General features: G+C 36.0%; 1 protein-coding gene across 1 annotated transcript; it reads right to left on the bottom strand.

Moving 5' to 3' along the window:
• Window positions 1-18,778: 18,778 nt before the first annotated feature.
• Window positions 18,779-41,887, bottom strand: LOC135275233 (uncharacterized protein C12orf50 homolog). Its single transcript, XM_064376672.1, has 11 exons — window positions 41,734-41,887; window positions 40,647-40,724; window positions 40,451-40,564; window positions 38,415-38,525; window positions 33,077-33,184; window positions 31,639-31,755; window positions 30,105-30,206; window positions 29,654-29,857; window positions 27,728-27,820; window positions 20,828-20,922; window positions 18,779-18,976 (listed from the first exon to the last, which is right to left on the bottom strand). Exons 1-11 carry the CDS (start codon window positions 41,885-41,887, stop codon window positions 18,779-18,781), a joined length of 1,374 nt encoding a protein of 457 aa, XP_064232742.1.
• Between the last annotated feature and the right edge of the window lie 9,796 nt (window positions 41,888-51,683).

The following is a 51,683-nucleotide window of genomic DNA, read 5'->3' as shown; positions in this document are numbered from 1 at the left end:
TACATCCTCTATCCACTCTCTTCTTTGTTCTTCTTGTTTTTAATCTCATCTTATTGGTTGAGTAGCCCCTCTTCTACCATGTAGCACATTATATAAAAGACTAATGGCCGCATTTCATAAATTGTATTCACATTGAGAAAAGTGATTTCAAGCTGTAGTGTAGGTTCTTTCTTAACTTCAATCCTGAGGAGTGAGGATCAACCTACCTGACATTCTCTCTAAAAACCTAAGGCCAGAGACGCATTGTAGAAAACTGGCACAAGAAACTTTCGACAAAGAAAGGACATATGACTGTGTCCATAAGTATTAACGCCTAAGTATAAAGAGTGAAAACAAAATTCTGAAACCAAGAACCACTCCAAAAGGGGAACACTGGGAAGGTCTCCTCTCTCCTGTGGTTTGTTTACCAGGCTCAGTGTTTGTAAAAATGTGGTCGTCCCAGGCCTAATTATACTTACATTATAGATATTTTATTGCTTTAATAACATTTTGTGACAGGGTTTTTCAAACTTTAGTAGTATTGACATTTGAGACTGGATAACTCTGTTGTGGAGGAGGGGGACTCTCCTATGCATTGTAAGATGTTTAACAGCAACATTTAGCCACCAGATGCCAGTAACACTCCACTAATTGAGGCAATGAAAATGTTTCCAAACATTGTCAAATATTCCCTAGGGGAGCAAAATTGTTTCTGGTTAAGAACAAACACATCTGGGGAAGTTTATACCACTTTTTTTTTTTTTTTTTGAGAAGGAGTCTCCCTCTGTCACCCAAGGTGGAGTGGAGTGGAATGGTGCGATCTCAGCTCACTGCAACCTCCAACTCCCAGGTTCAAGCAATTCTTGTGCCTCAGCTTCCTGAGTAGCTGAGATTACAGGTGTCCACCCCTACTCCCAGCTAATTTTTGTATTTTAGTAGACAGGTTTCATCATGTTGATCAGGCTGGTCCTGACCTCAAATGATCTGCCCACCTCAGCCTCCAAAAGTGCTGAGATTACAGACGTGAGCCACCGCACCCAGCGTATACCAATTTATATAATTAATATTTTCTTTCACAAAATCAGAAAAAGACACCATCAAACTTTAAGTTTATGACAGTTACCACTCCTGCTGGCATCTGATGTGAAGTCTAGCTGAAGAATGCTCAACAACAGACAATAGCTCTAAAGTTCAGCACTGCCTACTTCTTTCCAATTTATTATAAATGTTCACGAGTGAGACCTTCTCTCTATGAGAAAGTGGTGACAAAGCCTTCTTTCTAGATGGAAGCATAAATGTGTGCAAGAGGAAAATTCTTGAAAGGCGCTCTGGCCTGAATTCATGTCTCTTTTACTCTTTAACAAGCTGGGTTTGCTCAATAAATAATTATTGAATTACTGGACCTGTGAAAGAACTATCTAGAGGCTCTCAAAAGATGTTCTGAGGACTGTATTTGCACAAGACATGAACACATGCTATTCAGGAAAATGGAAGGGTCAGTAGTTAACTAAGTTTTATTTCATTTTGGGAAAAACAAAGCTAAACAATTTTCTTCACTTTACAGCTTCTCAGAGTCTGAGAGGGATTACAGTGAAATTTGCAGCTCTAAGAGATGGCATTCATATGTGGAAAATCTAAAATAATTTGACAACAAACTTTTTTGATATTATAATTTTCAAGATCATTTTTTCACCTTGGAAACACATTTTCCATACTTTTGAATATATTTGAAGATTTAAATATAAGCAGCAATTTTGATAATCACTTGACATGGAAATTTACAAAGATTAAATATTTCAAAAGATTAAAAAATAGCTAATTAATGAAAATGTACTAATACGCTCACTGTCTGATGGGAAACCAAGATCATCATAGCCAAGAATGTGATTCTAGTATACAATAATTTCATTATTTTTAACTATCCCTAACTATCCTTTTCCTATTACCATTATTACCATTCTTCTTCTCTGTTCCATCATTGTTAAAATTAATACAAATCAGCTTTCAGGTTCTGGTCTGGCACGTAAGGAACTCAAAAGTCACCACTCCATTCTGACAACAAGTAAATAGCTGCATAAATTTAACAAAACAAGGATCTAGAGAATAGCAAGCAGGATAAATACCAAAACACATACACGTAGGCATATGTATTAGTTTGTTTTCACACTGCTATGAAGAACTACTTGAGACTGGGTAATCTATAAAGAAAAGTTTAATCAACTCACAGTTCCACATGGCTGGGGAGGCCTCAGAAAACTTATGATCATGGCGGAAGGTGAGGGGTAAGCAAGACATACCTCACATGGCAACAGGAGAGAGAGTACAAGGGGGAAAGACCCACACACTTTTCAACCATCAGATCTCATGAGAACTCATGCATTATCATGAGAACAGCGTGGGGGAAACCACCTCCGTGATCTAGTCACCTGCCGCCAGGTCCCTCCCTCTGCACATGGGGATTACAATTCCAGATGAGATTTGGGCGGGGAGACAGAGCCAAACCATATCAGCGTATTATATTCAAACTTCAGATTGTCAAAAAAAAAAAAATTGAAAGAAGCCAAAGGGAAAAACGCCTTCCCTGTAGAGAAGTAGCAATAAGAATTGCATCGGAATTCTTCTTGCAACCTATGCAAGGAAGAAAACTGAAGTAAATTTTGTACCCTGTGAAATTATGCTTCGAAAGTAAAGCAGAAATAGAGATTGTCTTAGACAAACAAAAACCAAGGGAATTTGTTGCCCATAGAACTGCCTCACAAGAAATGCTAAAACAAGTTATGTAGAGAGAAGACAAATGATATAGATCAGCAACTCACATCTGCATAAACAAAGGGAGAAAACAGAAAAAGAATAAGTAAAAATAAAAAAACCTATTATTTTTCTAATTCTAAATTGATCTAATAGAAAAGCACTTGTTCAAATTATAAGAGCAACAATGTATTTCATTATGTATCCTTAGCCTTATGAATGTGTGGGTAGAAAGATACATCATGTTAACACTTAACAAAGGAAAATGAGACTAACCGTATTAATTTCAGTCACAGCAGAGATCAGAACAAGGAAAACTATCAGGAATTCAGAAGCATATTATGTTATAACAAAGAAGTCGATATCCCAAGAAGACATAACAATCCTCAATGGGTGTGTACCTAACTAGAGCTTCAGATTAAGTGAGGCAAAAACTGATATAATTGCAAGAAGAAATAGAAAAATACACTCTCATAATTGGAGATTTTTAACAGCCTTCTATCACAAATGAACAGTTCCACCAGGTAGAAAATCAGTAAGGTCAAAGTTGAACTCAACAGCACCATCAATCAATTGAATATTATTGAGATCTATAAACTATTTCACCCAATAATAGGAGATTACATATTCTTCTCAAGCTCACATGGAACTGCAACCAAATATGATTTATCTCAGGTATTCAAGGCTAGTTTAACAGTTGAAAATCAGCTAACATAATTAATATCATCAACAGGGTAAAGAAGAAAAATCACTTAACTCTATCAATAGATATAGAAAAAAACATTTGACAAAATCCAGCACCCATTCATGATAAAAACTGTCAACAAACTAGAAAGGGAGAGGAATTGCCTCAACTTGATAAAGGAAACCTACAAAAATACTCACAGCTAACATCATATTTAATGGTATGACTTGAAGATGTCCTGCTAAAATCAAGGAAAAGATAGGTGGTCCCTCTCACCACTGCTTTTCAATATCAGACTGGAAGTTCTAGCTAATGCAATAAAACAAGAAAAAGATATAAAAGGTCTACAGATTGGGAAGGAAGAAATAAAATCACTGATTTTATTCACTGATGACATAATTATCTATATACAAAATTGAAAAATTCAACAACATAAAATAATCCTCTTAGAACTAATAAGGGATTATAGCAAGGCTGCAGGATTCGAGGTTAATATACTAAAGTCATGTTTTTTTATATAAACCAGCAATGAACAAGTGGGATTTGAAATTAAAACACATGGCCATTTATTTACATTATCACTCAAAATATAAAGACATGAGTGTAAACCTAACAAAATATATGTAAGGGTTATATAAGGAAACTACAAAACCTTAATAAAAGTTAGCAAGGAATAATGAAATAAATGGAGAAATATTCCATGTTCCTGGGTAGGAAGGCTAAATGTCATCAAGTTGTCCGTTCTCAAATGTATCTGTAGGTTCAATGCAATCTCATAATCATTTCAGCAAGTTATTTTGTTGATACCAACAAACTGATTTTAAGATTTATATGCAGAGACAGAAGACCCAGATAGCTGACTCAATATTGAAGGAGAAGAAAGTTAGATGACTGACTCTACTGCACTTCAAGGCTTATGATAAAGCTACAGTAACCAAGACAGTGTAGCCTTGGTGAAAAAAAATAGACAATAGATCAATGGAACAGAATATACAGAAATAGACCCACATAAATATAGTTAACTGAACTTTGACAAAGAAGTAAAGGCAATACAATGGAGAAGAAAAGTCTTTTTTTAAATTTTTTATTTATTATAGTTTAAGTTCTGGGATACCTGTGCAGAACGTGCAGGTTTGTTGCATAGATAGATGCATGCCATGGTGGTTTGCTGCAACCATCACCCTATCACCTACATTAGGTATTTCTCCTAATGCTATCCCTCCCCTAACCTCCCATCCTGTGGTATCCCACCCCTAGCCCTCCACCCCCAACAAGCCCTGGTGTGTGATGTTCCTCTCCCTGTGTCCATGTGTTCTCATTGTTCAACACCCATTATGAGTGAGAACATGTGGTGTTTGGTTTTCTGTTCTTAGGTCAGTTGGCTGAGAATGATGGTTTCCCGCTTTATCCATGTCCCTGCAAAGGACATGAACTCATCCTTTTCTATGGCTGCATAATATTCCATGGGGTTTATGTGTCACATTTTCTTTATCCAGTCTATTATTGATGGACATTTGGGTTGGTTTCAAGTCTTTGCTATTGTGAACAGTGCCACAATAAACATACATGTGCATGTGTCTTTATAATAGAATGATTTATAATCCTTTGGGTATATATCCAGTAATGTGATTGCTGGGTCAAATGGTATTTCTATTTCTAGATCCTTGAGAAATCGCCACACTGTCTTCCACAATGGTTGAACTAACTTACACTCCCACGAACAGTGTAAAAATGTTCCTATTTCTCCGCTTCCTTGCCAGCATTTGTTGTCTCCTGATTTTTTAATGATCACCATTCTAACTGGCGTGAGATGGTATCTCAATGTGATTTTGAACTGCATTTCTCTAATGGCCAGTGATGATGAGCATTTTTTCATATGTTTGTTGGCTGCATAAATGTCTTCTTTTGAGAAGAGTCTTTTTAACAAATGTGCAAGAACAGCAGGACATCCACATGCAAAAAGATGAATACATGGCTATACAGATCTTACATTATTCACAAAAATGAACTCAAAATGGATCATAACCCAAATGTAATATGCAAAACTATAAAAATCCTAGAAGATAACAGAGACAAAAACTTAGATAAACTTGGTCATGACAATTACTTTGTAGATACAACACCAAAGACATGAAAGAAATAATAGATAAAATGGGCCTCACATTAAAATTTAAAACTTCTGTTCTGTGAAAAGGTACCATAAGGAGATTGAGAAGACAAGTTACAGACTGAGAGAAAATACTTGCAAAAAACATATCTGATAAAGGACTGCTATCCACAATATTTTAAAAATCATAAAACAACATATGAAAATGAAACATGATTAAAAATGGACCAAGGACCTGAACAGACACTTTACCAAAGATATATACCTCACAAAGTATATAGATGGCACTTAATCATAAAAAAAATGTTCAACATTGTATTTCATTAGGGAACTACAAATTAAAACAACAGTGAGGTATAACTTCACACTTAGTAGAGTGGCCAAAATCCAGAATACAGACAACATCAAATGCTAACAAGGATGTGGAGCAAAATGGATTCTCATTCATTGCTGGTGGGAATGCAAAACAGTACAGCCACTTTGGAATTCAGTTTGGTAGTTTCTTACTAAACATACCTTTGCCATACCATCCAGCAATTCCACTCCTTGGTATTTACATAAAGGGGTTGAGAACTTATGTTCACACAAAAATCTGTTCCTGGATATTTAGAGCAGTTTTATTCATAATTGCCAAAACTTGTAACCAACCAAGATGCCCTTCAGTATATGGATGGATAACCAACTGTGGTACAGCCATATAATAGAATATTATTGAGTGCTATAAAGAAATGAGTTGTCAAGCCAAGAAAAGACATGAAGGACCATTAAATGCATATTACTAAGTAAAAACAAAAGCCAATCTGAAAATGCTATGTGCTATGTGATTCCAACATATGACCTTCTGGAAAAGGAAAACCTACAAAAGCAGTTAAAGTATAAACGGTTTCTATGAGCTAGTAGGAAGGGAGAGTTGAACAGACAGAGCATAGACAATTTTTAGGACAATGAAACCATATAGTACAGTAGTAGATACATATCTTTATACATTTGCCGGAACCTCATAGAATATGTAACACCAAGAATAAGCCCTAATATAAACTATGGATTCTGAGTGTTAATGATGTGTCAGTGTAGGTTCATCATTGTAACAAGCGTACCATTCCGGTGTGGGATGTCCATAGAGGGGGAAGGTGCGTGCAGAGACAGGGGATGTGTAGGACTTTATATGCTTTCTGCTAAATTTTGCTGTAAACCTAAAACTGCTCTAAAAATTAAAGTTTATTAATTACAAAATAATATAAACCATATCTCATCTTTCAAGAACTAAAATCTTGCTAATTTTCAAAGGGACATAAACTTATCTAATAAACAAATTTGTACCACTTAAAGCAAACTATATCAGGTTGAATAGTTAGAAAATAGGAGAGAAGGACAGTAACTCAATACTTTACGACAAAAAGAAACATGGTACATTAGCTGTAGAGGTAAAAAACAAAACGGTTAAGAAAGAAATCTAGCAATGAAGGCAACGCAAAGGAAAAAGAAATTGAATAAGGGTCACAAGGAAAAGAAGTGATGTAAGCTTCCTGTGAAAACATGAAAGAAGTCATAATGAGAAGTGAGGCTGAGGTAGCAGTAAGTTAATTTTGAAAACCGCAGGAGAAATAACTTTGTGAAGCCCATTCACTATTTGTTTGAAAATTATGAATTTGTTATGAATGTTTTTATGTGTATTATTTGACTTCCCTAATACTTTTATCATATATGTATAGTGAGAAGTTCTACCTTCTTGGTTTATGAGTGTTAAACTTGAGAAAATGCGAAGTCCTTTAATACGGCACTTATTAATGGCATTGAAATTATTTATTCTCATATCAGCCTACCTACACTAACCTTGAGTTTCTTGGAGGAAGAGTTCTTGCGTTTTCTTCAGTTCTGGAATCCTTCCATCTTGCATAGTGTCTGCCTTGTACTGTGCTTAGTGAGCTTAATAAGTATTCACTGAATACAAGAAGACAGAAGAAAGGAAGAGAAGAAGGGAAAAGGGGAGGAAGGGAAAAAAGGAAGAAGGAGAAAAGGAGAAAGGGAAAGAAGGAGGAAGAAGGGCAAGAAATAAAATCAAGAAAGGAAGAGAGGGAGCAAGGAAAGAAAGGAAGGAGGGAGGGAAAGAGGGAAAAAAGGAGGGGGGATGGAGGGACAGAAGGAAAGAAGGAAGGAAGGCAGGAAGGAAGGCAGAAGGCAGGCAGACTGGAGGGAAGGAAGGAAGGCTGACTTTAATGATCCAAGTAAAAAAGAATAAGTGGAAAAATCTTCATCAGTACTTTAAAGTCCTGGTCAAAACTCTGTGTCTAGAGGAGACAAGGAAACGTGGTTGAAAGGAGGAACAACATGTAACTGATTACGCAGATGAATAAACTAAGGGGAAAATGGAGACCTTTCAGTGAGTGCGGATAATGTGTTAGTACTTATGGTACTTTGTAAGCACATGAGCATAATTTGCCTTAATGGTTTTTTAGTCTACTTAGTCTATTGTCCTTCAAGATTTCAGGTCAATAGATTATTATGTCCTAATATCCCTCTAAAATGGTATAAACAAATATTTATATCCTTCTCTATTCCAAAGAGGAAGTGAGACAGTAATTTTTTACACATAATGACATCATCCTATTAGCACTCTATTTGTAAGTACCATTGTCAAGAAATATACCTTGATTGAATATATTTCTAGCTCTATATAACAGTTTAAAAGAGGATGAAGCTGAAGCAGTACTTGGGGAAATAGTTTCTCTCTCTGCCACTCTCTCTCTCTCTTTCACACCTACACACACACAGACACACACGCACACACCCCTTTTCAATTTGCTAAAATAACTACATTTCTCCAGTACGTAATCCTCCTCATCTCAAATTTAAAACTAGTTTGTTAGCTCCTGATAGTTTATTTATCCATGTCAGCCGCTACCTATTTTTTTTAACAAAGATCAATATATCACCAGTTTTACCCAACTCTGTGTGTCTCTTTCACTCATATTCAGATATGTAAACTTTTTTCCCATCCTTCTGCAGACTCTAAAGTTTGATTAGTTTTGCTTCAACTCTGCTCTTTCTTCCTTTGTGCCTTATTTCTTTTCTTGTTTTATTTCTTGCATCCTCTCTGTTCCCTGACAAAAGGAACATTATCATTCCTGACTCAAGCACTCATGATCTGTTGGCCCCAACAGCTACACTTGATTTAAGTAGGGACTTGGACAGCAATGTCGGAGGCACAGATACCACAGCTGCAGCCTAGCCCTTGAGAGGAAGACCAGATTTGAACTGGGGCAAACTGGGCTGCTCCCTTTTCTACCCTATGCAGTTCATCGCTGCCAGCATGATTTCAACAAGGGCATCAAGAGAACAATATGCCTTGGAGTGTCCCTGCTTCCTCTGGCTTTATGCTTTCATTTTCTAAAACTGTAGAAGCCCCCAGCTACGTCAGAGCTTCTGTGGACCCTTGTAAACTGAAATAAATTGCTTTTTCTCTCTACAAAATGTCTCTGATGAAAGGTTATGCTTTGTTTATTTTCACTTCTGAAGACTCCTACTGCTAGCATCAGTGAGTTAGAAATAAATGTACCCGAACAAAATGTTTGTGAATGCTTTTAAGATTCGTGCTCTATTCCTGTGATAGTGCTGACCTCTAGTGTTCAGCACACAGATAGCTTCTCTCATTTATTTATTTATTTATTTATTTATTTATTTATTTATTTATATCTTATCATCAAAATTTCTTCAGAGATTTGCCTCTTCTATTAGTGAAATTTGATAAGACGTCTATGCTCAGCATAATAAATAGTTGTATTTTAATTAAAGAACTGAATATAATAATTAAGGATTAGAAACTTTTAAAGATATGAATACTTAAAATAGATATAAGCATTTTCAGTTGTCATCATAGGAATAACTTTTGAAGCATCTCAAACTGGACACAGGTCAAAACCAGACTCCATACTCCTAGTCTCCAGTCTTCCATTTGTTCCAACTAAAAGGCTTGAGTTAATCTTGACCTCTTTCTTTCCCTCACCCTACAAATCCATGAGAAAACTTGTGGGTTCTCTTACTGGATATACTGGAATACAGCCTTGCCACCACTACCTTGACCAAGACATGCGTTCTCTCACTAGAGTTAGGGTGACAACCTTCTCACTGGTCTCCCTAAGGCCACAGCTCCCCTCCCACATGGAGTCTCTAAGTGTCAGCAGCCACTGTAGTTAGAAATGGAAAGTAGATTGTGGCATGACTCAGCTCAAAACTGTCAAATGGCTTCCCACAGCCCTCAGAGAAAAGGCTGAAAGTCTGTTACTGGCTTACAAATCCCTATCTGACCTGCCTCCACAAGCCATTGCTCTGATCTCATCTTTTACAACGCATACACCCTCTCTCTTAGTTTAGATATTTTGTTTGTTGGGTTTTTTTAATTTGTACTTATTTTATATTATTTTATTTATTTATTTTTGAGCCAGAGTCTCACTCTATTGCCCAGACTGGAGTGCAGTGGCACAATCTTGGCTCACTGCAGTCTCCACCTTCCGGGTTCAAGCAATTCTCCCACCTCAGCCTCCCAAAGTAGCTGGGACTACAGGTGCTGGCCACCACACCTGGCTAATTTTTGTATTTTTAGTAGAAATGGGGTTTTGGCATATTGGCCAGGTTGGTCTCAAACTCCTGACCTCAGGTGATCTGCCCACCTTGGCCTCCCAAACTGCTAGGATTACAGGTGTGAGCCACTGTGCCCAGTCACTCTCTCTCTCTTTCTCATCCAGACACAATGGCCTCTTGGAGACAGTGACCAAGAAGTTCTTAAAGTTCCCCTCAGTTTGACTAAACTTTGAACAGATGTTTTCCTGCCTCTGGGCTCCTGACCTCTCTTTCCTTAGGGCATTTACTTTAGAACACATGCCATTGTCAATGTTTTCTCTGTCCCTTTGAGATGTAAACCTTTTTAAAAGCTTCTTGTTGAGGTTTTATAATCCAAGACTATCTTTCTCAAGGACCTGAAAGCCATCCCTTTGAAATATAATCATCAAAGACTATGACAGCCCCTATCTCCCAGTTTCTATGGGAGGTGGGAGCCTAACTTTCTTGTTCTCAGCTATGACATTGCCTCCTGTCATGAAGATACAAGAGAATTTACTTTCCTTTTGGGTAAGGCCAATTAACAGACACAGGTGGCCTGTGATTCTCCACTACCCCAGCTCAGCTCTTAAAAATCTCTAACCCTTTGTAGAACTGAGTTCAATCTCTCTCTCCTACTGCAATGGTCTTAAATACAGTCTTTCTTGCCTACTTAAATTTGCCTGATGCAGTGTTTCTTTGACAATGCCAATAATTCCACCTGGGTATTTACTGTTTCCTTTTTTCTTATTCTTATTCTTTTATTTATTTATTTTTTTTTTGAGATGGAGTCGCACTCTGTCACCCAGGCTGGAGTGCAGTGGCGTGTTCTCAGCTCACTGTAACCTCCACATTCGGGTTTCAACCAATTCTCCCTTCTCAGTCTCCCGAGTAGCTGGGATTACAGATGCAGGCCACCACCCCCAGCTAATTTTTGTATTTTTAGTAGAGATGGGGTTTCACCATGTTGGCCAGGCTGGTCTCAAACTCCTGACCTCACGTGATCCACCTGCCTCGGCCTCCCAAAGTGCTGGGATTACAGGGGTGAGCCACCATACCCGTCCTTCCGTTCCCTCTTGCTCAGAATGTGTTAACCCTAGGTATCCCTAGGAATACTATACCTAGGTATATTACTAGGTAATATAACTTGCTTCCCCACTTCCTTCACAGGACTTCTTCCAAAATGTTGTAAATGAGCTCCCTTACCCATCACAAAACAGCAAACTCTACTCCGCCCCCTCTGATATGGTTTGGCCGTGTCCCCACCCAAACCTCATCTTGAACTGTAGTTCTCATAATCCCACATGTCCTAGGAGGAACCCTGTGGGAAGTGATTGGATGATGGGGCAGTTTCCCCCATGCTGTTCTCATGATAGTGGGTGGGTTCTCATGAGATCTGATGGTTTTATGAGTGTCAGGCATTTTCCCTACTTGCACTCATTCTCTCCTGCCACCCTGTGAAGAGGTGCCTTCTGCCATGATTGTAATTTTCCTGAAGCCTCGCCACCCCGCCAGTCATGCAGAACTATGAGGCAATTAAACCTCTTTCTTTTATAATTTCCCAGTCTCAGACAGTTCTTTATAGCAGTGTGAGAATGGACTAATACACCCTCTCTTGCTATCTAGCTAAGCTGCTTCATCCTCCCCTTGAATTTTCATAGTGCCTCTGAATTTATCACTGTCTAAACTTATTATAATTAAATGTCTGGTTGTCTCCTCCCCTGTACAATAAATGGTCCATGAGGGAAGATATTTTTTTCCTGTTTTGTTCACTGCTACATCTCTGATATTTTCTAAGTTTACTTTTTTATTGCCAAATTAAAACTGAATACATTTATGCTATACAATGTAATGTTTTGATCACATTGGTTTGCACTGTGGAGTGATTAAATAAAGCCAACTGACATGTCCATTACCTCACATCCTTATTACTTTCATGAGATGAGGATGTTTCAAATCCACTCTTAGCAATTTTCAAGTATACATTATTATTAACTGTAGTCACCATGCTGTACAGTAGACCTCCAGAATTTATTCCTCCTATCTAACTGTGTGCTTGTACCTTTTAGCCAATATCTCCCCCATTCCCTGCACCCCAAAACGCCCGTCCTAGTAACCACCATTCTGCTCAATGCTTATGTGAGTTGAATTTGTTCAGAGTCCACATAGAAGTGAGATCAATACAGTATTTATCTTTCTATGGCTGGATTATTCTACACAGGGTAATAGCCTCTAGATTCATATGTGTTGTCACAAATGATTCATTTATGTTGTCATAAAAGCCGGATTTCCTGCTTTTTAAAGGCTAAATAATATTCCATGTATATTCATGCCACATTTTCTTTATCCTTTTATCCATTGGTGAACACTTAGGTTGATTCCATATCTTGGCTGTTGTGAATAACGCTGCTATATGTAAGAAAGGCTGTCTTTTTGACATACTGATTTTATTTCTTTTGGATATATACCCAGAAATAGAATTGCTGGATCACATGGCAGATCTAGTTTCAAGTTTTTTAGTTATCTCCATACTGTTTTCTACAATGGCTATACTAATTTGCACCCCTATAAAAGTGTTCAGAAGTTCCCTCTTTATCACATCCTTACTATAAAATTTGTTATTGTTCGCCTTTCTGATAAAAGTCATTCTTACCAGAGCCTAATGATGTCTCATTGTGGCTTCAATTTGCATTTCTTCACGATTAGTAATGTAGAGCCCCTTTTGGCATACCTGTTAGCCTTTCACATGCCTTATTTTGAGAAATGTCTATTTAGGTCCTTTGACAATTTTTTAATCAGATTATATGTTTTCTTGCTAATGAGTTGAGTTACTTATCTACTTTAGACAGATATTAGCCCCTCACTGAATATATGATGTGCAAATATGTTCTCCCTCCACACAGTCTCTTCTCTCTGTTTATTATTTATTTTGCTGTGTGGAAGCTTTTTGGTTTAATGCAACATATAGACAAAAAAAATAGACAAAATAATGTGCATTTTTGCTTTTGTTGCTTGTGTCTCTTGGGTTATATCTAAAAACTCTTTGCCAAGACCAATGTCAAGAAGCTTGTTCCCTATGTTTTCTTCCAGAAGCTTATGGTTTCAGTCTTACATTTAAGTCCTTAATCGATTTTGAATTCATTTTTGTATGTGGGGTGAAATATGTTTGCAATTTTGTTCTTCTGCATGGATATTCAGTATTCCCAGCACCATTTATTAAAGAAGCTGTCCTTTCCCCATTGTATGATCTTGGCACCTTTGTCAAAGACTAGTTGACCATAAATGTGTGGATTTATTTCTGGGATCTCTATTCTGTTCCATTAATTTCTGTGTCTGGTTTTGTGCTAATTTCTGTTTACTAGAAATAAATAAATAAATAAATAAGAGAAGCTATCCGTGTGCTGAACACGAGAGGTCAGCACTATCACAGGAATAGAGCACGAATCTAAAAAGCATTCACAAACATTTTGTTCGGGTACATTTATTTCTAACTCACTGATGCTAGCAGTAGGAGTCTTCAGAAGTGAAAATAAACAAAGCATAACCTTTCATCAGAGACATTTTGTAGAGAGAAAAAGCAATTTATTTCAGTTTACAAGGGTCCACAGAAGCTCTGACGTAGCTGGGGGCTTCTACAGTTTTAGAAAATGAAAGCATAAAGCCAGAGGAAGCAGGGACACTCCAAGGCATATTGTTCTCTTGATGCCCTTGTTGAAATCATGCTGGCAGCGATGAACTGCATAGGGTAGAAAAGGGAGCAGCCCAGTTTGCCCCAGTTCAAATCTGGTTTTCCTCTCAAGGGCTAGGCTGCAGCTTTGGTATCTGTGCCTCCGACAGACATTGCTGTCCAAGTCCCTACTTAAATCAGGTGTAGCTGTTGGGGCCAACAGATCATGAGTGCTTGAGTCAGGAACGATAATGTTCCTTTTGTCAGGGAACAGAGAGGATGCAAGAAATAAAACAAGAAAAGAAATAAGGCGCAAAGGAAGAAAGAGCAGAGTCGAAGCAAAACTAATCAAACTTTAGAGTCTGCAGAAGGATGGGAAAAAAGTCATTATGTGTAAAAAATTACTGTCTCACTTCCTCTTTGGAATAGAGAAGGATATAAATATTTGCTTATACCATTTTAGAGGGATATTAGGACACAATAATCTATTGACCTGAAATCTTGAAGGACAATAGACTAAGTAGACTAAAAAACCATTAAGGCAAATTATGCTCATGTGCTTACAAAGTACCATAACTACTAACACATTATCCACACTCACTGAAAGGTCCCCATTTTCCCCTTACTTTATTCATCTGCGTAATCAGTTACATATTGTTCCTCCTTTCAACCACGTTTCCTTGTCTCCTCTAGACACAGAGTTTTGACCAGGACTTTAAAGTACTGATGAATTTTTTTCCACTTAGTCTTTTTTACTTGGATCATTAAAGCCAGCCTTCCTTCCTTCCCTCCAGCCTGCCTGCCTTCCTTCCTTCCTTCTGTCCCTCCCTCCCCCTCCCTCCCTCTCTCCTTTTTTCCTTCTCTCCATCCCTCTTTCCCTCCCTCTCTTCCTTTCTTGCTCTTATTTCTTGCCCTTCTCTCTTCCTCCTTCTTTCCCTTTCTCCTTTTCTCCTTCTTCCTTTTTTCCCTTCCTCCTCTTTTCCCTTCTTCTCTTCCTTTCTTCTGTCTTCTTGTATTCAGTGAATACTTATTAAGCTCACTAAGCATTTTCAAGAAATATACCTTGATTGAATATATTTCTAGCTCTATATGACAGTTTAAAAGAGAATGAAGCTGAAGCAGTACTTGGGGAAATAGTTTCTCTCTCTCTCTGCCACTCTCTCTCTCTCTTTCACACACACACACACACACACACACACTCCTTTTCAAATTGCTAAAATAACTACATTTCTCCAGTACGTAATCCTCCTCATCTCAAATTTAAAACTAGTTTGTTAGCTCCTGATAGTTTATTTACCCATGTCAGCCGCTACCTATTTTTTTTAACAAAGATCAATATATCACCAGTTTTACCCAACTCTATGTGTCTCTTTCACTCATATTCAGATATGTAAACTCTTTTAAATAGCATATTTCTGGATGTAAAAATATCTATTGATTAGAATTTGCCCCAGTTACATGATGGTTACTAAGACATTTTATTTTTGGTACTTCACTTTGGTTTTTTTACACAACTTTTTCTTTATTTTTTATTTCTTTTTTCATTTCATTTTATTCTTTCTACCAATTTAGCAGCAATATGACTTGCAGTTATCCTATAAATCGTGGCATGCAATGGTTAATTTAACACCATCAAGATTATATCTTACCCCTTTAGGCTCACTGTGTATAACTACACAGACAGCATATTGTGTTTGGATTATGGTCTATTTCCCCTCGAATACGTACAGTAAAATCCACACAACCTTGCATGTTCAACTATACAAAGAACTCAGAGTGACTTAACTCTGGTCACCCGTTTTTATAACTTGTATGTAAATGTTCTGAGCTTTTAATTCTACCTTGGTTTTTTTTAAAAAAACTGACAAGTTAGAAAGTATTATTGTTGTTTGATGCAATTATTGTTTTGCTACATTAAACCACATGTTATGTCCATTGGTAACCATTCTCCATGCCTCTCAGATTATTTTTGTAAATCATTTTTCTTTATCCAGAAGAATATTATTCAGAAGTAATGTGAGATTTCGATTTAGGGAAAAACTCTCGGTTTCGATTTTGCTAACGGGTTCTAATTTTTATCAAAGTTTTGAAAAATGACCGGACATTTTTCCAGATTGCCAATTATTTTCTTTAAGTGCATTGATTATTCCATTATTTTCTGGCTGTGTTGCTCTTGGGAGTTTAAATATCAGCATAATATTTCTTTCTTTGTAGTCAAATTCTTTTCTTTCTGCTTAAGATATTTTTGATTTACTGCAGTTTAAAGATGGAGAGTACAGTTGAGCGTTTCTTTTTGTTTCATTTTTATTTTTTGATCCAGTGGGGATTCTATGTCTGAGGATGCTGTTTTTCAACAATTTTTACAGCTATTTTCTTTATCATAGCGCTCACATTTTCTCTAATTGTCTTATCTGGAAGATACAGGTTGACACTCTTACTTCATTCTCCATCTCTCTTTACCTTTCTTTTATATTTTCCATTTTTAGTCTGTGATACGTGATGCCAAATTTATTCAAATACATTCTTCAATATGTACTCTGCTCAGCAGCTTATCTAATCTTTTTACCCAATCTTTTATTATTACGCCTATGTAGTTTCTACTATGTTATTTTCACTTTGAAATGTTTTGTAGGGTTTCTTTTCAAATATTTCTGGTCAATGTTAATAGCCTTTTATCAGTTCTTCATGTTTTCAATGCATTCTTTACCCTTTAATTACTTTTCATAGGTCTCATTCTGGCATTTGCTGCTACTCTTGACTCAATGGCTACTTCTATATGTTTAATATTGGGGAGTGGGTTATACATTTATGTCACTTGGAATTTTAGCTTTGGTGATTCCTTGAGGCCTAAGTTTAAAAGCCAGAGACTACAAATTATTTACCTTTGCTTCATCCACATGCCTGGAGGCACAACCAATTTTAGAATAGTTTATATTACATTTTAGGCTTGAAGTTTGTTAGGACATCCTGATCATGTGAATTAAGCTCAAAATTCACCTGAAAAAGTTAAGGTCTTTTGAAATGCTAGGAGAAGAAGACATATACTAATACTGTCTCTGTCTGCAAAGTAATGATTCATTTTCTAGTTCCCTCCTTTGTAGTTCACCCTTAATGGGTCCTGGCATTTTATGGGGTTTGCAATCCTACCCCCAACTCTGGTCATGCCCTAGACTCTGTCTCTTATTCCCCTATTCTTGACAATTGAAGTTCCAAATCTATGGCAGGGATATGCAAATACCTGAGGACAAACACCAGCTCTAATTTTTTCTTACTCTTCTGGAGTCTCTTTTTGTCATTCTAGCCTCTGAGGCAATCGTTTTTTTTCCCCCACCTGTTCTGATATATACTGAAAAAAATGCTTTTGTTTCATTTTGTTTTGTTTCTAAATATGACATATGTGGGTGTGTTATTACAGAAAATATAAACCTCTGAATATATAGTTTACCATACTACTGGAAACTGAAGCCTCTAATTTTCGTTCTTTACAACTATTTGTTTCATAACAGCTACAAGTTGTGACATGTTACCGGATAGCTTGTTACTATGTGCCAGGCACTAAGTTCTATCTACCTATCTTTATCTCTCTGACTCTGTCTCTCTCTCTCTCTCTCTCTCTCTCTCTCCCCCTCCCCCCCCGTGTGTGTGTGCATGTGTCTGTTTGTGTGTGTGTGAAACAGAGAGAGAGAGAGAGAGAGAGAGACCTTACTATTATTTTTTAGATGGAGTCTTGCTCTGTCGCCAGGCTGGAGTGCAGCGGCATGATCTTGGCTCACTGCAACCTCTGCTTCCTGAGTTCAAGCGATTCTCTTTCCTCACCCTCCTGAGTAGCTGGGACTACAGACACGTGCCACCACACCCAACTAATTTTTGTATTTTTGGCATAGATGGGGTTTCACCATATTGGCCAGGATGGTTTTGATCTCTTGACTTCGTGATCTGCCCGCCTTGGCCTTCCAAAGTACTGGGATTACAGGCGAGACCTTATTTTCACAATAAATAGTAATGTGATAAGAGGAAAGTAGCATGGAAATTACTGAGGAAAAAAAATCACTTCAGAAAATCTTATACCATCTCTAGATATAAATTATGAATCTATTCTAGATCTTAGGCTTTTTTTCTACAGATTTTCAATATTAGAGATTATAGACTAAACATGTGTGATTTACTTGTCCAAATAACTCTCTAGTTAGTAGCAAAGAACAATGGTATGCATTGCTTTTCACAGAATGGTACACAGACCTGATGGTTTTGCCCAAGGCTTCCTTGATAACCACCACAGTTTCATATAACAATAACCCCATAAATTACCTAGGATGTATAGAATAAAAACAATTAAAAATTATACTTTTGTGTGGTCCATTCTCCATGTGAAATACTCTAGAAATGTAATTAACACTGCCTTGCTCTTCAGCCTCGCTCCTTTGCTATGATGACAAATCCCTGGCAAAAAGCCAGACTCTTGTCACAGCCAGTCTTTCTCCTTCTGTCCATGGTTTGCATAATAAAGGAAACCAGAAGCAATCTATGTGAAAATCACAAGGGTTACAGAATTGATAGGAAAAAAATGATAATTAGACAGAAAATATTGCTATTTTGCCTGTGTGTGCTAAGCAGATTATTTGCAGAGCCTCAGGCAAGAGTGGATATGAAGACTTATATGCCATATACCTAAATATTTTAAAATCATAAATCAAGCTATCAAATATATCCATATAATGATATCAAAAACCAGGTTTATATTTAAAATCCTGGGACAATTCAGAGTTCTACTCTAGGAACTAGAAGCATGAAAAGCTTCAGGCTCATGGAATGAATTGCATCCTGTTTGTCTTCCCATTCCCTGCTATAATATGTCGCAAACCTCAAGAGACCCTATGCACATGTATGGACAGAACAGCCCACATTCTCCACCTCCTTCAACATCCTGCAAACAGCTTCTCCTTCCCCACCCATGTGATAGCAAGGTTTACCCTTTGAAGCACTATTTTAGGAGAGAGGCTTATACAGCATTCCATGATTTCAGGGTGTTTACTACAGAGAAATCCAGCATCCCTGGTTCCAGAGCATGCCCTAGAAGGAGGAGCACGTCTCCACGGCCCTGTGGAGTCCTTAGCCAGTGCGAGTCCCTCAGAACGCACAGCTCATGGCAATTATCCAGATTTCTAATGACTGCTCTGGTTGACTCAAGGAAAACAAACTTCAGTGACAGGTATTAGATCACTCAATAAATATTAAGTATCAATTATATGTCAGGTGCAAGGAATATAAGGAGGGAAAGATGGTGCAAGGAATATAAGGAAGGAAAGACATTGTTCTTTTCTTGAAAACACTCATAACCTAATGGGAGAATAAATAAGCTAATCCTATGCAAAGTATAATCACAAAATGGAATGCGGGTGTGTGTCCAAGTAGAAATGTTCACTCTAAAACTAATATTCTTGGTGACACTTCTCTGAGGAGCACATGTGCCCAAGTTCTCTGTTTCAAAACAGAAAGGAAGTGCTCCTTAAAATTTAACAATTCCTCCTTTATCCCACAGTAGTTCCAGTGTCCAGACAGGCCACTACCACATGCAGTACTATAAGTCAACACAACTCCTCATATAGAGGAATGCTAGCAGCAAGAAAATGTTTAAGAAATCTTGCAAACTGTACAATGTCAAGCAAGACTGTCAGCTGCAATATCTATGAAACATGCCTTTTCTTATAGCCTCATTGCACCTACTCTGTACTTCCACTATGGCACACATTACATCACAGAAATGCTTAAATCGCTTGTTTGTATCGCTCATTATATTAGAAGCATTTAGAAAGACTTGATTTATCTTTGTATCTATAATATGTAGCAGAAGGCTTAATCTCAAAGGTGCTCTTTTAACATTTATTGAATGAATTTCAGTTAGGTTTACATAAAATGTATTTCACCTCAAAAGCAGTACTATAAAAAAGTCTTTTGTGGAGCATTAGTATAATTTTCTGATATAATTATATTTTCTTTCTTGTCTTGGTTGCCAGAAAACTCAAAATTAAATGTAATATTCACAAATTGCATATTTTGATATGTGCTTGAGGAACAGAAGTGGAAAGGGAAGGTAACGGGGAAGAAACCTTGATTAGGAGACTTACCACGATGGCTTCAAGACGGACATCTCTAGCCCAGGGTGACCCAGGGTGGCTTCTTCCTAGCTCATTGTTTGTTTAGGTAAAGAGAAGATTTAATTTTTTAGTGAGTTATTTTATGTAGTATCGTTTCTGCTACATAGTAACAACTATTTTTTACTATGCACATGAAAGGTAGTCATGTTAGGTGGAAAAAAGTGGCTCCCCAAAGATGTCCACGTCCTGATCCCCAGAACCTGTGGGTATGTTAAGTTATTTGGCAAAGGGTAAGTTTGCTAACCACCTGCCTATTTAGAGTGGAAATATCCTGGATTATCCAGGTCCAATGTGATGGTGAATTTTATGTGCCAACTTGCCTGAGCCATGATGCCCATATATTTAGTCAAACATTATTCTGGATGTTTCTGTGAGGGTGATTTTGGATGAGATTTACATTGGGCAGTTCACCTTCCATAATGTGGGTAGGCTTCAACCAGTCAGTTGAAGACCTGATTATAATAAAAAACTTGACTTCTCCCCAGCAAGAAGGACATTTCCAGCAGACTGCCTTCAGACCTCAACTGCAACTACCCGCTAAGTCTCCAGCCTGTTGGCCTTCCCCATTGGATTTTAGATTCACGAAGCCTCCACAATTCCACAGGCCAATTTCTTAAAGTAAATCTCTTCCTATACATAGACATGCATCCTATTGGTTGCATTTCTCTGGATAATGCTGACTAATACAGATTTTCATACCATGTGTAGTTCTAGAGGAGTAAAATCCTAAGGATGGGTTTTTTGAATTGGTTCTAAGGTGTCTGGAATTGGCTCTATAATCTGATTAAACACAATAATAACTCTATTTCCAACTCTAGAGAGAAGATGAATAGTTCATGGCATAATGTGGCAATAGAAATAGGCAAAATGGAAACTCCTAATCAACCACTTACAAGAGGCAAAGATCTGTTGACACATTTATGAGACCTTTGAACAGTTTTGTCAAACAAACAAGTATAACGAGCTTTGCTGCTTGCTTCTAATACCCCTGAAGAAAGTGGAGAAAAAAAATTATGAGCCCAAGGATTTGAATTTTCAGTTCCAGTGCTGCATAAATGACCTGAAAGTTGCATACCTGCCCTGAAAAGACAGAGTTATTTCCTGTAGCCACAAGACTGAAATTGCTGAAAACCCAACTCTAGATTTCATCTTGCAAGTGTATAACTTAACAATGCAAATAGAATTCCCAGACTTGTAAGGGGTGTCAACTAGCGAGGACATTGACTGGGAAGGAACGTGATCCTGAAAGTTGGAATGGGGATATTTAGCAAGACTCTGATAAAAATGGGGACATTAAGCCCCTAAATTCTGAGTTTTCCTCACCACTAAAAATAGTAGCTCCACTCTCAGTAGAAGCAACCACTCCACCCCAACTGAGATTAATCCTAATGCTTGTCTTAAAAGATACTAATGCCCCTCAAGACCCCACTATCCTTCTTTGATATGAGACCCATAACTAGACTCAGCCCCCTAAAGATGAGGTCCAAAGTGTGATCCATGAGGAGGTACGTTACACTCCAAAAGAACTACTTAAGTTTTCTAATTTATACAGATTGGAATACAGGGAATATGTCTGGGAATGGATACTAAAGGTGTGGAATAGTGGTGGAAAGAAAATAAAATTGGATCAGACCTAATTTATTGACATAGACTCATTGTGCAAAGATTCCACATTTTATGTGGTGGCTTGGCGAGTTAGAAGGCGCTCTAATTGGCTTGGCAGTGGCTCACATCTGTAATCTGAGCAGTCTGGGAGGACAAGGTGGGTAGACTTCTTGAGCCCAGATGTTCAAGACCAGCCTGTGCAACATGTTTAAAATTTGTCTCTACAGAAAATATACAAATTAACCAGGTGTGGTGGCACATGTCTGTAGTCCCAGCTACTCAGGAGGTGGAGGTGGGAGGATCACTTAAGTCTAGAAGGTCAAGGCTGCAATGAACCATGATCATGGCACTGCACTCCAGCCTGAGTGACAGAACAAGATGCTGTCTCAAATTTAAACCAAAAAAAAGAAAGAAAAAAGAAAGAAGAAAGAAGGAAGAAAGAAAGAAAGGAAAGAAAGAAGGAAGAAAGAAAGAAAGAGAAAAGAAACAAAAAGAAAGAAAGAAAGAGAGAAAGAAAGAGAGAAAGACGAAAGAGCTCTGTTGGGTTTATTGTCTTCAACATGGGCTGAAAACATGGCCAAGAGTGAATTAGCTAGAAATGCCGGATCTGCCCTTGTTTACTGTAGATGAAAGGATTTAAAGGCATAGGGAGACTGGAATGTTAAAAGTGAACTTGTCTAAGACCCTCTCTAAACTATGTCCCCCTCAAAACTCATATGTTGAAGTTCTAATCCTTGCTACCTAAGAATGTGAACTTATTTGGAGACAGGGTCTTTAAAGAGATAAGATCAAATGAAGTCATTAGGATGGCCTCTAATACAATAAAACTGGTATCTTTATGAAAAGGGGAAATTTGAACATGGGGACATATATAGGCGGCAATCATGTGAAGAGACACAAGGAAAAGACAACAATCTTCAAGCCAAGGAGAGAGACCTGGAACAAATCCTTCCCTTACAGCCCTCAGAAAAGGCCAACCCTGCTGACACCTTGATTTCAGACTTCTAGCCTCCAGAACTATGAGACAAAAAAATGTCTGTTGCTTAAGACATTCAATTTGTTGTACTTTGTTACAGCAGTCTTAGCAAATTAATAGACTAAGCATTTAATACATGCTACTTTTATTATCATTTTTATCAATGCTGCATGTTAAAGAGTAGAGTCATGGAACTCCAGTGAAAGATATCAAAAGCTTTTAGATGTGACACAAAAGCAATTACGCACCCGCTGGCCTTGTGACACTTAAGTTTACACGTACTATTTGCACATTCAGGAAGCAGCAAGCATAGGTTTTTGCTAGCTTACTAATTTTTTTGTTGTTCACTTATTTTGTTGTCTCCTGTATTTTCTTATTTGGGGTTTGCTACCTTCTTCTTCCCTGGTTTGTAGTTTACCCCATTTAAACCAATTGCCTTTTTCCTAAATCACACATATAGAAACAGAGTTGGCTAATGCTGTCATATATGTGGTCCTTTAGACAAAACTTATCACAATAAAAATTTCCATTTATTCAGGAACAACATTTACAAAATCACATTCAGGCCTTCCTTCAGATTTTATTCCTCACTGATTCTTCAGCATTTAATATATAATAAACACACACTGAGAATCTGTATTTCAGGAAGGTCTTTTGAATTTTCTTCCTAGAACCTTTCCCTCTTCATAACTAGTTGAAGTTTTAGAAGGACACAGATCTGTTCATTAAATGGAATTATGTCTCCCATCAGCTTCAATCTAGACAGCCTGTCAACTCAGCTATTTTCTTACATCCCTCTCAACTCTAACTCACCAAGATATTTTTCTGGCATGGTTTTCATTTTATTTCTTGTTTGTTTGTTTGGTTTTTGGTTTTTGAGGCAGGGTCTCACTCTGTCACACAGGCTGGAGTGTAGTGGTACAATCTCGGCTCACTGCAACTTCTGCCTCCCAGACTCAAGTGATCCTCCCGCTCCAGCCTCCCAGGTAGCTAGGACCACAGGCGTGCACCAACAAGCCCAGCTAATTTTTGTATTTTTGGTAGAGACAGTGTTTCACCATGTTGCCAAAGCTGGTCTCAAACTCCTGAGCCCAAGCAATCCACCTGCCTTGGCCTCCCAAAGTGCTATGATTACAGGCATGAGCCACCGCACCCAGCCCACAGTTTTCATTTATATCTTCTCCCTTGTTAAAAAATAAATTACTACATCCCCATGTGCTTGAAAGTGTGTACACAGAGCACCATTAGAAGCCAAAAACTAGGGCTTTTTACTCCACATCATAAAAAGATGCTTTAAAATAAAATATTTCTAAGAACCTTGATTCTTTCCCCCAATAAATATTGAAAAAGATGATATCAATAACCACAAAATCCATGCAAATATAAGTATGAGATATCCTAAAATCTTAGTGATTTTCTAAGCTTTAATAAACTCAGAAGTATAAATGCTACAAACTTACAAAAACAGCATTTTAAATGTTAATGACTTATATTGCTTTCAAACGTGTTTTTAAGTTGAAAGGATGAATTTTTATGTTTTTGTTTCAGTCACTGCAGGTGGTTAATTTTGATGAAAATTTTAAAAATTCAATTAAGAAGTATTATTCAAAACACAATTCTAAAAAGGCTAAAAAGAAATCAAAATTAGTTTCTAAATGATGTCTCTCTTCACTTGTAAATATTTATGCTTCTGGAGTTACGCCTTAAAATATCACTAAGACATTTTGGGCACCAGGTTATTTATTCACTTTTTTTCTTAAATACATCCTTTTCTCCAATATAACCATATGATTTTTATTTTCATGGTAGGAAAATGTTTATTTTTTGCACACCTCAGCAGATTCTCTAGTTGCCAATTAAAACACATTGTTTAACAACTGTCCTGAATAATAAACCAATCTTCGTCTCTTTCTATCACACATTAAAGTGTATTTCTATTGGAATTCCTCTAATATATTCATCACCAAACTGTAAGCTGGGACTTCATTCAATTTATTTATACTTTATGTGTTATCATTGCTGAGGGCCCAGCTTAAAATCCAGGTAAAGAAATAAAAAGTGAGTTTCTTCCATAAGGAATATTGCAAAATAGGTATCAAAGGCACAATTTTACTTCTCAATCTCTGCAATCCAGCTTGGTTTACAATTAAGGAGTGATTTTAATTGTCAAACTTTTAAATTTTATTAAAATGTTTGTAGTAACGCACCGAATGAATTCCAGACCTACATAAATACACTGGCAGCTGTTTGTAATTTGCATTTTTATCAGTTTTGAAAGAGCACAATGTACTTCCTGCATCGTATTTTCAGAATTTTTATTTTTATCATCTTTAGCTATCCAATATACAGCAGAGAGTACTTGAGTATCTCATTCTTTGAATTTTCATTTTTGATTGTAAATCAGATGATGTCTGGCACTTTTTTTTCTCATTTTTCTCTTCTCTCAACCTCCAGGTTACTTGCTCCCATTTCTTCTTAGCTTTAATAATAAAATATACAAAATATTTCAATTATTTTCTTGTTTAATGCACTGGTATTTTGTTCCTCTTTTGCTAACTAAATCTAAAGGAAAAGCAAAAGCTAATCTTATTGTTTTAATTTATACAATTTGAAGATGCTATTCAAATAGCCCACTTCTTTTCAATGCTTACTGTGTTTTTGCATTTGGATGGAGGGGTGGAAAAGGATGGAAGTGACACCATATATAAGGCTGTGCTATGGGACATGCAGAATGAACAGAACGAAGGCTCCATCATATGAAGACAAGCACCTCCACTCACACCAGCAATATCCCTATTACAAAGAACATGTGGCCTCAAGGGAAGCTTGCTGATGAGAATGACATCTCTAGTCGCCCTCAGCTTCTGCCCCTAATTCCCACAGACACGTGCATTTTCCTCTATTATTGCATTATCCCCACAGGATCCAACAACATTTTCCCAAAAGGCTTCTCCTGTCCATTTACACTTCTATGGCCCTGGCTGCCAGTCCCCTAGAGGAACAGACTCATGGCAGCTTGTGTTTTCTGCCTCCTTTCCTCCAGCAGTCCATCTGTCCCCTGGGAAAGGTTGAAATTGCTGCTCTGTGACCTAGCAAGAATATGTGCAGGAAGAAACCCAAGGTAATCTCTCTCTTCCTATTCTGGTGATGACAGCAATTGGGAAGGATAACCGTTTTGAGGTTATGCAGTTCCTAATCAAAAGAAAATAAGAAAACAAATGGTTTCATTATAAAATCTATTTAATTTCTGAAGTCCTCATTCTTCCTTTGCGTGTAAATTCAGTCCAATTCACTGATTTATTAGGCACCTCACTTTTAAATTTCAGTCACATTCAGATTTAAAATTCTTTCTCAGGGTTTTCTCTGTACTCCACCTCCCTGCTACTGATCCCAATTTCTGGAAGTGGAACAGGAGAGAATGGTGGTGGTTGTGAGAGAGCTAGTAAGAGAATATAATTTCAACAGTCTTGACATGGGTGGGCCCTGTGCTGAGCTCTTATTTTTCTTTAATGGTGGCCTAGATAGCCAGTCTAAGGTTTCTTGGAATTTAATGTGTATCCTAATCACCTGGGACTGTTGTTAAAATGCAAATTCTCATTCATCAGATCTGAGATGGAGATTCTACATTTCTAAAATGCTTCCAGGTGATGTCATTGCAGCTAGTCCTCAGACCATACTTTAATTAACAAAGTTTGGGTCAGTGGATGCTGGCTCAGTTTCTCCTTGACTCTCTGGCAGAAGCAATCTGTTGAGATTACAGCTAAATACCACCCCACCCCAATATGGCTCAACAAGAGCCTCTTTCTGGTGCTTATCCTTTTAATCCCAGCCCGAAGACTTCATTTCCCTCCCACAAACTCTCTCCTACTTGAGGCTCACAGGAAAGTGAGGTGACCTCCCATGCAAACTTGCACTTGAAAATCTCAAGAAGCTGTCTCCAGTCCTCTCCTATTAGACATGACTTGCCTTCCCTCTAGCCCAGATAACATTGCAAAATTTTTCCTCAAAGCTTTTCTCCCTCGATTGTATCTGGGAACTGCAATGCAGCCATACCTGGATGCATAGATTCACAGCTAGACATAGATGGTACATATATTATGTGCTGAAGTTACCCTTCCTTTCCCAAATAGCCTTCTGTAATTCTTGTTTAACTATCTGGAATGGGAGGGGAGAAGGCTACTGAAAGACAAGAGAAGTCATTAAGATGGGGATAAGGAAGGAGCACATCCTTTAATACTCCAAATATCACCTTGCCCATAAGAGGACCATGGGAGAAAAGGCTGTAGAGCTCAACAAGTTTCACTCAGGATATCCATCAACCCCTCACCTCTTTCCCCACCCCCCAAATTCAGTGCAATAACCTGTGAAAATTCACACAAAGTTAAGGGAAAGTAGAATCAATTAAATAGCACTGCAACAGAGTTCTCTTGCGCATTGTATGATTTGGGAAAGATGAGGGATACAAGGAAAACAGTTGTCCCAGTATATGAACATAGAACACAGATCCATGCCTTAAGTCACAGTTGGAGTCAGTAGGACTTCCCTAACTGGAACTTTTTTTGAAATGTTCAGTTGTCTGAGATGTAATTGAACGCATTATATCCAGTATGGATTTTCAAACCTACTGAACCAGCCCAGGACAGTCTGGAAGAAAACACCAAGCTGTTTAGCAAAAGAACAACTTGAGGTCAGGGTTACTACAAACCTCTACCCTGAGGAGGTTCCAAGGATCCCCAGTTTCCCAGAGGACAGGGTTCAACAAGGGGGAGACCATAGTCCCTCAGAAGCTACTGGCTGAGAAATTTCATCTTGGATGTCCTGTCAGCCTGTACCAGCCAATTTGTCTATGGTAGATATAGCAGAGCCTTAATGTCTTGTGTTAAGACACAGTTTAATGTATTTGCTTTGTAGCACAGCCAAAAATTCATCTAACATATTACATACTTGCTGCAATTACTGTTTGTTGCCCAGGAGAGAACTGTATAAAAACCTGTTCTGGTAACAACGTACAAATAGGCAAAGAGGAACACAGCAAAACAGTCCAATTAAATTACTAGTAGACATGATAACTACTAAACTCCAAGTAATTAAATGTGCATATATATCTTGACATTTTTATTTATCTTCATGTTTTCTAAAATATTCCTTGCACTTAAAAACTTATTCATTTTCAGAACTGCATAATACATTAAAACCACTTATAAATAGTTACCTGTATATATCTTCTCATGTTTTGAATAAGTTTTTGAAGAAGGAATTCGTTTTGGCCAGGCTGAACCATTATATGATGTTGATATATATTTGTCTGAGGGAAAAGAATCCAGGATTAAATATTTTAGAACTTTAAAATCATATTCCAAGGATGTTTCAAAGTTATAAACATCTCGGGGGGAAGCTATTCTCTAAGGAATTTATTTTACCATTTCAAAGCTAAGGCATCAGGGATACAAGTGAGTTTATTAAGACAATTTAAGTTATAAGTGAACATGGTTACAGATTATTAATTGGCTGTTCCGTGCTTCAAATAAAGATAAGATACAAGAGAGTATGATATCTAAACGTAATAAAAATTTTCACTGCATGGCTTAATCATAGTTTTACATAAGTTCTGCTAGTGTCTGTTTGAGCTTTTATTTAAAAACTGTGAAACTTTGAAGGTACAGCCCAAGTCCTGTGTCCTTCCATGAAGTGACTTCCATGGTTGCACTAAGTAGCATGATGAAGTAGTGAACTCACTATCCCAGACAGCCAAAGCATTTATATCCTGACCTGGTCCTTCAATACTTATTTTTCTCTGACATAGCTACATTTCTAATACTATCTAACAATGTTATATTTGTGTTTTCAAATATTACTATGCAGCTGTATTCTCAAACATGATCCACAATACCAATAATTTGCTTTTCTCTTGTGTTGACATTTGCGCTAATGGTGCAAAAGCAATACAGAGTATAAACTCTGGCACCTTCATACAAATCTAGACATCGACAACTGTTCTAGTACTCATTGTATTCTTCACAGCCATCCACTTGCAGTTTAGCAATAATAACAATAAATAAAATAATAATAATAAATAAAATTAAAAGCCAGTTTCACCTAAGAATATCCTGATTTACATATACACATTCCTATATCGTTCTAAAGAAAAGAGAAAAATAACTCAAATAATGCAAATGTCTATTTAAATTGTATAAGAAACACCTACTATGTACCCATAAACAACATGTTTATATACACCTACTACGTATCCACAAACACAAAATGTTTATGGGTACGTAGTAAGTGTATATAAACATTTTGTGTGGGTACATAGTAGGTGTATATAAACATTTTGTTTGTGGGTACATGGTAGGTGTATATATTTCTTAAATTATAAAAGAAACTAAGAAAGATATAGTCTTATGCTTCCGAAAGTACAAAATATTCAGAACTCCACTAATCAGACCATGAACAAGGAAAAATACAAACATGAAATCATACAGAATTGAGCAGCAGTTTGTTAAGTTGAAAGAAATGAAACTCAACTTCAAAAGAGCAAAATCCATCTGAGAAACAGGAAGAAAAAGAGATTTGGTTCTCTTCTCCCTGGTAGCCTTGTACTTCCAGACATATACTATGACTCTGCCTATTACATGATGAAATGACATAGAAGCAATCTATACATGGTGAGAGGGATGAGAGGTTGTCAAAAATATGGCAGTTAATCCCCAAACTAACCCTTTCAGAAAATAATCATGAAGGCCTACAGAAATGGCAAGGCACTAGTCTGACGGTGATAACTGAACAATGTAGTTAATGGAACAAGAAAATGTCAGCCATTTAAAAACAATCCTCCAGAGTGGCATGAAGCTGTCCAGGGGGAATAAAGTGCAGTGCTCTGATAAAAGAAGAAGAAAAACACTCTAGGGAGGTGCAATGTGAAGTCATTGCACTCACAACGTGAGTTTTCTTCCACATCCCTTAAATCACGTGCAGGAGTGCACGTGGAAGAAATCTTCTCACTAGTTTCTATGGTGGTGATGGCCAGGAAAAAGAAGAGGGGAGTAGGTAGCAGTGAAGATTAGCCAAGCCATCAGAAAATTCCATGGGAATGCCAACCACAGACAAAAGTAAATCACATCAAGAAAGGACCTCTCACCTGGACTGACGTTGGGTTTGGGTGCCTTGTTAACATGGACTTCATTGTAGGTCCCCTGTGTGGGCCTGCTGTGGGGAGGTGCATTCAACGAGACACTCCTGACGGCATCTCTTTCAACGTGAACATAAGATGCGTTCTCAGTATTTCGATTTTTATTATTGCGATGGTAACTCATTTTATTTTGGGGACTTGGGGTCTGTACTGCTGTAACGAAAGGCAGGAGGGAGTGAGGAATAAAACACAGGCTGGTTTCACACCCATAAATAACATATTGCACTGTAAGTGCTTGATGGCATAATGGAAGCCAAAATAATGAAGTTTAGAGTTGAGTTGACACCTAAAGTAACATCTATGTCACATGACAGTAATTTGTTTTTCAGGTAGAAGATATTTGATATTTACTCCCTTTTAAAATTACAATTTAGAAATATCAAATGTATGGACACTTTACCTCTCTGCATTCCAGAGCCAGGAAAGTTCTTTGGTTCGTCATAAATCCATTTTGTTTTTTTCACACCTTTAAAATGAGGGTTCCTCGGCTGGACATCGTTCACTTAGAAAAGATACAAATTTTACAGTTTTTTTAAGAGATGCTTTTATCTTTGAAATTACTGTGGGTGATAATTACATATCTGTGCATTCACATGTCAAGCAAGAGTAAAAAATAAATGTACTACCCTAATACTTTACTTTTTAGAAAAAAAGGTGATTTATTTTTAAGTGCCAAAAAAATCTATCTGGGAAGTAGATTGATGAGATAACCTTCAATAAGTAGCTTTCCTCAAAGAAAAATACTTTTCTCCAAACGAATGTGTGGATTCTTTTAAAGGAACATAAAATTGCATTCAAAATATAATTATAAATATCATTATAATGCTATTATTAAGTAGTTTTAGAATCATTATTTTCAACATGAATCTTTTTGTACTTTTTAGCCAAAACTACTACTTGTTAAGAAGTTGGATTAACGTAAAATACTTTCAGTGAATTTTACCTTATTCTTTTAAGGTCTTAAGTTGGGTGTACAGAGAGTTTGGTCAAGACTAAGTAATCAGAATTTGTAAGTTCTAAGAATATTAAATTTTCACTCTGTATTTGCATATTTTCACATCCAAAATTTTATATATATTCTCAATTTTTCAGGAATTTCTATGGTACATATCTCCAGAGAATTTTTAAACAATTTTGTAGAGGGGGCATTCTGTCACTTCACTGTGCGGGGCTTCTGAAAAATCACAAGTGACCACTGCACAGAGAAACTGATCACCAAATGTACAGTGTAGATTATACTAGTTTTCTACAGTAGACTAATACATCTTTCTGTGCTCTCTCAGTTTAAGCTTTAAGCCCTCAATAAAGATCTGATTCACTGTCCCTTCCTCAAACATCATAGCCCTGCCCTACTCCCAAGCTGCCAGTCCAATGATTTGGAATCCATATTTTTAACAACTGCTACTAAACTGGGCTTCTTGGAGGCAAATCACAATTATTCCTATCAGTGTCAGGCTGCGATCCAAGAATATTTTAGGGGTTCAATACATAAAATAAGGAACAAAAGAAAGAAGGGAAGGGATCGGAAGATTCACAAGTCTTAACTGTATCAAGAGAAGTAGTTCATTGAAATGAATGTCAAGGAGAAGCCAAACTAATATAGAATAATCCAAAATGTAATAAAAAGCTGTCAATGCATCATTCCACTATGGGTGAAATTTAAAATGTTATGCTAGTGAATCTTCCAAAAAGGTAGTATATTATTAATTTTAAGACCCAAATTTAAACTAGTGGGAAAGCATATAATCCACTAGGACCTACATCACAGTTCATTGTCAGTTAGTAGAGGATATTGTGTCTTTAATTCTTAGTTCTGAATAATTTTGAAACCTTTTTTTCCTTTCTTTTTAAAAATTCTGTTTTAAATAACCAATACAAATCCATGGCAAGACAAATATATCTAAGGCCAAAAAGTGGTAGAGCTATTGTCTTACCTGAAGAGGGATCCTCTCTGCACTTCATACTGATATTCTCAGTAGCATTTAATACATGCGTTGTAGGTACTGGTCGGGTAGTTAGGGAATGCTTTGGATGAGCACTGTGCTTGTTATCTTTTAAAGGAAATTAAGAACATCAAACGTCAATATTAGTTTTAAAAAAATTTCAGTTGGTATTTCACTATTCAAACATTACATGATGGGAACAGTTCTTTAAAATGATATATATGTTTATTAATTGTGAGGAAAGCATCATTAACATTCCCTAGTTGCCACATGGATTTCCAAATGTCATCAGTAACAAAATAAAACTCTGAAACTATAGCCATTATTTTTAATATGTAAATAAATAAATGTGGCAATATATTTAATAACTCCATACAAAAGTTTTAAAAGGTTTTAAATTTTTATGATGAATGGTCCCATTTAAGTTGGGGTTCTGAACATATTTTAAATGTAACAACTTTAACTTGTCATATGCTTTGAAGCAGAACTAACTTCTTGTTACATGCTTTGGAGCAGAACTCCTTGGTAGGGCTTTCCACAATGATGAAAATGTTCTAAATCTGTGCTGTTCAATATGGCAGCCATTAGCCTCCTGTGACTACTGAGTACATGGAATGTGGCTAGTGCCAATGAAAAACTGATTTTTTATTTCATTCAACTTTAACTTAAACAGTCATACATAGCTGGCAGCTACTATATTAGTATAGCTTTAAGAGTTTCTTTGATGGATTGGGCAAAACCTTTCCATCTTTGAGTGATAAAATGAGAGAAAGATTTACAACTTTCCGCAGAAATAATTGGATCACTAGTTCCCTTTCTTATGCTTGAGAATATTTAATGGTAGAGATAGTAGATAAAATGGGTTTGCATTTTGATTGAGGGTATGTGAAGCTCCCTAATTACAGGACAGCTGTATTTTTAGTCTGTGACTGAGGGGCACTCAGCAGAGAGACACCACATGGTGGATTCTAAGCACAGTTAAAGGTAGTGTAAAACTATAGTGGATATATTTTATCATATGTCTTGATTATTCACAGACTAGTGTTAGCAACAAGTATAAAATATACAAGTCTTTTTAAGATTAAACTCTTTAAAATTTTCAAAATATTTTCTAAGAAAATTCATTTACACTGATATTACATATTAAAGGACTTGGTATTACCATTTAAGAGAGCCAGTAACTTTAGAACTAGCAATACTCCTAGAAATTATACAGTTCAACAGGCTATTTTTCAGATAAGGAAAAATTGTCATGGTCATACAATTATGGACAGAGCCAGGACTGGAACCTTAGAGCTCTTGATTCCTATTCAGTGTATATGTTGATTTATTACCATTCCTCTTATACTGGTTTTTATAACAAGCAACCTTATCTTTAACTCGTCTAGCCAAATTACAAATGAATCAAAATTATATAATAATTCATTACCTTTAGTATTTGAACATTTTGATATGGTGATTTCTTTGTCTTTCATTAAAGTTTCCTTTTTCTTCCTTCCAAGAAACATGTTCCTCTGTGGAACGTAACAGTCACCTCCTATGACAAAACCTTTCTGTCAGTGGCAATGATGGCAGAAAGTGATACAAACTACCTTTCAATACAGGAATATTTTCTACAACAACCCTTTTGTCCACCTTTGTTTGGACACTTCTCAGTGATACCATACCTGTCTCCATACATTTATATGTTTAGATTAATATATGTGTATCAATATATATGTATATGAATACACAGTATGTAAACTTACATATAAATAATTGCAAGAAAATTCATAGAGTCAACAAAATTTTCCTTAATTTATAATAATCTTTAGTCCCACCCTTTAGAGATACTCAAAGTAAATGTAATTTATCTTCCATATAGAATCTTCAGATATCTTAAAGCAGTTTTCATGTTTCCCCAAGTTCTTCTACTTTCCAGGATAAATATTCATAGTTGCTTTCAATATTACATACAAAATTCCAAATTTCTTTGCCGTACAAGTTACGTTTTCTTAGCATAAAATATTTATGTCAGCCGGAGGCGGTGGCTCACGCCAGTAATCCCAGCACTTTGGGAAGCCGAGGAGAGGATCATGAGGTCAAGAGATCGAGACCATCCTGGTCAACATGGTGAAACCCCGCCTCTACTATAAATACAAAAAATTAGCTGGGCATGGTGGCGCGTGCCTGTAATCCCAGCTACTCAGGAGGCTGAGGCAGGAGAATTGCCTGAACCCAGGAGGCGGAAGTTGCGGTGAGCCGAGATCGCGCCATTGCACTCCAGCCTGGGTAACAAGAGCGGAACTCCGTCTCAAAAGAAAAAAAAAAAGTGTGTATATATATATATATATATATATGTCAAATAACCTTATGTGAACTAAGTTGTGGAGTAATCAGCGAAACTAGTATAATAATATTTGCCATTCATGGAGTAATTTTCTAGGTATCAGACGTGCTACTGAGTACTTTAAACCTCATTTAATTATCTTTCCATACTACTTCTAATAATCCAATGTGAGGTCACCGTCTAGTGAAAACTCCTAAATTGTTGTGAAACATTTGGCCAAAACACCCACTATATCTTCCCCTCACAAACTCCATCATGTTGGGTTTCCCCAACTCAAAGAAAAGCCACCATATAATGTTGTGTAACTGAATGTAAGAAGGCATGCTTCTTATTGTTTGAGGTTACCCTGTAAGATATGGTTAATTGTTCCAACAAATTAACTTCCAATTAACTGTAAATTTTATAAATATGTCTACATTCACCCAGTCATTCAATGCATTTAAACATATCATCATTTATTCTGCAAGTATTTACTGAGTACACATAATGTGCCAGGCATTCTACTACAGATATTTATCTATAGCGATTGATTATATACAGTTCCTGGCCTCAAGGAGCTTACACAAAACCAGTGATGAAAATGTTAAAAAAAAAATTGGTTTCTGCCATGACAAAAATGGCTTTTATCAGAATAACTTTCATCCCAAAATCAATTATGAATTGCCAAAACACATTGATTGGAAAACAACCCAATGCATGCTCGTGTCATCCCTGAGAGCATTGGAGGGACACAGAGTCAATTGTACGTTCACATTCACCCTGGTTTTCTTCCCTGAAGGTGTTACACTCCACACTCACTACAGATTTCTCACTGAAAGCATGTCTAGTTCATCATGTAAGGAAAGAACAAGCAGAAAGTGACACCAAGGAGGTAAGAAAGAGCCAAAAGTCTGGGACTGTCTAATTGGCTTGAACTTGAGGGGGGAAATGAAAAAGGAAGAACAACAAAGAAGTTCCCCTGAAATAGGCATAAAACTAAAACTCCCTTTAGGTCATTACCCGACTCCCACATTTTTCATGCACACAATGGAACCCTAGGATTTCAGCAAAACAGCATCTGGGAGGTTAAAAACTGGTCAGAGATTTCAGCATCTACATACTGCTCGGGAGGTAAAATTTGACACAGAAGCCTCACCAGAGTAGAGATATCTTGGTGAACACCCCATGTCTCAGTTGATAACCCAGTAAAGCAATGCTGTAGGGGTGAGGGTCATATCCTAGGAATGAGGACTATACCTTCAAAGAAATGAAAATTAATGTATCACCCCTAATAAAGCCCAAAACCAGTCCTTCACAGAATTAAGGTGGCCAGCTTATAGTCTAGCTGCCTGCCAGAAGAAGTTTCTTTCTTAAAAAACAACATCATTCATACACCATGTAATTTTTATCTATAATGTTCAGTAGCAAATAAAATATCAGAAGGGCATAGTAAGACAGAACAAATGAGCAAAAACCTGAGGAAAATGAGAGATATCCCAGTGTTATCAAACAAGAAGTTGGAAAAAATAACAGAAACATTATCAAAATAGAGAACTGATAGAGAATTTAAGTAGAAAATCAATAAAAAGGTCAAACAAATTCAGAATTTAAAATATGGATTGAAGAGCAGAGAGGAAGAGAATTAGTGAACAGGACAGTAGGTTGGCAGAAAGTATCCAGATTTACCTAGAGAAATCAATAAGAAAAAAAACACATTTAAGATGGACTAGAGACTTAAAAACCCACCAGACAAAAGAGAAAGTCAAAATGGCCAATGAGTTTATGAAAAGGTGCTCAACATTATGAGTCATCAGAGAAATACAAAATAAAACTACAAAGATGTGCCACTAGCCCCCCACCAGAAAGGCTAAAGTTAAAGGACTGAAAATTCTCATTGTGGGTTAGGATACAGAGCAAGCTTATCTCAAAGAAAAGGAGTGCTTATGGCCTTTAGAAGACATGTGCAAGAAGGAATGTTAACAATAGTCCCACACTGGAAATATTGTTCATCATAATCCCAGTATCGATACTCATGGTGCTTTCGTGTGTTGTTTTTTGTTTGTTTATTTGTTTACAAACGTATAAAGAGTGGTGAAAAGTCTGAGTTGTTAGACCCACACATTTCTAGCTGAGGTCTAACAATGCTCATTTCATTTCATACAGAGATGACCAGAGAATGGCTGGAGACAGGAGGGGGCAGCACAGCACAGTGCAAGAAGCTCTGACTCTGGGGAGAGGTGGAAGGGATCTGAATCCAAGTTCTGAGGCTTGTCGGTGGGGGAACCTCAGGAGAGTCACTTAACACTTCTTAACTTTGTTTTCTCTTTTGTAAAATAAAGAAAACAATATACCAGGATGAGTAATTTCTACGATTTAAGATTATAATCTCTGTGAGATGTATGTATATGTGTGTGTGTACGTATTTCCCCAAGGAGCAATGATTCAGTGTTTGCTAATTCAGGGTTCATGTCAGCTTTATGGAACGTAGCTACCAGGAATAACAAGAATCAATCATGTGTGGGTTTGTGTGTGTATCAACTGTGTGTATATGTATATACTATATACAGAGAAGAAATGCCCATGTTTTCATATATACATACATATATATAGTATACATCTTATATATAGATATGTGTGTATATATGTGGCATATATCTATCTGTCTGTAGATATTTACAGCAATATAAAAAGGCTACTGCTACAATCAACAGCATGGTCAGTTTCATAAAAAGAGCATTAAGTAAAAGAATCCAAACTAAAAGAGTTCAAACTGCATATTTCCAGTTATATAAATGCCAAAAAATGCAAAATTAGCCTATAGTAAGAGTGAGCAGAGTAGTGGTTACCATTGGGAGAAGACTACTGACTTGGAGGGAAGGAGCCATCTGGAGTACCATAAATGTGGTTACATTGATACATACACACGTAAAATTTTAAGAAGCTATTCACTCCAGATCTATGAACTTTATTAAAGTGTATAACACACTAAAATAATATTAAGATAAGACAATACCTCAAGTATTTTTCTTGAAATTGAACACTAACTCATTAATTATAATTTCAATTTTTGATCACCTTCATTTCAAAGATGTCTTATGAATACAGGGGTCTGAATATGTTTAGATATATCTATCATATACATATACCCAGAAGATTCTTTTATCTAGTGACACAGAGAACAGTATGATGCCTGGAAAATCAATAAGCCTAACTATGCCAGAATCTAGAATGCCAGATGATGGAATTCTTGTAACATCCTTTTGGTATGGTTGTTCAACCAGTTTATGATAGTAATTTATAACAATATTACAGTAATAAACTGGTTGAACAACCATACCAAAAGGATGGTAGATAGACTAATGACTGTATAATGACATTCTCACATTTTCTAACACCCAACAAAGTAGGGAATATATTACTAATGTCACAATGTGAAGGAAAGTTTACTTTTATATGAAATCATTAGTTTATCAATGGTTGAAAATAACTTTTGATTAACCAAAAGGCAATTGGATTTGATAATATTTCAACAAAATGTCCAATTAGAATTGCTCAGGTTAAGTGGATCCCACTTATACAGGTTATATAGACAGTGGGAACTCCGATGGGAGAAACTACCAGTGTTTCTAATTTGCAGCTAAACTGATTACTTCAAGGCAACTAAACAATGCCAGCTAGACTAAAATGCTGCAGATATAAGAAGAAAGAATCAAATTATTTTAGCACTAGAAAAAAAAGAAAAAAGCATACACAGAAGAAAATGGCTGACACCAGGACAGCAGAAAGTATCACCAATATGCCTAAGATATACTGATACTTACTGACACCTGCTCTCAACTCCCTTCCTGATCTTCATGCACATTGTTCCCACCAGCCACACCTTTCAATCTCCCCACAAACTCTCTATATATTTTTAAAACAAATGCCTGGAATTTTCAGTCAAAGGATTCATTTTCCAACATGTTTATGCTAAACAGCAGTTCCAAAATATTTAAGCTATAATACACAGTTAGAATGTGATGTGTTGGCACACATGATATATATTTGAATACAGCTGCTTTAAAGCAGACTTACTCAAATGACTTATTAAGTGCCTCTTTCATTTACAGCTCTGTTATAGTATATTACAGCACATACATGACACCTAAATTCATTACAGTCTGGAGTCGAGCCTACACACACACACACACACACACACACACACACACACACAGGCACACACACATCAGGTTTCTCATTAAAATATGGAAAATGGAATGTCTTACACACTGAACACAAATTCACGCAAGGTATTTGGTAGACATTTTAGTCTCTGAAAGCATCTGATTTTGTAATGTACCTCCAACTCCCTGTGTTAACCATGACATGGTCAAAAAAAGAAAAATTAGTTGTAAAAGATAAAATTCAGACATTTATTATGTGGTGATAGATTCAGTCAATCAGTAATAAATTAACTTACTTCCATTTTCAGAAGCAGCAATGTCAGTCCCTGGTTTCCTATGCAATGATGTTTTTATTTCACTTTTTCTTTCATATTGGCTAAATTTTGTCGGAACTGTAAGACTATCTCCTAGAAATAAGAAAAAGAAAAAGTCACTCCAGAAATTACTAGATGCTTAAATAAGAAATTTATGGTAGAATTCATGATGAAAGTAAAAAAGCTTTCAAGTTAATGCGAGTGTTGTTAGAACAGTGATCTAATAAACAATAAATTAATAAATAGATGAGTTTTAAATTCTGTAATTGTCAACAAAGAAGTGAGTATATTCTCCTATTTGGATTATTTATTCAATGGCAATTAAAAAATTTAAGCTATCTAACACTATTGTATGCATTTAGTCAACACTAAACATATGGATATGTTTCTCATATACTGAATTTTGTAATATTGCTTTTGATTTTATCTGTTCACCATGAACAATCAGATAAAATGTATTAACACTACAAAATGCTAATTGCACTGATAATTAAATAACACTCTCGGCTTTCCTCATGCACGTCTAGATAATTTTCTTCTAAAATAAACAAAAGCAGAATAAAAGAGACATGACAACCTAATGCAGTGTGTGATTATGGATTGAATCCTAGACCAGGGGATAACATTAATTTTACTATAAAGAACATTAATGGTATAATTGGTAAAATTTATGGGAAAAGAAGGTTGTGAATGATATTGTTTTCAGTGGTAATTTTCTGATTTTTATATTTATACTACAGTTATGTAAAAGCAAAGCGATATCATTTCTATAACTTATTCTCTTAAACAGTTCAGAAAATTATAATTGTATATTTAGAGAGAGTGAAAATTGAAATATGGTAAAATGCTAACATTTGAAGGAAATCTAGGTGAAGGGTATATAGGAATTAACTGAAGCTATTTAAAAATAATAGCCTTGAAAGCATAATACAAAGCAAAAGTACATACAATAGTGTTCATAATATGACATCTTTTTTTTTTTTTTTTTTTTTTTTTTTGAGACAGAGTTTCGCTCTTGTTACCCAAGCTGGAGTGCAATGGCGGGATCTCGGCTCACCGCAACCTCCGCCTCCTGAGTTCAGGCAATTCTCCTGCCTCAGCCTCCTGAGTAGCTGGGACTACAGGCACGCGCCACTATGCCCACCTAATTTTTTGTATTTTTAGTAGAGACGGGGTTTCACCATGTTGACCAGGATGGTCTTGATCTCTTGACCTCGTGGTCCACCCGCCTCGGCCTCCCAAAGTGCTGGGATTACAGGCTTGAGCCACTGCGTCCGGACAATATGCCATCTTTAATGTTCATTGTTAACTTATTTTTTTCTTTTGTTTTTATTTCCTTCTGTTTTTTCTCCTCTGAGTAGTGCAGCCTTGCAATCTGTCCTTCCCTATATGGCTCCCAAGTCTTGCAGACTCTTCTCCATCTGATGGTGTGTTGCTGCCACCTACCGCCGCACGTTTGAATAGTTCGCTACAAACAGACTTGCACAGCATCTTGTGGATGTTCATCCACAATAAATCAGATTCTCCAAAAGTAAGCGCCATAAAACACAGAGCCTTTGATTTGTCCTCCAGCACAGAACCTGAAATAGTCTTGTCCACAGAAGACTCTCATTCAATGACCAAATAATCTTTGTCCTGCCACTAGCGTCATTCTGTGATCTCCTCTTCTTGGGCTAGGCTTACTTTTCTATTCAGAAAGAAAAATCTAGACCTCTTTCACAGGGGTGATTTATCTCAAAGGCATATAAAATGGTAAAAGCAAATTATTTACAGGATTACCCCATGGAGTGTGTAGTGTCATGTGTGTTATGAAGTCTATTCATTCTGTCATTTCTCTAGGATAACATAACCCCATTAATAGCAGCTTTGGGTCATCCAATACAAACACTTTTTTCTAGCTCTCAATTACAATGTATTATTTATCACTTTATTCTTCTGCACATCATACTAAATAATTCAGTCTATCACACCAAGTATCTCTTATATATCACTATGAATGCTACCTTTTCATTTCTTACCGTTTTGCAATTCACTGCCACTTTCCAACGTCTTTTCTGACTCTTTCTCTGATATACCAGCCACACTTTTCGAGGATGAACTACCTGGAGGAGTATGAAATCTGTAGTATTCTCCTAATCGACCATAAGAAAAGTAATAGTTAGTATATTGATCACATCAAGTATTATAAAATACAAAAAATGTTTGATTTCTTACCAGATTTATGACACATCTCCACAATTGCTCTTTTTTCTTCAATTTCTTCAGGAGTCATTGTCCATAGACTAGAAGCATCTATAGGATACATTTTTAAAATTAAATTTTCCCAAAGCCAAATAATCTGAAAATTTATAAACTAGAAAGAAAAACCCCAAATACTGTTTTCATGGATAGATTATGTTTTTATATGTTTAAGGTCAATAATTTTACATACTAGTAATAGTTTCAAGTTGCTACATTTTAAGTATTAAAGAGAATTAGTCAAGAGAAAAGAAAGGACTATGTCATATGTACTTTGAAATGAGATGCTGAATGTATAGACTCAATGTTGAGATGGTGTATGTTTATTTGGAGGTTGATGTAGGCATGAGAGACATGGAGCTGCAGCACACAGAAACAGTAATAAGTAGCTCTGTGTATTCCTAAGCACAGAAACTATGGTGGCCTGTGACCCACAGAAGGACACATTCCAGCACAAAGACAGAGTGAGAGTTTATTTTTCTTCATGTTTATCTTGTATATACATACCTTCTGGCACCACTGTGCTGGGTGGACATGGGAGGCAGAGGATGAACAAAACTGCAAAAACCTGGATTCTAAACTTGTTCATACTCTTGTGAGGATGACCTAGAATAATGCAGATGACAGTGCTTTATAGATTATTAACTATTACATAGACCTGTGTAACTCAAAGATTAAATGTGAAGCTAATATATTATTAATACATATGTATATAAATAGAAACATGTGCATCAATGTGGTTTAGAAACAATTTATATAAAAAATGGAACTTATTAGTATCTCTCTATATATACTAATATATACATCTGTATATATTTAAGCATCAGATATGTCTCCCAACCATCACACAACAAAAATTTCCAATCCAAATGATCATAAATATGTTAGACATAGAACAAATTAGAACATAACGAATTAAATTTGTTTAATACAATTCAAGTAATGTTCTCAGCAAAATCTGCCTTATATATTTCATCATAAACCTCTATAGTTAAACATATATGTAGAAAATGTCGCGAGGTTTCTGAATGCGCATTATAAACCTGAGAAAAGGTCTACTAACCATTTTGTTCATCTATTTCCTCTTCTTCCTCAAAATTGGTTTTTAAAACTAAAGGACCGTGGATGGGTCGTGATATATTGTCCTGAGGTTTCAAAGGTTTCTGATTCTGGGTCTGGAGTGGAATTCCTTCCAGACTTTCTTTCTGTAGTGTCATATCTGCAGAGAAAATGCAACATTTTAGTCCATTAAAGATAAATGTGATGATAAGTATATTCGATAATCAATCATTGCCCTCCTAATTAACCATATATTATTTTACAACATGTATAATAATAATGCAATAATAGATTGTGTTTCTACGCATTAGCAATGAACAAACTGAAAATGAAATGAAAAATAATCCCACTTACAATAGCATCAAAGAGAAAAAATATTTAGGAATTAATTTTAAGATGTGCAAAATTTATATTCTGAAAAGATTGTTGAAAGAAGGAAAAAATGTTGTTGAAGGAAGTTCCAGAAATGTTGAAATGGAAAAATATCCTTGTGTATGGATTGATTTGTTGTTGGTATGGCAATATTTTCCAAATTAATCTATGGGTTCAATACAACCCTTATCAAAATCCCAACAGACTTCTTTGCAAAAATTGACAAGCTGATTCTAAAATTTATATGGACATTACTACAAAACTAAAGTAATCAAGACTATCCGAACTAGCATAAAAACAAAAATAGATCTACGTATCATTGGAATAGGATTGCAAGACCAGAAATAAACCTTTATATGAATCAATTTATGCTCAATTGGTTTTCATCAAGGGTACATAGACCATTCAATGGAGAAAGAATAGTATTTTCAACAAATGGTGCTGGGACAACTACATAGCCACATGCAAAGTAATTAAGTTGCACAACTTCATCACATTATAAACAAAAATTAATGCAAAGTGGATCTAAGAACAAAATCCAGGAGCTGAAGCTATAAAACTCTTGGAAGAATCCTTAGGTTATACAAAGCTTTCTTAGATATGACATCAAAAGGATAAGCAATCATTGAAAAATAGCCAGCCCCCTGGCACATGGAGGTGAGCCACGAGAGCACCTGTCAACAAGGCCTAGATTTTGCTGAAAAGCAGAAAAGCAGTTCCCAGCCCTCTCGGCCAGAGAGTGAAGAGACACTCAGAACCCCAAGGTGATGCAGAAAGAATGAGTAAGATCCAGCCTGGGCAACATGGCAAAACCCTATCTCTACAAAAAATACAAAAGTTAGTCAGGTGTGATGGTGCACACCTGTAGTCCCAACCACTCAGAAGGCTGAGGTGGAAGCATCACTTGAACCCCAGAGGTTGAAGTTGCACTTAGCCAAGATCATCCCACTGCACTCTAGCCTGAGCAACAGAGCAAGACTCTGTTTCAAAACAAAACCAAAACCAAATGAGATATCACTTCATACTACAGTGATTGCAATTAGTACTTTTTTTTTTATTAAAAAGACAATAACAAGTGTTGACAAGGATGTGAAGAAACTGGAATCTTCATACATTGCAGTTGGGAATGTAAAATGTTGCAACTACTTTAGAAAACAATTTGACAGTTCCTCAAAAGGCTGAACATGGAGTCATCATAAGTCCCATCTATTCCATTTTCAGCTACATACAAAGGGGTGTAAAAATATATGTCCATATTGTACAAATGTTCATTTGTACACAAATGTTTATATCAACGTTATTTATAACAGACAAAAAGTGGAAACAACCTAAATTTCCATTCTCTGATAAATGGATAGATAAAATGTGGCATATTCATACAATGGAGTGCTATTAGGCTATAAAAAGTAATAGAGTACTGCTGCATGTGAGAGCATGGATGAATTTTGAAAACACACTAAGTGAAAGAAGTAATTCACAAAACAATAATGTATGATTCCATTTATATAACATAACAAAAATCTATTTGTAGAAACAAGAAGGAAATTAGTGACCGTGTAGGTTTCAGGAGTTGGGAAGAAATGAGGAGTAACTCTTAACGGGTGTGGATTTCTTTTTTGGAGTGATCCAATGTTCCAAAATGGAATATTGTTCTTTGATCCATTTTGAGTTAATTTTTGTAATGTGAAGCAGTTGTGCTACTTAATTACTTTGCATGTAGCTATCTAGTTGTCTTCGCACCATTTGTTGAAAATACTATTATTTTCCCCATTGAATGGCCTATGTACTCCTGTTGGAAATCAATTGAACATAAACTGATTCATATAAAAGTTTATTTCTTGTCTTATAATCCTGTCCCAATGGCATATAGATCCATTTTTATGCCAGTGAAAATAGTCCTGATTACTTCAGTTTTGTGGTAACTTGTAGATTTTGAAATCAGGAAGTGTAAGTGCTCCAAATTTGGTTTCCATTTTCATCATTTTTTCATTATTCTGGACCCCTTAAATTTCCATATAAATTTTAGAATCAGCTTCTCAATTTCTGAAAATAAGTCCATGGGGATTTTGATAAGGTCTGCATTGAACCTATGGATCAATTTGGAGAACACTGGCATATCGACTACAAAGTCAATCTATGAACAAGCATAGCTCCATTTTTCAAGGTTTTCTTTAATTTCTTTCAACAATCTTTTGTAGTTTTCAGAATATGAACTTTGCACATCTTATGTTAAGTTAATTTATCAGTATTTTTTCCTTTTCGAAGCTATTGTAAGTGGGATTTTTTCATTTTATTTTCAGTTTGTCCATTGCTACTGTAAAGAGACACAATCCATTATTGTATATTATTATTGCACCCTGCAAAGTTGCTAAACTTATTTTTAATAATTTTTAGATTTGCAGAATTTTTAAATAAAAGATCATGCTGTATCCAAATAGAGACAATGTTGCATCTTTCTTTCCAATCCGGAAGCCTTTTAACTGATTATATTGCAACAATTCCCTGTCTTGACTATAAATGATAATGATGAGCATCCTTGTCTTTTTCCCGATCTTAGGGGTAAGCTTTCAGTATTTCAGCGAGTACGATGTCAGCTGTGGATTTTAAGTTTTTTTCTGTTTCTAGTTTGTGGAATATTTTGTGTAATGTATGTGTGTCAACTTTTATCAACTGCTTTTTATTCATCTGTTAAGATGATCGTGTGTCTTTTACTCTTTATTATATTATCATGGTTTATTATTATTATTATTATTATTATTATTATGGAAATTTATTTTGGGAAGTTAAATTAACCTTGTTTCTGGGTTAATCTCACTTGGTTATGGAATATAATCCCATTTTAAAGCTGTCAGATTTAGTGTAATTGAATTTTGTTGAGTATTTTTCAGTGACTGTATTCATAGAAAAAGCTGGGTCGGTAGTTTTCTTGTAATGTCTACGAACATCTCGTAGACATGAGTTGGAAAGCATTCCTTCATCTTTTGCATTTTTGAAAGAATTTGTGACAAATTGGTACTAATTCTTCTTTAAATTTTTGTTATAATTCAATATTGAAGCCATCTGAGCCCGATTTTAATTGTGGCAATGTTTTTAAATACTTAATCAATCTCTTTATTCCTATAGAGGTATTCAAATATTTTCTTTTTTTCTAGAGTCAGTGTTGGTAGTTTGTGTCTTCTAGAAAGGTTTCTATTTTATCTAAGTTATCTAATTTGTTGAAATATAGTTGTCCACAGTATTGCCTCTTAATTCTTATTATTTTCATAGTATTAGGAGTGATGTCTCATCTTTCATTCCTGATTTTAGTCATTTCAGCCTATCTCTCCTTTTCTTGGTCAGTCAAGTTAAAGATTTTTAATTTTCCTGATTTTATCAAAGAACCAACTTTTGCTTTCCCTGACTTTCTCTATTGGTTTTCTTTATTTATATTCTCTAGTTCATTAATTTCTGCTTTAGTTTTTATTATATGCTTCATTCTATTTGCTTTGGGTTTAATTTGCTCTTCTTTTCCAGTGTCTTAAGGTATAAGGCTAGGTTATCGATTTGAGATTTTTTTTAAATATATAGGAATCTACAACTTATAAATATTCTCCTAAGCACTGCTTTACTTACATGCCATGAGTTTTGGTATGCTTTGTTTTACTTTTATTAAACACAAAGTATTGACTAATTGCCCTTGTAATTTTCTTGTGATCTCTTGGTTATTTACATGTGTATTATTTAATTTCCACATATTGATGATTTTCCCAATTTTTTTCTCTCTACATTTGAAACCATTATATTCAGAAAACATACACTGCACAATTTCCATCATTTTAAATTTATCTGGGTTTGTCTTATCACCTAGACTGTGATCTATACTGGAAAATATTTCTAGTGCACTAGAGAAAAACGTCTATTTCACAACTGTTAAATGGAATGTTTTGCTGAAGTATCTTAGGTCTAGTTCCTTTACAGTTGTCCAAATCTTTTATTTTCTTGTTTACAATTGTTTGCATGGTATATATTTTCTATTCTTTTAGTTTCAGCTAATTGTTTCTGTTGAATTTAAAAGAGTGTTTTCTGTAGACAGCATATAGTTTTATCTTCATTTTTATTCTCACAATCTCTGCCTTTTGATTCTATCCATTCACAATTAATGTTATTGATACAGTTGGATTCAGGTACACGATTTTACCTTGTTTTCTATATGTCTAATGTCTTTGTTGTTCTGCTGTTTCTCTTTCTTTTACACTGATGAATATTTTCTAGTATAATATTTACTTCCTTTAATCATTCCTCATTTTTCATAGTATTTTTTCATTTGCTCTATGGCTTACTAAATATTTCTGAACATCAAAATCTATTTCATATTTATACTAATTGAATTCCAGTGATATATAAGAGGTTTCTCCTATATAGGTCTATTCCCACTTCCTCCTTTCTGTGCTATTATTGTTACATACGTCACATTTCTATGCATGACAAACCCAATAATACATTGTTATATTTATTAATTAAGATAATTGTATGTCTTTAAGGAGATGAGAGGAAAAAAGGTAAAGTATGTTTCTATAGTTTGTTCTATAAATAGAGACTAATCATATTTTTATTTATAATTTCTAATTCTTTTCACCTGTTCCTATGGATTTGTGTTACTATCTGGTGTCATTTCTTTGCCATCATACAGTTTTGCTTCCATCTGCCTCCTTTGTGTGACTATTGTTGAATATATTACATTTCTAAGTATTACTGGCTTAAAAAATATAATTTTATATATTGTTTTACAAAATTTTAAAACAGATTATAGAAGGAAGAGAAATATGCCCTTATGATGGTTTTATAGTTACACAACTACCTTGATCAGCATACTTTGTTTCTTCATGTGGATTTGAAATACTGACTCAGGTCACTTGCTTTCCACCTGAAAATTTTCCTTTAGTATTTAAGGTATGCATACTGGCAACAACAAATTCTCTGTTTTTGTTTTCTGGAAATGTTTTCATTTTGCCTTTAATTTTGAAATACAGCATTTAAAACTAGTTTTCTGGACAAAGATTCTTGGTTGACCCTGTTTTTTCTTTCGGCCTACCGTGAAAACTGCCTATATTATTTCTGACGATAAGGTAGCTGTTAATCATACTGTGGTTCTATTATATGTAACAAAACATTTTTATCTTGTTGTTTTCCAGAATTTGCCTTTATCACCGGTATTTATCATTTTTAACATGATGTGTCTGGATGCAGATATATTTGTGTATATCCAACTTAGAGTTTGTTGAGCTTCTTGTATATGCACATTAACTTTTAACCAAATTTGAGGAATTTCAGCCATTAGTTTTTCCTTCCTTACATTTTGGTAAAATGCCTCATATTTCTCTTAGGCTCTGTTCATCTTTCTTTCTTTTTTTCTTGGTTTTTCGGATTGCATAATTTCTGTTGATTTATATTCAAATTTACTGGTTCTTTCTCTTGCAGTTCTCAAATCTACCCTTGAGCCCTTATACTATATTTTTCCATTTCAGTTATTGTGTGCTCAACTCCAAAATTTCAGTTCGTTAGGGTTTTTTCATAGTTTTTACCCATTGATAGTCTCTACTTGTTAAAATGTTCAATGAGCATTGTCTGCTCATGAATGCTTTTCAAAGAAGACATATACACAGGCAACAAGCATGTGAAAAAATGCTCAACATCACTAATCATTAGAGAAATGCAACGCAAAGCCACAATGAGATACTATCTCACAGTAATCAGAATGGCTATTATTAAAAACCAAAAAATAACAGATGCTGGCAAGGCTGCAGAAAAAAGGCAATGTTTATACACTACTGGTCAGAATGTAAATCAGTTCAGCCATTGTGGAGAGCAGTTTGGCAATTTCTCGAAGAACTTAAAACAGAAATACAATTTGACCCAGCAATTCCATTACTGGGTATATACGGTCTACTGTGAAGACACATGCATGCGTATGTTCATCAAAGCGCTATTCACAATAGCAAAGACACAGAGTCAACCTAAAGGCCCATCGATGGTAGGCCGGATAAGGAAAATGAGGCATATATCCACTATGAAATACTACACAACCATAAAAAAGAATGAGATCATGTCCTTGGCAGCAACACGAATGGAGCTGGAGGCCATTTTCCTAAGGGAACTGACACAGGAATCGAAAACCAACATTGCACCTTCTCACTTACAAGTAGGAGCTAAACATTGAGTACACATGGACACAAAGAAGGGAAGAACGGCCACTGGAGCCTATTCAAGTGCGGAAGATGAGAGGAGGGTAAAGATTGAAAACTACCTATCAAGTACTATGCTTATGACCTAGGTGACAAAATAATACATACATCAAACCCCAGGACATGCAGTTTATCTTTAGAACAAACCTGTATAAACCAACCTGTACCCCTGAAGCCAAAATAAAAGTTGAAAAAAAAATCGATGCACAGTTGAACATCACATTCCTCTCACAGGAGGCATTCTATGGCCTCCTGTGTTTCTATAAGTGAATTATACATTTCTGTTTTTTTGCATGTATCATAATCTTTTACTGAAAACTCAACATTTGTGACAATATATTGTAGTAACTCTGAATATTGATCTCTCGCCTTAACCTGAAGCTTGTTGCTGTTTGCTTTTTAATTTTTGAGTGACTTTGTTGAAATACTTGAGTAAAATCTATTTTCTCCCACAATATGCAGCCTCTGTTGTCATTCCTCAGAGGATGTAGCCTTGGCATGTCCACAGTAAACAGGGATAACAAGGGCTTTAGCAGGGTTCATTTTGCCCCTTGCCCTATTTTCTCCGCTAAGTTGTCCACCTCTACTGGTATCACACTGAGATATTAGTTTCCATACATTGCTGGCTTAATGCTCTGTTGTGTCATCAGTGTATAGGGCATAAATTGCTCCACGGTTTAACCTGAGCAAATTCTGACTCCTTCGGAGAGCTAAGCTTGGAGGCCAATCTTCCAAGTTTGTTCCGATCCCAAAAGAGCTATTTTTAATTGTCTCTTTACCAGGTTGTCTTTGGTAAACTTCTAGCTGGTTTGCAGTTTAGTTTGCTCCTCTCTCAGAGAGACTAGCCTCCTCTTAATTACTTATCTCGAATCACCACTGTTTTCAGAGCATCCATAATTTTAAACTTCCCCACACTATGTTCTATTTCAAATAAATTTGGGTTTTTTTTGGAGCGCTTCAGAGTTTTCTACTCTCTACTTGCACAAAATCTCAGTGCTAATGCTAAGAGCAGGGATAGTCACTAAATTCTTTTGGAGTGACACCCCTGTTTTACAATTGGGGCATGAAGCAGAGGTGCTAATTTCTGGTCTTTATGACTTGTGCCTCCTGGCATGGGACCTCCACCCATGCTCCATCTGAGGCAAAGGTAACTGGGGTCCAATGAGTCCTAGTCTGCTGCATGTGAGATAGAACTTTTGCTTTATGCATGGGGCTGGTGAAAACAAGATTCAAATCTCTTGGAACTTTTGCTTTATCAAGGGGCTTAATGAAAACAAGATTCAGGCCTGAAAAATAGAGCTCTAGCAACATGGAGTTGGGAACTGGGGAGGATAAGAAACGTTAGCAGCTTTCTTCCCCCCCAGACACATACTATAGTTCTTGACTAGAATCTAGACATGGAAAGAGCTCTATGTTCTTGGCTCCATCCATTCAGGGTAGAGCTTCTGTCACACTAAACTGAGAGGTGGTGAAAGGAGTGGGTCGTGGTTCCAATACAACAGACTTACCATTTCTACTGGCTTTAATTAAGATTATCGTTCTTGTATTTTTACAGTAGATGATAAGTATCAAATAATTATAAGATGTCATTAGATAAATTCATAATAAGAATGAGAACACTTTTACCTTTAACGTCAGTATTGAAACAATGTTGAAAATTACACCCTTTGCAACTATTTAAACTTATCATTTGAAAGTTTAATGAAAAACGTCTTAGTGGATATTTCATCACAAATAAAGACCATTGTCCATCACACCTTTCTATTACATGTGTTTAAATACACATCAGAGGGAGAAAGAGATACGATGGGAAAGAGCACATTTAGTTAACAGAAACTACCCAATTAGAAATATGGAATAAATCATTCAAGTAACCAAGTAATGCAGTAAAACTTCAGACACTGGTAAGTTTACCTCTCTGCAATGATTGAAACAAAAATGTGCTGAATTTGACAGATATTATTATATCTTTGTTAATTAGAGTAACTTTCCTATGAGATCACAAATACCAATGGTCTTTGCATTTTAAGAAACTACTATAATGCACTTTCCATGAATTTATACATAGATAATTTTTGTCACCTTGATTTTTCTACCCAAAGCATAGCTTCATGTCACTAAGATCAACTTTGATGTGATCACATGTATTTCACATAACTCTTTTGAAAACTATATTTTTAACAAATATTGTATAGTAATTATGATTTTGGCTTGTTCTTTAACATATATTTTTTGCTCTCATTTTAGGTCAAGTATATCAGGGCATTTTTTAGGGAATCACCTTTTTCCCATTTTCAATCTACTTAATGTGAGTAACGACGACCCCCGGGACCCAAAGATTAGCTAATCCCCCAGCCTGACCAACTATTAAGGATGAGCGTGATTTCTACATCGTTAGATGAGGTTCAATACTCAGGCTTTAGCTGAATAAGAAAGACTTATTTCTCCTGATGTTAATTGAGAATGATGATGCTAATGAAAAGACTGATTACTCACTCTTTGCCAAGAATTCTAAACTATTGAGTATTTATCTGTTAAACGTCTAAAACCCAGTGACAGATACTATTACTATCTCTACCATACAGATGAAGAAATTGGCCCACAGAGATATTAAGATGTCCATGTTTATAGTGGCAAATATGTGGTAGGTTGATGTTTCAAGCTAATCTGAGCTAGAGCTACTATTCTTAATCTAAGCCTATTCTGCTCCAAAATCTAGGTCTGAGCTTCTGGAGTAACTGCAGTATATAGAGAAGGACAACTGGCTAAGAGCCAAGAGTTGGTGAAGGAAATATGGATCCAGCCAGGTCTGAGGTCAGCTCTGTCCCTAATCTCTTCAATTATATTAGCCAAGAATTCCAGTTTTCCCATGAATAAAATTGAGTTGGGTTTCTCTCCTTAAAACCAGTAATGTACTGGAGTGGGCTCAGATAAGCATGTGAGAACTGACACATTTTCAGGAATTTTGCAAGTGTACTGATGTCACATTTATAGCTTGAAATTGGCTGTAGAGAAACTATTTGCTTTACGCTAATTGTCAAATGTGAAAAACCAGAGCGATTTTGTTTTGGATTTTTTCCAGTTGGTTTTTCTGGGGGAGGGGAGCGAGGTGGGGGAAAAGAGCCAGTTGTTAAAACATTTAGCACTACTCCATCGTTTATGACCAAGACAGTCTCTACAAGAACTTACAATAGACTATCATATCACATCATATCATGCCAGGGCATTTCATTCATGAACATCTACTTTACATGCTTTCTCAATTTTCAAAACAAATTCCGTTTTTTAAAAACAGATGTCATCAACATTATCATCATAATGCAGTATTTCCTACTCCTATAAATACTTCCATAGCTAGAAC

Source organism: Aotus nancymaae, unplaced genomic scaffold (assembly GCF_030222135.1).
Source record: "Aotus nancymaae isolate 86718 unplaced genomic scaffold, 86718_ANA_hifiasm-v0.15.2.pri h1tg000016l, whole genome shotgun sequence".
NCBI classification, from domain to species: domain Eukaryota; kingdom Metazoa; phylum Chordata; class Mammalia; order Primates; family Aotidae; genus Aotus; species Aotus nancymaae.
Note: the sequence above shows the minus strand (reverse complement) of the source record. Positions and strands in the feature narration are given on the sequence as shown.

What these genes read in the sequence shown, in the direction of transcription:
- LOC135275233 (XM_064376672.1), bottom strand. Translation starts at nt 41,887, where the DNA reads ATGACACTACAGAAAGAAAGTCTGGAAGGAATTCCACTCCAGACCCAG. An exon ending in GGAAATAGATGAACAAAATG is followed by an intron (nt 40,725 to 41,733) that starts GTTAGTAGACCT and finishes TGTATCCTATAG; the next exon opens with ATGCTTCTAGTCTATGGACA. An exon ending in GGAGATGTGTCATAAATCTG is followed by an intron (nt 40,565 to 40,646) that starts GTAAGAAATCAA and finishes ATGGTCGATTAG; the next exon opens with GAGAATACTACAGATTTCAT.